Source organism: Triturus cristatus, chromosome 1_2, assembly GCF_964204655.1.
Source record: "Triturus cristatus chromosome 1_2, aTriCri1.1, whole genome shotgun sequence".
Classification (NCBI taxonomy): domain Eukaryota; kingdom Metazoa; phylum Chordata; class Amphibia; order Caudata; family Salamandridae; genus Triturus; species Triturus cristatus.
The window spans coordinates 707369475-707441563 of NC_140580.1; positions in this window are offsets into that span (position 1 = coordinate 707369475).

The following is a 72089-nucleotide window of genomic DNA, read 5'->3' on the forward strand; positions in this document are numbered from 1 at the left end:
AGTAGTTTGTTATTCAAGTCCTGTGAGTTTGCTAAGACGTAATTTATTGTGCAAACTGAATTGCACCATATATTGTACCCCGAAAGGAGTAGAGCTACAAACTCATGATGAGGATACTGCTTTTAAATTGGCTAATCAGAATCTAATCATCGGCATGTGTCTGATGATGACAACAGAAGACTTGCCATTAGATCTCAGAGATTCAGTGAGACCAGAAATTTGGGATGCTTTAGGAAAGGACATCGGACTCACTAAAGGAGTTCAGCCTGTCCAAATACAGATAAAGCCGAATATGAACTATCCCAGAACACAGCAGTATAATTTGACCCCTGAAATGATTGCTGGAAGAAGTCTGCTGATCGAGACAATGATTCAACAAGGTATACCGAAGCAAATCATGGGGAGTCCTTGTAACTCACCCATTATGGGCTTTGCAGAAGCATAGCTGTATGTACCGCATATTTCAGGATTTGCGAAAGATCAATAATATCGTAGTCCCAGTGGCATAGCAAGAGGGGGGTGGGGGGGAGTTTTGGGGGTGGCGGCCTCACCCCGCTCTTACATTCGGCCGTCACGGGTGGCAAATGCAGGGGCACCACGGGTGCCATAAGGCCTAGCTACGCCACTGCATGGTTCCTTGCTGTCCCATTTTATTGAATCCTGCTGTGATTTTGTTACAAATTCCATATGAGGATCAGTGGTTTACAATCATTGGTTTGTGCCAAGCATTCATTTCCAGTTCCTTCTTGCATTTAGACTTGGGAATCGTGTTTTGGCAAGGTGCCGGGTCCCTTCCTTTTTTAACAAGATTCTTTTCTTAAGAAGAATTTGGAGACTCTTGTCATGCCTTGTAACTCTGTCTTGGTCCACTATATTCACGACCTGCCGGTTGTGTCAACTACTCGTGAGACATGCAAAATTGACACTATTGCATTGAATTAAACCACTTGGCTGAGAATGGATATAAGGTATCCCCTAATAAGTTGCAGTACCGTTTGAGAGAAGTCATATATCTTGTTCATCACATGGAGAGAGGAGCAAACAGTGTGTTACAAGAGAGAATTTCATCGATCATGCATATAAATCTTCCAACAACACAGAAAGAATTCAGGATGTTTTGGGGAATGGTGAGCTACTGTTGTTAGTGGGTACCTAACTTTTCCCAAGTGGCCAAGCCTTTACAAAGGCTGACACACAAGGATGTGTTGGATCCGGTGCCTTGGATCAACAATTGTTTGGTTGGTTTCCTAGATTTGGGAGAAAGTCTGTGCAGCACCCCGGCACTAGGCTTGCCTGATTACAAGAAAGCATTTCCTCTTTTCTGCAGTAAAAGAAAGGACTGCGCTCTTTCAGTGCTAACACAAAATCATGGAGGAGATCGAAGATCTGTTGCTTACTTCTCTGCCAAGTTATATCCAGTGGCTGCAGCGCTGCCTGACTGTCTTAATGCTATGGCGGAAACAGATGTCAGCATTGCAAGGAGCGAAACTATAGTAATTGTTCATCCTTTGACTGTGTATTATCCTCATTCTGTTGAGATTTTGCTAACTAGAATGACGACACAGCACCTTACGAACAGTTGCTCGACCCGGTACGAGCAGATCATACTGGCGGCTGAGAACATGTCCCTAATGGAGGTCCTATTTTCAATCCTTCCACTTTGCTATCCCTTCCTGATAATGACAATGATGATGGTGAAGTGGAGAATGACTGTCTCGATGTTACTGAACTATGCACCAAGCCGAGACCAGCTATACAAGATTTAACAACCACCTGAATCTGACGATGTATTGTTTGTGGATGGCTTGTGTTTATGACATCACAAAATAAATTTGAGAGCTGCTTATGCTGTCTGTAACATTTCAGGAGTAATGGAAGCTGCTTGGCTTCAAGGAGTAGTCTCCTCACAAGTGACTGAATTGATTGTTCTTACCCGAGCATGCTACATTTCAATTCGATTACAGGTGACTATATTTACAGTCAGTGGGTACAACTTTGGTGTGGTGCACGACTTCGGACAGTTATGGTCCCAGAGGGGATTTATGACATCATCAGGATCCCCCATACATAATGGTGAGCAGGTGAGAAAACTGTTAGAGGCCTTGCAATTGCCTCCACAAGGTGCAGTCGTAAAATGTTCTGCTCATTGCAAGGGAGATAACTATGTGACAGTTGGTAACAGATATGCTGATGAAGTCACAAGGTACTGTGCTTACAATGCTTGTACATTTAAAGGAGAGTATGTAAATGAAGGAACAGACGAGACCAATTACAACCTTTTGCTCACAGCAGCCAATACTTGGGAGGAAATTAAGAGGTTACAAGAAGATGTGTCAGAAACAGAACAGCAGAGATGGGTAAATGCAGGTTTTGTTAAAAGAAATGAGGATGAAGAGGTGGTCTCAAAGGAGCGGTTAATGATTTGTTGAAGCTCAGGGGTGATGATGTCTGCTGCTATGTGGTAGATGTGGTGGGGGCAGAGGTCCGTAAGAGGCTAATCCAGTGGTCGTAACAGAGATTGACTTAGACCCTGATGAAGGGCATGGTGCTAAAGAACCACAAGGGGCAGCAGAAGAACGTTGGTCAAGAAGGCAGGAAAGAGGGGAGACTGGTCCCCTAAACAGGAAGTTATCTCCCAGATATCCCAGAAGCTAAAGACGAGTCAGACCCGAGTGAAGGAAGAGAAGAGGCAATACTCACAAGGTTGAAGCTGGCAGGAGTGCCTTGCCGAAGGTACTCATCCTGTGAATGGAGATACTTTCTTGCAAATGACAGGAAGAACAAGTTTTGGGAATTTTGGGATCACTGTGAAACTTCAGTTGAAACTTCGGGAACTTTGATCTAACCTTTGAACTTCTTTTGTAGACAAGAATGTGTACCTTGAGACTTCTTATCTTAGATGTGGCTGAATTTCCCTTTTTGAATGCTAACAAGTTTCCTGTGCTAGTTGATAAACTATAGCATTTGGAGAGGACGTGGCCTAACAGCTAGAGTGGTTGACCTCATAGCTGGGGATCCGGGTTTGAGTATCGGCAGGGATTCCCAACACCCTGTGATTCTGGGCAAATCACTTAATCTCCCAGTGCCTAACTAAAATGAATGTGTCAGTCTTTAACTCGACTGTTACTCATGTAAAGGGCTCTGATACCTTTGTGTCTAGTTCGCGCTATATAAACATCCCCCCCCCAAAAAACAAATTTGTACTAACGGTGAGCGAAATAGAACCGTTTATTATTAAAGACATTACATAGACTTTGTTGGGAAGAAAGCAGAGTACGGAAGCTCTAGGAAACCAAAGGAGCCTAAGGTATTCAGAAGAACAAGCAGTAGTGCTAAAGAACATTTATGAAGATTCTTGAACATATTTTGTTGCATATCATTTAGTTTTGCTGTTTGCACAGATGGAAACAGAAAGAGAAATCTCTGCAGCTGCTACGTTCCACCCAAGGTTTAGATTCCAACAAAGTAATAGAAGCCAATCAGAATACTAGTAGACGTAGAAACATCACAGTAGGCACACTAATGGCTTTAGTTGTAGTATTAGTTATAGTGCTTAAAGTGTTATATTCAGTTACAGATATTTCAATGGAATCTAAGTCTACTGTTGCACCTAAAATACCACAGTCTTCTGATAGTAACATACAGTCGTAGGGGGTTAAGAAACTACACACAGATGTATCAAGAGGGAATTATACCTCAAATGTTTATTTTTGACTGCTTTATGAATATATAGATATACTGAATGATAGAAGGTGTTAAGTCGGTACTCAGTTAACTGCTGCTGCTTCAGAGGGAATCACCAACCACCATCTCATATGGTATTTCTTGTAGTCTCCTACAAAGTATATTTTATGGAGAAGGCACTTTTCAACATTATTTTTCAAATGATGACGTAGTTCTTCCACAAGTCCCCCTTTTCAAACATTTAATAGGAATCCTTATTTTAAAGGTACAGAGGTTGCAGGCAAATATTTAGTATCTCTTAAATCACTGCATAGCACGCAGACCTAATTTGATGGCGCAGGTGAGAAACACTCCAACGACATGGTCGCCGGTTCAGGCTGCATGCATCGTAATATGGCGGGCACAAGACAGCCAACTTCATGGTCTTCTTGGGACCGCGATCGGTGGTGGTATGGGGTTAAGGCTGCCAAATCTGGAATCGGCCCCTTAGAGTAAAATTCTCAGAACAACCTAGCATTCTATTGGAGAGATGTAATTTTTTCAAGAAGAAACAAACAACTGGTAAAGCTGTTGAAGAGTTCATATCAGCATTAAGGGCATTAGCTCCTACATGCTGTGTTGGAGTGTCCATTGACATATACATTCAAGATCAGTTTGTATAAAGCTGCTTTCAAAAATAGATACAAGAAAGCCTACTCAGTTGCAGAGACCCTCAATTGTCATATGTTGTTGATCAGGCCAAAAACATTGAATGTTCTATAATCTCCAGTCACATGATGGCTCAGGAATTCACTCTGACATCTTCTCCAATTGTTATTCTGAACATGTTGATGCTGTACAAATTAAGGGCAAAGTCTTTAAGAATGTTCAACATAATACTAACTCTTTTGCTTTAGGTGCGGATATAATCCCATTTAAACAATTATATGCAATGTCCAGCAGTAGGTAAAGGATGCGATAAGTGCACAAAAGCATGCCACTTTCCAGTCCTTGCAGATCTGGTAAACAAGTTAAAGTACATAGAGTTGACGTAAATGAAGGGTTACTGTCCAGTGGATCAATCAAATATGGGCCTGAATCTGGATATTGACTCCTTGTCTACTAACAAAATTAAGGAACCTTTATGTCAGGTGACTCTAGATTTCAAAATAACTCTAAACATGATGTACGACTCAGGTGCATATATCACTATCATATCTGATACTTCATATTACCAACAGTGAGGGGTCTAATGTTATTTGAGCACACCGGACATACATCCAAAGGTTTATGGTGATCAGGATATCAATATGTTTGGGTTCTTCATTGACACAGTGTCTTGTCTTCGCAGGTCAATGTCAACTATAATCTACATTGCAGTCAAGGGTAGAAATATAGTTGGCCGGCAGGAACTTGGAAAACCTGGTCTTATGCTTATGCCTGGTGTCAGGGTAGCAAATGTATCTTTACTCACTACTTATGATTTTAAACCCACTGAAGATATTGTTAAAAGATTTCCTGAATTTGTTCTGGTAAGATTGGGCTTATTCAGAAATATGTGCACATAAATAAGTTGAAGAGGCATGCTATACCTGTTACACACAAAGCCACACCTGCCCCCTCAAGTGTTAGCACTGAATTGAAACATCTATTAGAGAAGTTATTTGGAGATGGCATTGTCAAATCCACTGACTCCTCTGAATGGGTAAGTCCCATTGTGATTGTGTGCAACTAGGATGGTGTGATTCGCTTGTGCACTGATCTTCGCGGTCTCAACAGGAACATTATGGTTGATTGCAATCCCCTGTCCAAGGTTCAAGACCTAATTGGCTTCCTTGGAGAATCTAAATTTTTCACACTTTTGGAGCTCAAATCACCTTACAACCAGATCCTATTAGATGAAAGAACCCAAGAGGTAACCACCTTCGTAACTCCTTTTGGACCATTTAAGTTTTGCAGACTCCCTTTTAGAATGGCTTCAGTGCTTGGTACTTTTCAGCGCCTCGTGGAAGACATATTGGAGGGTGTGAGTGGGGTACAGGCGTTTCAAGATGATGTGCTGATTTTTGCAAAATCTTTACCTGAACATAATCACAATCTTGAAACAGTTTTCACTAAATTTAAAGAGTTTGGTATCACTTTTCTCACAGATAAATGCAAATCTGTAGCAGAAAACATTGACTACTTAGGACACTTTATCACTCCCAATGGTGTTTCTCCAATATTTTCATAGATTAAAGCTATTGAAGATGCACATCCACCCAGTGACGAAGACATACTTTGCTCCTTTTTCGGGCTAAGCGAATACTATTCAAGGTTTGTGCAAGATTAGGCTTTTATAGTGCAGCCCTTGAGGAATTTACTCAAGAAAGGAGTGAAGTATATCAGGGCTGATGATGTTCATAAAGTGAAGAATCTCATTATTTCAGCCTAAGCTTTAACTCCATTTGTAGCAGGCCGAGAGAGTATCATACCTGTTTATGCCAGTCAAGTTGGATTTCGGGCTGTGTTTTCACAGTTACATCAGAAAACACCATTGCCTTTGCCTCTCGCACCCCCAGTAGTGCGGAAGACAATTACAGCACCATTGAGTGAAAACCATTGACATGCTTTTTGGGCAGTGGAAAGGGTCAAGACTTTCATTTGGGGTTCTAATTTTCATCTATTCACAGACCACATACCATAGTGCCACCTGTTGAGTGGCATTGGATCATTTTGCAGGACATAGCTGAAGCAAGAAAACACACTCACAAGTGACCCTGAAATTGATAATAATTTATTTAATGAATGGATGATATCCGTGGCTGACACGTTGGTTCCCCTCAAGAAAAATAGCAAGAAATAAAGGGCAGCTCCCTGGTTTACCCCTAGCCTAAAGGTTTCACAGGGACAAAGCAGAATACTAGAAATGGCGAAAAAATTACAAAACGGAAGATTTGGTGTCTTTTAAATCTGCTCTCAGATCTTATTACCAGCATATTAAGCATGAAAAAAAGACATATTACTCTAATCTTATAAATAAATCAGATAATCAAAAAAACATTTTTAATATAGTAAAAACCTTTAGCAATCCTAAAAATATAGAACAGGAAATTTCACCCTCACAAGATCCATGTGATCGGATCGCCGACTTCTTTGAAAATAAAATTCTTGACTTAAAGAAAATTTCACTCAAACACTCCCCCAGATGCAAAATGCCCAAAACACAGGGGAAAGAAATAAGGAATTGATATGCTTCAAGGAGATCAATCTGGAACAATCTAGGAAAGTTATTCTCTCATGTAAATTGGGCTCGCCTTTTGATCCCTGCCATCCAAAAAATTGTACATGCAATGGTGGATACTATCAACCCCATCATTAACCAGATTATAAATGCTACCTTTAGACTAGCTAAAATTCCTGACAGCTGGAAAACCGCCGCCATAAAACCGCTTCAAAAAAAGAAACTTTCAGATCCCACTATCCTTTCTAATCTCAGGCCTATCTCACTGCTGCCATGTCTTAGTAAAATGGCAGAGAAACTTGTCAACAATCAACTTAATGACTTCATGCAGGAAATCAACATACTACAGTCTAAGCAATCTGGCTTTCGACCAGGTCATTCAACAGAATCAGTGCTATTGCACACCACTGAATCCCTAAAACTTGCTATGGATCAGGGAAAAGACGCAGTACTGGTTCTGTTGGATTTGTCAGCGGCGTTTGACACGGTCTCTCATGCCATCCTGAGAGACAGACTTGCATGCAGTGGAATTACCAACAATGCATTGGCCTGGTTTACTTATCTTCAAGAAAACAGAAAACAGATTGTAACACTAGGTGGCCTTAGATCACAAGAAAGAGAGCTGGCATCTGGGGTCCCTCAGGGCTCGGCCCTGAGCCCAACACTTTTTTAATTTTATATGGCACCACTGCTTTTTTGATGGATGCGTACGATGTTGAGTGCATCGCCTATGCTGATGACATTCAACTGATCTTTACCCTGGATAAAAATTCAACAGTGGCTGAAGAAAAAATTCATCACTGTCTAACTGCAGTGATGGATTGGATGAAGTTAAATCATTTGAAATGCAATAGTTCCAAAACAGAGATTGTGCGGTTTGGCAAAATAAACGTTTTCAGACCGGATAAATGGTGGTCGTCAAATTCAGCTCCACCCCCGACGACAGTGGAGACTGTAAAAAATCTGGGAATAAAATTTGATCATACCCTATCCCTCCACAAGCAAGCTCTTGCAGTGGCAGGTACCTGTTTTCAAGTAATAAAAACGCTCCGAAATGTTATTGATCTACTCCCGTCGGCCAAAAAGACGGTAGTAGCAGCCTTGGTTCTATCCCGTCTGGACTACTGTAATAGTCTCTATGCAGGAACAAACAAAAAAGTCCTACAGAGACTACAGGTGGTCCAGAACGCTGAAGCAAGGCTGGTACTCAATTTGCCTGGAGATTCCTCTTCTGCAACAGCACTAAAATCCCTTCATTGGCTGCCCATCCACAAGAGGATTCTTTTTAGGGTTCTTACCATCATTTATAAAACAGCTAACAATACTGGACCAGAACACCTCAATGCCAGAACAAAGCCATACATCGCGCAACGCATTTTACGCTCATCTTCAGAGAACCTATTAAAAATACCCAAATTTAAACTTAAAACCAGGGGCGGAAAGAACCTGGCAGCCATAGGGACCAAAGCGTGGAACACTCTGCCAACTCAACTCAGACACATAAAAACCAAACTTAAATTCAGGAAGTCTTTGAAAACTTAGATTTTTGGTATCCCAGATAACACGGCCTGGTCTTTTCTTTAACTTCTATCTCTGAGTCTCTGCTAGCTTTCTTACTCCTTCCGGAAGGTGCCTTCTCCCCCACATACAGCGCCAAGATACTCCTTGGAGTGAATGTTGCGCTATATAAAAGTTATTTAATTCATTCATTTATCAGGGAAAGCAGCATCACAATTAAGCGAATTGTTATCAAAGCTGCAAGAATTTTATATTACAGTGAAATACATACATGGTGGGAAAAATGTAAGAGCAGACTGTCTCTCCAAGTTACCCATCACAGGTGAAGAATCCAACACACTTCAAAATAATGAGAATGCGATTGCTTTTGTGGAGAATAGGCTGCGGAACAAAGGGGTGATCACACACAAACGGTGGCTAGAAGCTTCCAAACAGGATGCAATGTTGCAGACTGTTTTCAAATTCATGAAAGAAGGTTGACCCAAGGAAAGAAATGCTGAGGCCTCTTTGAGACCTTTTGTACAGATTGCAGAGGACCTATCAATTATTGAATGGGTGCTAGTATATAATGATGTGCATGTGTGTGTGCCTTCTGTGGCTATTCGAGATGATATTATTAAGGAGACACACAAGGGACTTTTAGGGGTCAAGAACACATGCAAATATATAAACGAATTTTTCTGGTGACATGCATTTGAAGCTCAAGTTTCTAAGTTTATTGATAGTTGCACCATCTGCTTGGCATCTAATAAGCACTGTGAGATACATGAGTCGCCTGCTCATATGGACACTCTACTGGAGGAAGTTTGACAAAAAGTGGTACTTGATTTTTCTAGTCCTTTTGAGTTATTGCGTATGAACAAAAGATACATGATGGTTTTAATTGATTATTTTTCAAAATGTTTGTATTTTGGTTTTACCTCTGTTTCCAACTGTGACGCTATAATCACATTTTTAAAAATAATTTTTGATGTAGAAGGAGCACCCAAAGATATTGCTACAGACAACGGCACTCGCTTCACTTCAGCGCATATGATGGACTTCATTGATGTTTTTCACATTACTCATCTCAGAGTTATTCTTTACTCACCTTCTGCCAATGGTTTGGTTGAACACATGAATAAGGTCTGAAAAGAGGGTGTGCGAACATTCTAGACAATGGGTCTTGAGGTCGAAACTTTTCTCAGGGAGAAAGTTTGGTCATATCTAGTAACTCCACACAGTAGAACAGGTATGTCCACATTTATGATGTTACGCAAAAGATTTCCACGGGCTTCAGTTTGTCCTGACTGGGTGAGAAAGGTAATCCAAAACAGCACACCTGAATTGTAGACTATTGCATTCAGAGTTTAAGCAATGCAAAGTCAGGTTAAAGAATGTTTTGACACAACACACCATGTCAAACAACTAATATTGAAAGCAGGGGATTGTGTTTTGATCAGAAATTGCACAAAGTTCAAAAAGGGTTTACCAAATTTTCAAAACCAGCTTGTGTTGAAAGAGTGTCTAAAGGCTCTGTACTTATAAAGGACAAGGCTGGTGGAGTAAGGGAGATCTGGGCAAGGTCACCCAGGCACAGGCATCCAAAGTCCAAGCTGTGCGAAGTTATGATGGCAACAATTCGTCTCTTGAAAGCACTTGGGGGGGAAACAACTCAAGAGCATTCAACTGACAGTCAAGTTCCATTTCACATTGATAATGCAAATGATTTGTTACTTACACACAGGCAACCTGGTACAGACATTGTTCCTGAACAATCTAATGATTGCATTATTTCCCATAACACCAGAACTGTCTGCAATACAACTGTGCCTTCTACATTTAAGGATTACTATATGCCTAACAAAAAAAAATTAGATGTAGAGTTGTAAATATTGTGTTGTTAAGCTTATTTTAGATAGTTTTATTTTATTTTATTTTTTGTAAATTGTGTAGCCTTACTTTTTCAAAAAGGAGAAGGCGATGTGCCATAAGACATTTCAGTAATGTATGGCGTGTGAGGTATCTTTATGAACTTGTTATGAGCAAGCGAGCAAGCTCCTGCTTTGTTTAGCAAGCTCACTTGTCAAATGTAAATGCATTCTGATTGCTATGTTTCCTTTTAAGACACTGCTTTATGGCGCACGCAGCTGTCTCACATTGATTTCTCAGTCTTTGTTGGGTGTCTGATGCATGCGGACATGCTGCATGTGGGCTCCTTATTTATTGTACTTGTACTTCACGAAATAAACACTGTATTTCTCTCCTGTTGGCTCCCGAAGTCTCTATGTAATAGGACTGTACAACAATAGTCAAGAAAATAATGTAAAACAAAAAATGCTCCTTTGGTCAACCATTTTTCCTTGAAATATCATTCTGCAGAAGAAATCAGGTGGACTCCATTGCGCAACATAAAAATTTGGGTGGGAAAAACTGAGCCCGTTACTCAGACAAGAAGCCCACACGATTATGTGATTGAGAAAATCTGACATGGGGCTGTCATCAATGATGTCACTGACCATGTCATGAGTGATGTAATATTTGAGGTTATAAACAGTGCATTGCGGGGCGTGAGTTATAGTTAGCACAGGTAACTGTAACTGCTGAATTTCTCTGGTTTGGTATGAGTGAAATGTCAGCCTAACTATTATAAACTTGTTTTTTAAGTGAATTTCTAAGTTTTTTTAAAATTCTATTTCCTAACTATAATGTCCCTGTAACCTTTTGTTTTTTCAGTGAATTTCTTTGGCTTTTTAAATGCTAATTCCTAACTATAATGTCACTGTAACTTTGGTTTTTAAGTGAATTTCAGACAACACCCCATTCAAAACTTATAACTGCAAAATGGATGATAACCAATGCGCTAAATACTTAACTATCTAAATGACTCTATCTTAGCATGTATAACTTCCTTAATATCTCTATAGCACAGTGTTTGACTCAGTGGAATCTGTGACTGCATGTATCACTGAATCAGTAAGTCTCTCATTCACTGTATAAGTAATTGAGTAAATCTGTGAAATGGTGCATCAGTCTATCAATGGTTCTGTAGTGTACTGTGTGACTGTCTCAGTGCATCTATGAGTGGGTGCATCAGTGTCTCAACGGGTCTGTGATTGGTTGCATGAGTCAATCAATCGATCTGTGAGTAGGAGCATGAGTGGCATTGTACATTTTTAAGTATGTATATAACTGTCTGACTGGATCTGTGAGTGGATACATGAGTGTCTAAGTGAGTATGTGAGTGGGCGAGTGAGTGGGTGCATGAGTGTCTGAGTGGGTCTGTGAGTAAGTGCATGAGACTCAGTTGTTCAATGACTGGGAGCGTGAGTGTCTGAGTGGTTCTGTGAGTGGATGCATAGGTCTGTGTGTGGGTGCATGAGTCTCCGAGTATATGAGTGACTGGGTGCATAAGTCTCTGAGTGGGTCTGTGAGTGGGTGTGTGAGAGACTGTATGGGTGTGTGATTGTCTGAGTGGGTCTGTGAGTGGGTGTATGAGTGTCTGAGTAGATCTATGAGTGGGTGGATGAGTATTTAAATGGGTCTGTGAGTGAGAACATAAGTCTATGAGTGGGTGAGTCAATGGGTGCATGCATGAGTGAGTGGGTCTGTAACTGGGATGGCAAGTGTCTGGGAGGGTCTGTGAAAGGATGTATGAGTCTTTGAGTGGGTGAGTGAGTGAGTGTATTAGTGAGTGACTGCGTGCATAAGTCTCTAAGAGGGTCTGTGACTAGAGTGTGTGAGTGACTATATGGGTGTGTGAGTGGGTGTATGAGTGTCTGAGTGGATCTATGGGTGGGCGTACGAGTGTCTCACTGGGTCTATCAGTGGGTGTGTGAGTGTCTCACTGGGTCTGTGAGCACATACGAAAGTCCATCTGTGGGTGTAAGATGATGCATGAGCCTCTGAGTGGGTCTATACATGAGTGTGGGACTCTCAGAGTGAGCCTCTAATTGGGTACATGAGTTACTGAGTGGGTCTATGAGTGGGTGCATGTGTGCCCATGTGGGTCTGGTAGTGGGTGTAAGAGTCTCTAAGTGGGAATTACACTGTGCTTATAAGTCTATGAGTGGATCTCTAAGTACGTGCATCACTCTCCAAGTGAGTCTGTAAGTGGGTGCATGAGTACCTGAATGGTTACATGACTGGATGTATAAGTGTGTAAGTGGGTATGTGAATCGGTGTACAAGTGTCGGAGTGAGTTTGTAAGTGCACACATGAGTCTGTGACAGTGAACGGTGAGTGTGTACAAATATATTTATATTTGTTATATTTTCTCTAATATTCACGGTGTTGCTGCGTTATTCACAATGTCCCCATGACGGTACAAGGGGGGGGCTGTGCCGGAGATCGTGCCATCATTTCGAATATCATGCACGATTAAAAATATCTATTTTGGATACATAACTTGTTTCTCAAACAGAGGGTCAGAGTACCTCCACCCTGACCCCTCATGTTAGCTTTCACAGAAAATGTCAGCCCCGGGAACCGTTCCCGATCGATAAAATGGTGACCGCAGCTTTCTGTTCAGGTTGCGTTGAACCAATCAGAGCATTCCCGTAGGCAAGAGCATTTGTGATTTACCACGAACTTGTTGCGCAACATCCGTGATCATCGCGAAATCGCTTCAAAATATCCGCCGTCAGAGATATCGCCATACCGTTTGCTTTTAATTTCTCAAAAACTACTGAGCGGATTTGCACCAAATAACAAAAAGCACAATCTGCATAGCAACATTTAGCTTTCTCGCAAATATGGTGGAATTTCGTCCGGTGGTTCGGGCTGTAGGTTCAACAACGCATTCCTATGGGAATTAACATTACAAATGCACCCTTATTTTGTACCCCTATTTATCAGTCCCCACTGCATGGATCACCCTCAAACTTTCCATGACACACAGAACCTACATTGACACATTTTGGGGAAAATTTCATGAGGTTTGGTGAACCTACGCCAAAGTTATAGGCAGGTCAAAAAACGCATTTCCTATAGAAACTAGGTACTATCTATAACTACCCATGGGCCGCCACAAATATATTCACTGAAAAAAAACAAAGGTTACAGAGATGTTATAGGTAAGCTCATATTTCACTCGTACAAAACCAGTGAAATTCAGCAGTTCGAGTTAGGTGAGCTAACTATATCCTGCGCCCTTGCAATGCTCTGCTTATGACCTCGCATATTACATCACTCATGACATGGTCAGTGACATCACTGATGACATCTTAAATGACATCCCTATAACCTATGGTTTTTACAGGTAATTTAAAAAAATGCATATTCCTAACTATAATGTCCCTGTAACCATTGTTTTTTTCAGTGAATTTCGAAGGATTTTTAAGTAGTAGTCTCGTTTGCAGAGTGGTTGAGAAAGGGGGCTAGGCTTTTGACCAGCTCTCAGGAATCCTGCTGTGTAAGACTTACAGGAAGTACCAGGAGGGCTTCTTGGAATTCAAGGTCCCTCAAGAGTAAAGTGAACTTTATCCACCAACCAGTATGCACCAGCAGGTGCGTTTGCAGAGTGGTGGAGAAAGGGAGCATGGCCTCCGAAGACCTCATAGCAATCCGCTGTGTGGGACATACTGGAGGTAACAGGCGGGGTAGTTAGCCTCCAAGGACATCCTTGGGGGCCAACTACCCCTCCTGTTAGCCATTAGCATTTTCTTTTAATTATAAAGGAAGGTGGACGCGAGGCCCTCCTTCCCTGGGCCATATTTGGACCTGGGGGCCCCATCCACCGGGGCCCAACATTTCCTTTTTTTTAATTCTTTATTGCAATTTTAAGGAAGAGGGACCACATGTCCTCCCTTTCCTGGGAACCCCATCCCCCGGGGCCTGCCCATTATTTTATCAAATAAAATGTTTATAAAACAAGGGAGGGGGGATCGCGTGGCCCCTCTTCCCAGGGCCAATATTGGCCCCGGGGACACCATCCCTCAGGGCTTGCACTATATTTTTAATATATATATATATTTATAACTAATCTATCTAGGTATTTTATTGCTTTATGAAAAAGATGTGTATCTGCAACAAATGATGGACGGAATGCTGAATGATTCAGACATTCTCCCCAAGTCAAGCGATATGGGTTAAATTCATCATTCTTTTGCCCACTATGCCACCCCAGTGTGGACCCAGCCATATGCAAATAAGTCTTGACCTTGTACCTCATGGGAACAGTCTAGACAGAACTGCCAAGCCAGGTCTCTCTGGACCGGAAACAAACATCCTGGGCCCAGTTTCAGGGTATGTCACCCTTCATCAGCCAGGCTAGCTTGAATCCAGTGGCACAGTGAGCAAGGGACCCCGAGTGGGATGGGTATGCCCAGACATGGCTCCCGTGCTCTCCATGCCACTGGAATGGCATGGTGAGCAAAACAAATGATGGATTTAGGCCCAGATCTCTGTACTGGGGTGAATGCATTATGAAATGATGGGCATGGATTCATATGATACGAAGAAAGTACCCCACACTCTGTATATTTTTATATATTAATATATTTTTATATTCTTATGTGCAATCTAGCATAAATACAGAGTATGTTCCATCTCATCCAGATGCAATTATTTGATGTGTTTTGCACTTTTCTATCTTCCCTCTGACATGTTAGAGTAACTTCTACCCTTGGAACACGATATTTGATCATCAGAGACTGTTTTTACTCTAAAATGTGTGCCCAACGAGTCTGCCTATTTCATGTGGTGTAAAATTTGTTTGTTTTAGGGCAAAAAACTTGTGAGTGATGTTCTTTAATCGTGTACTTCACAATGATTTTTGTTCTGTGACAAACTGCAGTATGGACAAACTTTACTTTATAAGAATTGTAAAATGTGATTTCTTTCCCCTTTAAGTATCACATGAAGTTTCTTAATTGGTAATGGGAAAGGGTACAGCAGTCCCTTCAAAATGGCACTCCGCACACTGAACTCTATGACCCATGAGAAGGCTACGGCCGAAATGCGTAGGTCTGATCTGTGGGTTAACATGCACTTTGCTGGTTATTGTCTTAAAATTTATGGAAGTGGTTGATGCCTTATAAATCGCTTCTGTAAGGATTCCTGTGTGCCGTCCTTCTGTTTGTCCTGGCTGTGGAGTGTTGAAAGCAGGGCTGGTTTCAGAAGTATATATATATATATATATATATATATTCACTGAAAAAACCATAGGTTTCAGGGGCGTTATAGTTAGCTGGACATTTCCCTCGTACATAACCCTAGAAATTCCCCTGTTATAGTTAGTTCAGCTAACTATAATTGGCGCCCCCGCAATGCACTGCTGATGACGTCACATATTACATCACTCATGACATGGCCAGTGACATCACTGATGACATCACTGATGACATCTCAAATGACATCACGGATGACATCACTGATGACGTCATCCATTGAGTATGTGTTTCTGAACAGTTTTAATATGTTTAATATATATAGGGAAATGCCTGTTGAAGAATAAGTGGGTGTACAAGTGTGTGAATGGGTGATTTTATAAGTGCGTAACTGACTGTATAAGTGAGTCATTAAATGTATCTTACTGCAGACTAGTGACTAAACTGTGTGAATGTCTGTATCTGTCTGTTGGTGTATAAGCGGCTGCATGGTTTTGTGAATAGCAATATGAGTGTCTCTATGGGTTATTGATTGGTTGTCTGAGTAACTGTATGGGTGCCTGAGTGTACATGTGGGTAGGGTGTGTGTGACTCTGTGCATACATGTGTGAGTGGTTGATTCTATGGGTGCATGGTTTTAAGAGTGTAACTGTGATGGACTGTATGGTTGGGTGAGTGTATGTAAGGGTGTGTTAGTGATTGAATGGATATCTCAGTTGTACATGTGACAGTAACTACATATGTGAAACACAGTGTATATGTGTATAAGAGTAAATAACTATCTATATGTGAGAGTGTGTGATTGCAGGACTCGCTGTATGGATGAGTGTGTGCTTGTACTAGTAATTGAATAAGAGTGTCAAAAGTTTTTAGTATTTTTATGAGTAAGTGAACTTGAGTGTGTTTAACTGTATAGGTGAGTCAATTGGACTGTGTTTAATTATTTGCACAACTGACTAGGTGTGTCAGTACCTCAATGGATGATTGGCAGTGTGTGAGTGTCTATATATCTGTATAAATGCAAATGATAGTCTTGTACGGAGTGACTGTAAGTATGAGTGACTGTACAGGTGAGTGAGTGGAGGTGCATGTAGATCTAAGAGTCAATGAGTGGGTATGTAGTTATTGGTATTGGAGTATCTATGGTCTTCAAAATGGCCGTCTGAAATTTTGAGTTGGTGTATCAAAAGTTATATTAGGGTGTGAGAAGGTGTACTAATTTATCACATAGATGACGTCATCAGTGATGTCATCAGTGATGTCATTTGAGATGTCATCAGTGATGTTATCAGTGATGTCACTGGCCATGTCATGAGTGATGTAATATGTGACGTCATCAGCAGTGCATTGCGGGGGCGCGAGTTATAGTTAGCTGAACTAACTATAACAGGGGAATTTCTAGGGATTTGTACGAGGGAAATGTCCAGCTAACTATAACGCCCCTGAAACCTATGGTTTTTTCAGTGAATTTCTAAGGTTTTTTAAATGTCAATTCCTAACTATAACATGCATGAAACCTATGGTTTTTTCAGTGAATTTCAATGGTTTTTTAAATGCCAATTCCTAACTATAACGCCGCTGAAACCTTTGGTTTTTTCAGTGAATTTCAAAGGTTTTTTAAATGCTAATTACTATCTATAACTTATCTCTAAAGATATCATGTTTAATGATTTTGATTGGATTTCTATATTTTTCAAATTCAGTGTGTCAATTTCATTAATTATTTTTTTTTTAAATACTTTTTTATCACCATTTATTAAACATATTTCTTCAATTAGTTCTTTTAAAAATTAAAAAATATTATTTGAACTTAATGGGTTTTTCAAACATATTTTATATTTTTCAAAATATTTTTTTAACTTTAAGTGCAAAACTTTATTTTAGATATATATTTTTTCAATGTTTTTGGATCCGCGCACCCTAAGCGCACCGTTCACAATCCGTACGCGATAGCATCCGCGCATGGTATGCGCTGGGTACGTGTTTAGTGCGCGATCGCTATGCGACCGGTACGCGACTCCCAGCCTATACGCGATACGTTCGATGTACGTAACGCGACGTCTATGCGCTTCTGCGATGCGTCATATGCCTCCGTGAGGCGGTAGGTCCGCGGATCCCGCGATGTATTTAACATTTAAAAAAACATATTTATGTATTGCATGTGAATTTTAATTGAAGACAAACTCTAAACTAGTCTTAAAACTAATATATTTTGACATCTAATCCTATATTTATTTTTAATTCAATTTCGCGGATGCGCGCTGGGTGCATGCTGCGTAAGCGCACGGTGAGCAGATCCCATGTGACCTGCAAAAAAAGAGATTTGATTGGTTCATTACACTTCATCTTCTAACTATTGAAAGACCCCACCCATTTCAATCATTCTTCTTTGAGCTTCTTTGGAGAACCATCTCTTTGGAGAGAAGAAGATTTTTTTAGACTAAGTATACACTTAGTTCTAACTTTTTGCAACCAAAAATGGCTTCAGGGCAGCAGGCATCACCTGCATCACCTCAAACCTCTGAGGATGATTTTTTGCCGGAGGAACCACACAAAAAACATTTTGCTTCAGTGGTGTGGAAATTTTTTACTTTTCCTGAAGGACAGAGAAGAACAATGCCACCTTGGTCACATGTAAGATTTGCAAAAGAGTCTTATCGAGAGGGGATCCTACCAAGAAATACTCTTGCGGCACGGCAAGTATAATGAAGCACATGAGAAGCCTTCATCCAAACAATCTTGCACGTGAAGAGTGCCGACGGATGAGAGACACTCCTACTCCTGCGCCATCCACCTCATCGCAGCCGAGCACGTCAAGAGTGCATCCCTCAGAACAAACCTTGGACATCCGTCCTCAATTTCAATTTTTAAAAGTGCTCTGCTCTAAGTGCAATAAGACTTTGTGCTATGGCGAGCAGTCAATCCACCTCATCTGTCGCCGGCAGGAAAGTCATATTTGCTAGGTTTTTTTTTTTTTTTTTTTACTGTTCCCTGAAGTTCATTGTTTGGTTTCTCCTGGTTTTTTTTGGGGGGGGGGGTTTTCAGAAAAACCAAAAAAATCACAAAATTGTTCAGAAAACCCCCAAAAAAACATGAAAGAAGAAAAAAAAAAGTTCTTGTAAGAACTAACTTTCCTGGTTTAAAAAAAGAGCTAAATTTCTTTGTTAGTGTGTGAAAGTTTAGATGAATGTATGTGTAGTACGTAATTGACTGAATGAATGCATTAGTAGCGTATGGTGAATGTATAAGTGCAGAACTATAAGGAAGTGCTGCAGCATCACACAGTAACCTTTTTAATTGTAGTGTGCTGTAGTACTTCCGAAGCACTGGGATGCAACATATGTACATAAATATGTTGCAAATCTATGCTTCTCTCTGCACGGCTGCTTAAACTGCAGCCATGTGGTGACACAGGCACCCTTGCACAATAGTGCAAGGATATCTGTGTCATGTGCTGTTTGTTTTTCTACAGGAAGACACACCTTCCTGTACAAAAACAAAAGGAAAATGCATTTTTCTACTTCAATGTATGCTGAACATTTCAGCATGCATTGAAGATATAAAAATGTGGAGAAATTAAAACAACTCTCTTTGTTGTGCTTTCCTACACCAATTGTAGAATGGTGCACCATTCACACATATCGAGATTTACAATTTCTAATAAATCTAGACATGTGTCTTGTTCTATGAGTATTAAGTGCAATCATGCACAACAACACTTAGAGAACACCCTTTCAACCGAAAGTGGTCTGCATGATGAGGTTATATTTTCATGGAGTATAAAAAGTGCACAGAGTGCCTTTTCCTCTCTTTGAAAATATGAAAGAGTATCTTACACAATAACTATGTTACAAAAAGTGATATATTTCCGTTTTTAAATTTCCTTGCGAATGATAGAAGGTAAGCACAGAATTTTGACTGCAAAGATGTTCAAAGAAGAATGATTGAAATGATTGCGGTCCTTCAACAGCTAAAAAGATTAAATATTATGAACCCCTCAAATCTCTTTTTTTGCAGATCACTTGATATCTGATTATGGTCAGATTTCAAAACTACATAAATAAAGTGTTTTAAGAAATGTGTTTCAACTTTGTAGATTCTTGCAGGCCTCTTCATTCTGCATATTGAGACTTAGTTAAACTTACCTTCACAGTTATAGGAATAGCAATTTTTATTCATTTTTGCCTATTTTTCATTAAAATATAAATTCTTAAAAATTGCTCATTTTAAAATTTGGATCTGTGAAAGAAAATAAAATAAAAATTATAACATATAATAATACCTTTTTTACAAACCAACATAATTTCCACAAAGTAATTTTTTTGCCTTTTTTGCTGTTCTCAGAATATATTGAATTTCACTCAAAATAGTGATTTCAATGGTACTCATCACTTAACAGCGTGCAAAAAAAAACAATCAGAAAGATTGTTATAAAAACAACAACATACTATTCTCAGTAAAATACCAGAAAATACAAATCATACATATATGAAATGCTTACAGATTACAAGATTTTATAACTTTAACTTATAAAAACTGTAAATGTTGCCACATTAAAATAATCACCGAATAAATGACCACCAAAAAGTCCATAATTCAAAAATATACCTTTCCTTGAGGCCAAATGGTATTTTTGCACTTCTTCTTTATGTAAACTGTCCAATGGTAGTTCTATTAAATTATAATAATAAATTCCTCAGAGAGTGAATTAGCTTCCTAAAACTTTGGCTTCAAAAATATTAGGTAGGAATTTTGTAATTCCCCAGGCAAACATTGTTTGAAAACCAACTGGGCATCATTACAAAGTGTCCAGCCTTTGTCACATTTTAGATAGGCATTGTAATGTCCAGATGTGGTGGAAGGACCATCATGGAAAATTATTGCAATTGCTACAAAAGTCCTTCCTGATATTGATATTTGTGCTGCTACAAATTGTTTTATTAAAGTATCCAATTTTCTTCCATCAGCTGTACAACGTTGCATCATTAAAATTATGTATTTTCCATATTTTGTTAACAATAATGTGGATAACATTTCTGATTTACATTGGCTACACTCCATGTTTTGAATTGCACCTTTCACTAATTTATTGAAAGCCACTGATTTACAGTCTGGTAATGTTAAATACAGAAATCTCTCAGTGTCTACATTGGTGCTACATGTATATGTGCAGTTTTCACAATGATGTTCCCGTTTGTAAGAAAGGCCAAAAATATTTTCTATTTCTACGCCTTCATTTTCAAAAATGGTAAGCATATACATTAAAAATTCCTGAGCATCTTGTTGGATATTTTGTGTAAATTGTGTAGAACCAGAACACACATCCAAAAGACTACAAACATATGAAACAGATTGTATTTTACTTCTATCTGTTGTCAATTTTTCATAAACAGAGTGCAACAGAGAACAAAATCTTTTTTGCCGATTCTCCATAATTTGCTCTTGCAAATCTTCAAGATAAAAAACAATATTGACCACTACATTAGCATAGCAGTTGACACCAGAACTATTTTCAAATTGATAACCAACAATCTCTTCAACAGTGTCCAATTTCTTTTTACCTGCAATCACAACATTATCTTGTTCTTTTCTTTTCTTGATACCTTCAGAACAGATATTCTCTTACCTTCTTTTTCTACCAACCACACGCTTTTCAAATACAGGATATTGACCTAAATTTGGAGCATACACCCTTCTTAACCTATTATACTCTTTTACACAGTTTGCATCTGCAGTAACCTTTGTCTCATCAAAATCAATCAAAAACAAACCAGATAATGTTCTGACTCGCGACAAAGCAACATATGCCATACCCTCTTTAAATACAGTAGATCCAATGTTCACCAATGCACTGTCTACACTTAATCCTTGAGATTTATGAATAGTCACTGCATATGCCAGAGAAAATGGAAATTGTTTCCTACGGACATATAAATCTTTAACAAGCAAAAAAAGAACTGAACAACGACCAATTTCTTTAACTTCATCAATCTGATCAAATTTAATTTTAAAAAATTCAATTCCTTCTTTTTTCTGATAATTCACAAAATCCACCACTTTACCCATTGCACCATCAACTAAACCTTTCTCTACATCCAAATTACGCCTTAAAATTACCTGACAGTTTACACACACAGACAGTGTCTTTTCCAAACCAGAAGTTTTAGATATTTTTTTCTCTAAACAATCTAGTTTTGATCTCAACTTACCCGTTAAAATAATAGTGATTCCTTCATGTTGTATTTTATCGATGGCTTCCATTTTGACAATTTCTTCATTTTCCAATTTTAATAATTCTTCGTTGAATATTGAACACTCACGCAGTGTTGGCATTACGCAAATCACTGACTTATTTTTAGCAATTTCCACGTACACTTTTGCAGCAACTGCATTTTCATTTGGAAAGACATTGCAAAGTAATCGATTCTCCAAAGCTTCTTTCCCTTTTTTTGAAAGAATTCCAATTCTTATATCTTGAAGAATACTTCCATATTCAGCATCATTTGCTTGTCGCATATTTGTTGTCAGTTCTTTGTATTCAAAATTACTCCAAATGTTCACATTACCAACACTGCCAAGAGACTTTCTAGTATCTTCATGGGCAAGTGTTTTAAATACCGGTTGTGCTTTTACCGGTGTCAGTTGCAGTAGATCTCTAAAAACTATGACGTGTTTTCCTCCAACTAACACGTCATACTCTGTTTTAAGAATTTGCTGCATTCTTAAATGCAGAAAGTCAAGCATCAAGTTTGAAACCATGCTCACCTCATCAATAATGAGAAGTTTCATTTTCTTCAGCACTCTTGAAACTTCACAACAAGCTTCTCCAGATAGCTTGTGGTATTCCAATTTGTTCTCATGCTCTACTGGCAGCATTAGTAAACGATGTAAAGTAATTCCTTTAATGTTATGTGCTGCCAACCCAGTTGGAGCAGTGACAACACAAGACAAATGCGACTCAGTTATTTTTTGCAGATAACTTGTGATTACTTTAATTAAGAAACTCTTTCCTGTTCCAGCTTGACCACTCACATACATTCGGATAGGTTGAAATGATGTACATGAGCAGTCTTTCTTTTCATGAAGTAATCCATGGTCAATCTGCTCTTTTACTTGCTGATAAATTTGTTTCTGTTCAACATTTAGTTGCTCTTCCAAGTTTCCTAACTGTATTGCATCTTCTTGTGCTTGATACATTGCTGTTTCCACCTCATTTATGGCAATCGCTGCTTCATTTTCAACAATTGGTTGTCCAAGTGGATCTTGACTCAGTGCAGCAGAACTTTGACTGTCTTGAGAACTGTCTCTAGCAATCTCAGCTGCAATTGTAGCTTCTTGATCAATTTCATCATTCAACATTTTCACATATTTTGCGAAAGCACTGCATTGTACGCTATCTTTACAAGCATTAAATGAATCTTCCCAGCTGGGAAAATCTCCAAGTAATTCCAGTTCAGAACGCCATGGTTTGAACATTTGCAAAAGGGGTAAATAGTAAAATTCCCTTTTGTCAGCAGTGTCGCAACTCAGTTTTCTGTGATTAATTAAATTTCCTTTCCTTTGTTTCACCAGACATCCTTCCGAACCAATCACTCCATATTTTCCATCGTTGATGTTCTCTGTAATATTCCGTTTAAAAGTGTAGTTTTGCAACACTTCATAGAGACACATGTTCTCAAGATGATGACTTTTCTTTGGATAGTATGTGTCCAACATATTGGTTTTCAAAATATCTGTACTTTCAGGGTCATTTTCTGCTAAATATTCAATTTCTTGAACAGATTTCAGTACCCGATTTCGCATTCCTGCAAGACCTAGACTCACCCAAATGATTCTTCTACTTTTGGAATATAGACTTGCAGATGATAACCGACCTGAACATTCATATGCTCCAATTTCACGATGCAATAACATTTTCAATCTGAAACTGCATAATTTCTTACTTAGACTCTTCTCGTGAGAAATCTCTTCCCACATTTCTTTCAATTCAGTCTTTTCTGATTTAGTAATGTAAGACGTTACATATCGAGCAACAGCAATAGAATTGTCCGCACCATACTGAATATCCATGTTAGCGTTCCACATGGATAAAATAACTGGGTTGTAGTCATTTATGTATTTTGATTCTTCGCTTCTTCTTAAGTTGTAGGTTTTTTTCTGAGACTTTCTTGTGATGTATGTCGTACAGCTGGCATGAAACTGTTCACTCTTCCTTTGGCTAATACAGGACGTGGAAATCCAAAACGACATTTGGTATAGAACTTATCCTTTGACTTGTACTTTCGTCGACAGTATTTTCCACACCTTTGAAATCGTAAGACTTGTTCTTTTAAGTTTTTGTCTTCTCTGCTATTTGGTACAGCACATGTAGCATAATCTTCAATGAAAGACAAAACACTTTCATCTGAATCTGTTCCAAATTTGGGGGCATCCTTGACCCATAACAAGATATGTATGTGAGGAGCACCTCTTGCTTGATACTCCTTTCTCCCAAAAAAATCCACAACTTCTCCAAGAGGAGGATTCTTTTTATTGCAGATGAAAGACATCATAGCTTCAGATCTATGATTGAAATATCTGCATACATTGACAGGATCCAAAGAGCACAATTCTCCAGGTGTCTTGTATTCAATAATATTTATATTGGAATTTGCCTCTCGGAGAAATTCAAGTAAATCATCCCAAGCATACTCAGCACAGCTTAGTGTAACAAACCATGAAGGAGTTCCCAAGTTCCGTAGCATGCATTTCAGTTCTCCATGTCGAAGGTACCAATATTCATTAGTCCCACGCTGATATGCCATCAGATTAATCAACTGAGATTCTAAATGATCATCTCTCTGATGCACTTTATCCATAAAATCCTTTGCAGTTACATTTTGCAGATGCATTCCAGTTTTTAAAATGTGATTTACTGCATATGAAAGTCCAGACAAGTCACTTTCAAACAGAAGATGAAACATATAAGGGATACATTGTCGAAATCTTGGATCTTCTGCATATAATCTTGTTGTCCGATATTCAGATGCAGGAATCTGCACAGGACGTTCATCATATCGTCTACCTTTTCCTGTTGGAAACAACTGCGGGAAACAACGAGCTTCTAAACTCTCTTCCCATACACTCATGGGACTTCCTGTTGCTTTTTTCATTTGAAACAACTCAATTGTATTCCCCATTACCTCTTTGGAATGAAGTGGATGTACACTGTAATGTTCATAGATCTCTTCACATCTGGAAATGTCCACTTTTTCAAATTGTCCACTTAATGTTTCACTATCTTCTGCTAAATCTATTTCTTCTTCTCCAACAAACACATTTCTATAGTACTCATTATTTTTTATCAGATACAATGATGCCTTTTGCACTTTTCTAACATCCACTAACTCTTGCCAGATTTTCTTATTCTTAGTAGGAACACCATTAACTAGAATGACTAGTGGCTCATTTTCTGCATGATCTACACCAATAGTTTGGTGTAGTTTGGCGCGTACTCACGGGGGCTGGGGGGGGTTCGGCGCATACTCACGGGGGCTGGGGGGGTTTCGGCGCATACTCACGGGGGCTGGGGGGGGTTCGGCGCATACTCACGGGGACTGGGGGGGGGGTACGGCGCGTACCGTGCCCCCTAATCTGGTCGTTTTGCGGCGTACTTTGCTTTTCCGCAACTTTTTGGGTGCCGTAAAAATATTGCCGTCCGGACTGCTGTCGGTTCGAATCGTACTTCCTGGTTCGTGAAACGCTGCCTGAAAGCGTCCCGACGTCACGTCGACGCTTTCCCGGATCACATTTGTTTGTATATTTTCGTCGGTCGGTGTTTTTTACGATTCGTACGGAAATGGTGTTTCCGTGTGATTCGTACTTGCAGGTTTGTAATGTATTTTTCCTGGGTACGAGTCGGATGGAGAAAACGCTACGACCGACGGTTCGTACCCGGTTTTTCCAGGATCGGAATCGGCACCTTGGTCTTTCACCTGAAATTACCTTAAACTTTGTCATTTCATCCTCAAATTTTTCTGTAATTACAGGTTCTACATTGTCTTCAACATTTTGTTCTACTAATGTGTCAGTTTCTTCACTCTCTTGCTGAGGCCCAAAGTAACAAAACTCAATATTCTCACAGACCTGCTTCACATCTGAAACTGACCCACGCAAAAGAGCACTGTTCAACTCACTTAACTTTAGTGCTGGACTTTTTGCATAATACAACCTTCTCACTAACTTCCGCATTTGAGTATGATGTACTGCCAGCATTCTGAAATGGTGATAAACACTTTCACAAACTTTCCTAGAAAGACAAGCCAGAGAATGACATTGCAAACCAGTATGTTTTCTCACTCTGCAAGGGTCTAGTCCTTGCAACAGCTTAATCTTTTGTTTTACACTTTTTTTAGTATAGACTCGTAAAAAAACTACATAATTTTTCAATAGATTCCTGTCGTACACTACAAACACTACTGCAATCCCAAGTGTACAGAGGGTTTTTAGCACGTCTCCCTAAAACTTAATCAGCTATCACTTCTTCTGCATTTCTTTCAACCATTTTCTCTTTCTCCATTGGACAACCATCACTAACCTCATAACCTCTACCACTGGTGTCAACTGCATACAATAATTTTTCACTTAGTGAATAACTCTCTTCATTAAAAAAAGGCTCTGAACTAGAACTGTGTTTCCATTCTCCCAAAAAAACATCACAATTTTTTTTATTAATAACTCTTTTCCTCCTACTTTTGGCCTTCATTACATATATTGATTTATCTAGTGATCGAATTCTGTTTAAACACTAAAATAAACAGTTTCCTTTTTACTTCACAAGCCTTTTCCACAATGCTTTCAATATGCTTCTTCTTTTTGTAAAATAAAGCTCTCTTTTTATATTTCTTTACATCTTTCAGCAAATTATGCACTACTCTCTTGTAAAATATTTTTTTGCGTAATTCCTTATACTGATTTTGTCTTCATTTACCATACTTTATCTCCTTTGACTGAACATTTGCTTTTTTACTTTTCCTCTTATTTTGATTTTTTTCTTACTTAAAAAATTATTTAAAGTTGCAGCATTCTCTACATTCTGTTTGCTCCTACAAACATTTTTAATAAATTGCTTCATGATCTTACTAGAAGATTTTTTCCTTTTAGCCACATTATCTTTTCCATTCAATACTTATGGTTGATGTTTCTTCAAATAATACTCCTGTCTCTGTTCTTTTCTTTTTCTTTTTTTTTCTGGCATACTTTCTCGATTTTAACGTTGAAAAACAGTATCTGCAAAAAAGAGTCATAAATAAATGTATATTAATAACTTTCAAATTTACAATATTCCATTACTGTACAAACACATTTTACATAAAAACAGACTAAAAAACTATAGCCCTGAACCACAAGTGTGACGATGATTAAAACACTACATACATAATGCATACTACTTTGAAGCAGTTCATGCCCTAAAGCCTACCTCACTAAAAGACTTCATGCTAGCTAACTGAATGATTACAGTACTAAAAAGAGACACACTGGGTGAGTAACAGGGTGTTTGCTAGAAGTGTATGAATACTAACTGGGGAATTGAAGCTGCGAAAGACAACTGTGTAGCTCATTAGAGAACTGAATGCATACTGGATAGGCATTGAAAGCAGTCCATGTGCTAAGGCCCGGCAAGGAGACTGCCTGGATGAATTTATAACTGGTAGACTTTTCGCACAGGGAATGAATTAGTACTTGGTACTAAAAAGGCCACTAAAAGACTGCAAAGGGAGTGACAAGATGTTTGCTGGACTATATGGATATTGACTAGGGAATTGAAAGTATAAAAGACAAATCTCTAGGTGGTTAAAAGACTGCATGCATAGTGCATAGGGGTTTGAAGCAGTCCATGTGCTAAGTCCTGGCTCAGTGCATGAATACTTAGACAGTAACTGAATCATTAGAGTACTGGAAAGAGAGTGTCTTGGTGAATTTATAAATGTTTGGGTTTTGGCACAGTGAATGAATTACTACATGGTGCTGAATGGGTCACTAGAAGACTACAAAGAGAGTGATAGGGTGTTTCCTGGAAGTGTATGGAAACTGTCTAGAGAATTGAAGGTGTGAAAAACAACTGTGTCGGTGGTTAGAGATCTACATGCATGCTGCATGGACATTTGAAGCAGTCTATTTGGTAATGAATGGTTCACAAAATAAGTACTTAGAAACTGACTAAATCATCAGACTACTTCTAGGACAGTGCCTGGGTTAAAATATTAAATTTTCAGTTCTGGGGCAGTAAAGACAATACTACATGGTACTGTACTTTAGTGTCAAAGCATGACTCATTTTATCAACGCATAAGCAAAGACTAACTTCTAATGCTACTAAAACTTGACAACATGACAGGTTTCAAAACAGTTTTCTGTCAGCAAATGCACGATGTTACCAAACGCTTCTCTGACAGTGGTTCCCAAATGCACACAGACTCACAGTGTGATTCTAGACAAGCACCACTATCCCTAGGAGTTTACCAAAACTCATTCACTACAGTGGAAGTGGTAAGGGAACTGCACACAATCTACATATTTCACGACTGCACTTTAATGTCAATGCCTGACTAATTTAATCAACACATAAGCAAACACTGGATTCTAATGTTACTAAAACTTGACAACATGACAGATTTTAAAACAGTTTTCTCTCAGCAAATACACGATGTTACCAAACGCTTCTCTCACAGTGGTTCCCAAATGCACACAGACTCACAGTGTGATTCTAGACAAGCACCAGTATTCCTAGGAGTTTACTAAAACTCATTCACTACACTGGAAGTGATAAGGGAACTGCACACAATCTACATATTTCACGACTGCTCTTTAGTGTCAATACCTGACAAACAACACTATCCCTTGCACTATACCAAAACACATTTCTTCATCTACAAGGAGTACTACATTTTACTGCAGAAACATAACTCATTTCACAAATTCATAAACAATAAGTGGTTTCTAAATCTACCAAGATATAAGAACTGCATAGTTATCTGTCTACAAACACATGAAAAAACACAAATCCTTATCACAAAATGGTTTCCACATGCACACACACTGTCAATAAGATTGTAGAGAAAAAAAATACTCCCTACACTTTAGCAGAAAAAGTACATTAGTCTGATTAAAATAAAAATAGTCTACATACATCCCCTCACAATTAAATAACTCACCTTTCAAGATGTTTTGTAGATTAAGAAGTATTTCAGTCACACACCAGATATCAGTCACACGCCAGATTTTCTTATACAGAATCTCTGCACTGTGCACCAGCAGAACCAAAGAATGGCAAAGTTTCCCTCTCATTTTCCACACATATACATGTAAACATCAAATCACATTCCTTCCCACATAAATTCAAAAGCAAACACACATTTCTATTTGTTAAACATTTCAACCCTTTCCAAATGACATAAACTTCAACCCTTCCCCCAATCTGCCTTCTGCCCGTTACCATAGAAACAGGTCATGGAACACTGTACTGAGCACACAGGTCACAAGTTCAGCACACACAATGTTGCTAAGCAAAACAGCAAGTGTGCTTGACTTCTCAACATATCAGCTTATCATATATGATGTTCCTTTCACACACTTTTTGTTAACCAATAAGAATCATGCGTTTAAAAAACAGAAATATGCACCCTACCTTTCAGTGTAGAAGGTTGTCAAACAACCAATGATTTCTTGTTTTTTTTCAAAATTGCATCTTAGCCACCATTTTAGAAACATCTTACTTTCCAAACTGCCATTTCATTTACAGAGACCATCTGATTGCATCCAGACCGCCTTACAAGATGCTTACAGTGTGGATTGTGGGACACAGCTACATTTTCTGGAGCCAAAGGTATGCAGAAAACAAAGGCATTCACAAAGACCTAGGTTTGCCAAATGTAGACATTAAATGGATTGGACAGAGAGGGTTAAAGTGGCACCAATTGATGCCATTGGTGAAATCCTTCATGCAAATCCAACACCCTGACATCATAATAGTGCACTGTGGTAGCAATGACCTAGGCACTTTGACTGGGGTAGGTCCGGAAATGCTTATGAAGGACACCTTTGCACAACTGATTTCACTTTTCCCTAAAACTGCCTTTGTGTATTCTAACATATGCCAAAGGCAGAAATGGAACTGGTCCGATCATTTTTGTCCACAGATTGAGAAAGCTAGGAAACATGTGAATAAATCTGTTTCTGCTTTTCTCCGAGACTACAGAATGGGGTCCATTTACAATAACAATCTGCGCTTTCATATGCAAGAGATGTATAGGAGAGATGGAGTACACTTTACTGATGAAGGAAACAGAGTCTTCCTCAACAACTTTAGACTCTGTATAGGTACTTACTTATAAGTACCAAAAACTCTCAATGAACACAACGGCTCTTTTTAGAGCCACTCAAGAACAAAACACTTAAGCTTAATCTGTATCTCCCAACAATTTCATTTTTTTTTTCCTTGGATCCGCGAACCCACTGCGAGAGAATCCGTGTATCCAACGCGATAGACTGCGCGCACCGTGCGCGCATTTCGCCGGCCGCTTTTTTTTTTAAAAAAAAGGGGGCCCACAGGGATCGCAGATCTAGAGGGTCAGAGTATTTCCACTCTGCCCCCTTTATATCTTTTACACACTTATTCCCCCTTCCATCCTCAGCCTCGCTTCTACCGAGGCAGAAAATGGCTGCCAACAGTTCCTGGTTTCGAATGTAGAGAGACGCTCGACAGCCAATTAGCATTCAGCGCGCGATCGGGAGGGTGCGCTCTCCGTTCGGGAAGGGTGCGCTTACGGTGCGGGTACGGTCCGCGGTCCTCCGCGGCCATAGATATCACTAACTTTTTTACCCTAATTTTCTCAGAAACTACTGAACAGATTCACACCAAATATGCAAAAGGCACGAGTCCGAACTGAGGACTACCTCTTTGCCAAATTTGGTGTCATTCCGTTCAGCTGTTCGGGCTGTAGCTGCGACAACAGATCCTATGGGAAATTGCATGGGGAAAATGCGTTTTGGGACCCCCCTTTTTTCTCGCCCCCCGCTTCACGGATCACCGCAAAGCTTTCAGGGTAGGAGCGGAGCGGAGCTGGCCAAAAGTTTGGAGAATTTCGCGAAGATTCGTCAATCGGCACCAAAGATATTCCCAATAGAATGTTGCGGATTTCCTATGGAAAATAGGTCCTAACTATAACTATCTACTGGCGACCGCCAGTAGATAATATATACATATATATATATCAAGGGAGAGGGACCACACAGCCCCCTCCTGGGCTGATTTTGGCCTTCTGGACCCCATCCCATGGGGCCAGGCCACAATACTGTGCAGCCTGGTCCAACCCAGGGCACCCAATTTTTCAAGTTGAGGATAACGGGGGAGCCTGAAGGCCCCCACTGTCCCTGCCGGCTCTCCAACTCCTGCGGGAGCCGGTATTGCTTTTGGACAAAGGGAGCTGCTAACATCCCTCTGTCTAAAAGCAATTCTGTTAAGCTTCTAGTAGGCAAGAGCATTTTCTGCTCTTGCTTATTAGAAGCAGATCAGAGTTTGCTATGGCTCCAGCCAAGCCATAACAAACTGCAATGTCCCAGGGATGAGCAACCAGGGACATTGCTGGAGCTGGCCCTGGGGGGGTGATGTTCCCTAAGGCCATGTATGGCTCCAGAATGGTGGCCACGCGGCCCCTCCTCCATTAGACTACACATCACCAGGGAGAAATCACTATTGACTTTGCTTCCCACGTATTGAAGGAACATGAAAAAACATATTGTGTTGTAGAAAAATAATTATTAACATGTGCTTGGCAATTAACAAATTGTGTTCTTTCATTTGGAAAATAGAGTTTATTATTCTCACAGACCATCACTCACTTGTTAATATCATTAGCTAAGAACAAGACTACTGCAAGGATTGCTAGTTAAAGTACCAAATTGCTTGAGTATCATTACAAGGTTGAGCATATTTCTGGTATGGAAAATGTGAGAGCTAATTTTTTGTCTCTTTCATCTCCCACAATTAAAATGATGATTATGTTATGTTGCGGAAGTTGGCGAACATTTTTTTGCACCTTTTGATTTAGGATACGCTTAGCTCATTCAAAATTACACTGGGTGGCGAGGTGCACCTGAGAGATCCAGTGGGAAAAAAAGTTGTCAAAATAAATTTCAAGGGTTGACCCAGGTAGAAAAAATGACATGCTTCACTCCGGTCTTACTGGGTAGTTGCTCAGGAGCTTTCTCTTAATGATGGTATTTTCTTTAAAGGAGACACATTGATACCGCTGGTAATATTAATGGAGCAAAAGTTTAATATCACATGTGGGGGGGCAACTTGGAACTTAACTTACTGAATTTAGCGTGAGTAATATTTACTGGTAGCCCTCCATGGACAGAGATATTGATCTTAAGATTGAACATTGTACAGTCTGCTTTACATGTAATAAACACTGTAAAAATAACACACCACCAATATTGCATTTGCAGGAACCTAACAAACCATAGTGCATGTTTGCCGTTGACTTTTTGGGCATATTCAGGGTATTACCCAGACAATATAATAATGTTGTGGGTTTTAGTAGACTATTTTACTGAATGGATTGAACTTACATTTGTTTCTGAGCCAAACACAAGTGTGGTAATTGAGTTTCACTCTGAGGTAATCAGTAGAGAAAGGCTTCCTATTCAACTACTATCCATAATGGTGTTCAATTTACCTCTGATAAAATGTCTGTACTATCAAACACTACAAGGTAAAACATAAGAAAACATATTTATATTACCCTCAATCCAACAGTCTTGTAGAAAGGGCTAAGAGCCTCATTTCTAATTATTGCTTGCAAGATACCCGTTCTTAAATCAATTTCTTCAATGTAATGATCTTACAGGAATACCCAACATAAGGGCATATGTACAAGGGAAGTGGCGGAGCATGTCGTTAGCCTCCTTGGCTAACGACACGCTCCGCCACTTCTGAAATGCAGAGTTGCACCATATTTACAAGAATATGGTGCAACCCTGTGTTTCCCCCTGCGTTGGCGCTAAGTTTAGAAGCTTAGCACCAACGCAGGCACCCTTGCACCATAGTGCAAGGGTGTCTGCGTGCGGAGAAGATTGTTTATGTACAGGAAGGTCCTCCTTCCTGCACATAAACAGTCTTAAAATGCAGTTTTCTAACTTTTATGTGTGCTGCTTAATGCAGCACAAACAGAAGTTGCAAAACCGCATTTGAAAAAAAATATTGTTTATGTACAGGAAGTGGTACCTTCCTGTACATAAACAATCATTGGCCTTTTGCTGTTTTAATGTGTGCTGCACAAGGAAGCACACATGAAAACAGCAAAAACGATGCAAAATTAAATATTTGCCCTCGCTTCGACAAGTTAAGACCTGGTTTTCCCTGTTCTTAATTCTGGCGCTGCCTCCTATTTACGCCTCTCTTGAAAATAGGAGACAGCATCAGAATCAATGGGTGTTGCGGTGGAACGGCCATAGCAACACCCATTGCCCTCCCCTTTCACGCTCAGCATAGCGTGAAAGGAGGCCTTATTTACAAGGCAACGTTAAAACCCGATAAGTGGATTAACACTACCTTGTAAATAAGGCAAAGCCCCTATTGCCACAGGAACTTTGCAAAAAGTGACGTTCCCGTGGTGATAGGGGCTTGTACATATGCCCCACAGTGTCACTGGGTGCTCTCCTTTTTTTCTTAGAGGGACAACCTCAGAATTCTAATTTGAATCCCAGTTGGATGAAAGGGGAGAAAGCTAACTAAACTAATATGAAAAGTGTATTACAAACTGTTTGCTAAACATATTAAACATACTCAGCTGACAGTAAAGAATTGGATGAAAAGTGTTTTTCTAAGCATTAAAAGACATTTACAATTGGGGTCTTGATTGTATCTAACTGTCAGTTGGCAGTTCATAAGACCCTTCCCTTTTCTTCTATACTTTGTGTTTGTTTTGAAAACAGCAATAAAACCAGATTTAAACCATAAAATTGGGGTCTATGCGTGAGTCCCCAATTGTCTTTCCATGGCAGACACAGAAGAGATTGTCTAAATTTAGTTGAAAAGACATTGTTGAAGATGTATATGAATCTGCAGTCAAAGTAAGTAGTACATGGAAGCACACAAGTAAGGTTGCCTCTGCACCTATGCCTATTACACACCAGTATAAAAATGTGTTTGTTCATTTTAAAGATCATTCTGATATCACATACCAAACGGCATGCAGGAGACCACTAAGAGAATGTAAAAAACAGTTTTGGATGAAGGATGATATAGATAGATGGTTAACTGTTTTTTTCTCTCAGCTTTAGAAAACTGTTGTTTATTCAATTGTATTCTTAACTCATATTTTTTGTTTATTTCGGTTTGGTTTGTACAAAAAAATAAATATGTTATACTTCATCTCTTCTTCATATGGTGCCTTCTGAGAATGCGGCTACTCTTCTCGGAAACCGCGTTACGGCGAGCTTATCAGGGTTACGCCCCAACTTTCCCAGGAGATTAGAAGACTACGAGCACTGGGGACTTGACCTATGAGTCAGTCCAATATGGGGTCGACCTCATTCTGACTTTCTTTCGAACATGACTTCAAAAATATTTTGAATTTCTTTTGATTTTAGCCCTGAAAAAGTCCAGGTGGACGAAACATGTGTCAGCCGTTTTGGATTGGACAAACATTGTTTGCTGTTTTGGATTGGACAATTATTATTTGTTGTTTTGGATTGGACAATCACTGTTCAAAACTCTAATCTTTGAAGTAAAAACGGTACGGAACAAATTGACTCCTGTGGATTGGATCTGATCATTTTTTCAGAACTTTATTAAGAATGGACTAAATATTAGTATCTGGATTGTGTGCTGAAGTGCATTTTTTCTTTTTGGTGCCTTCTGAGAATGTGAACAGGGTTGATTGTATCATGATATCACCTGTTGTCATGAGCACCATGGTGTTCAGAGCAGCAGTGATGGCGGAATGATTACTGCGGAGAAAATGGTTTAGGTACGTGCTGATGACAGATCCAGTCTTGGGGTCAGGAATAAATAATACACTACTTGCCTCTTTTGTCATCACTTCCTTAAACACCAAAACATCGAGGCTGCACTAGACTAGGAAGTCGCTACCACCAAACCTTTTAGGACTCATGTGGGAAACTATATGAACTAGAATGCCCACATAGCTGGCCCAAGGCTCCTGGCACCCCGTTGGCTCCCTTACAAGGACCCAATCTTGGGTGCTGGTGGGAGCTGGCCATACAACAAGTGCGCATGCCCAGTGGCAGCTTTTATTTCTGTTCCCATCCATTCCCTCCTGCCTGTGTATGTGTGGGCAGGGGAAAAAACATACACATACAAACACCATACTCACTGCAGGACCCTGCATATATATATAGGGCCCGCTGGCCATTATATAAAGCTCGGTAAAGGGGACACACACACTCCTCTCCCCTTTTGAATGAATGTAAAAAATATATTGTGCCAACCCCTCGGGACCTGGCCCACCCTGGAGTGATTTTAATGACAAAATAGCACCCAGTCCTTTTGAAGAAAAAAAATGTGCAGTGCCAGAGGAGTGTAGCTAAACTGCCAACCAATTTATTCTTTTTTTTAAACACTGTTTGTGGCACCTACAATGGCTGGGGAGTCAGGGTATCCCTGCCATGCCCCCTTATGTGTTCTTTTTCAAACATTTTCAAGATATGGGACTGAGACCACAAATCATGTAAAGGAACAAAGCTTGCAATGTTGTGATAGAGTTAGACATAGTCTTAAAAAGCTTGGATTTTGGTTGCCCTTCAATTTTCACTAGGTAACTCAAAACAGGTGATGGAGCAGGTAAAAAAAAATGTTGTATACCTTCTCTATTTTGCATGAAAATACTAATGACGTAATCAGTTTATATATTAACCTGTACTAACTGTGTGCTGTAATTTATTAATCAACAAAATGCACCTTTGTTAAACACAAATTACACGCGGGACTAATTGCTATTTGCATGGCAGAATAACTTTAATGACTAACTGTGGTACACCTATTAAGAATAGAAGGTGCGGTAATAGAAAATTGCATGATTTATGTTGCTTTGGTGACGTTTGCGTTCCTGTTGGGATCAAATGGTGAGTATTATTGCTTTAAATGTCGCTATAAGCTAGGAAAATATTAATAAGTAATGGGATTAGTGTGGGTTTAAACATTAGAATCTTCATTTCCATATATTAATTATGTTTTATGTTTGTTTTGCTTAAGTTGGCATTCGGGCCTACCAAGCCATGACATTCAAAATGGAGTTCGGAAGTGGCCACCGTCTTCTGAGCGCAATGTCTACTGCGCTGACTCGGATGGCTCCGAAGATCTCCAGGCATCCTCAATTCAGACCACAGTGTTCCTAGTCAAGGACAGGAACGTGGAGGACTGCCAGATTTCAGTCAGTGTAAATTACCCGAAGAAACAATAGTCACCTATAACGAAAGAATCAACATTGTTGATACATTGGACATTTTCGCATGAGAACTGTATGAGCTCAGGGAAAGACATAGCAAATCTTATGAGAACCCCGGATTATGTGAAAGGAAGAGTTAGATTGTAACTTTAAGGGGTCCAGCCAATTCCAAAGCGTTCCTAATTCAGTAAATGTTACATGTTCCCTAGAATTTATTATAAAAGGATAGTAGAAAAAGGGAGGAGTCAGTGCATCCCGGAGGAGAGAGTGCATTCCAGAGGGGTGTCCCGAATTTGTGTGATCGATTTGTTTGCACGATTGCTTGGTCCTTTGGATAGCTTTGGGACTGTGCCGTGTTGAGCGAAGGAACTTTTCGGACTCATTGAGTTTTGGCCTGCATTTGATTGGGAAGGTTTTTTCAAAAGGATTTGGGTTAAGCAGAGCTAACTGAATTAGAAAAGACCCCGATAGCAAGAATAGGTAAATATAAATGTTATGCTAAATTGTGTTGATTGATTAAATTCAAACTTGGTTGACCAAAATGCTAATTATACAATTGCAAGCAAGAAATTAGATAAACTAAACATTGATTAACAAAGAATGAGTTTGTGGTTCTTCGAGTAGAACACTAAATAAGGATTCCGAAGCTTTAATGTGTTTTAGCTGGTTCTAGATCACCATCAACCAGTCCAACTAATTGGTCCATCGACCAAGTGGTGGAGTGCCTTGATGTTAAGGTTAGGATCCTATAGGTATTGATGTAAATATGTATTTTTTGTAACAAATTTCCTTCGATATAGGTAATAAGGTACCCCCACATGTCCAGCAGATTCCTCATTCCTGCTGTGTGCAGACTTGTGAGTTAAACGTATGAGTGTTGGTGTTATGGGCCCCACAAATGAATGCGTGTGTGAATGACGTGACGACGGGTCTGTGGCGCAAGGAGGATATGTAAATTTGCCCCTTTTCCGCTGGATCAGTTTTTCTGGCAGCAGAGTTATGGTTTTATTGTATTGGTTTGGTGATTATTGGTTATTGATGATTGAATGATTGATTGATTATTGATTTATGTTCTAACATTCTGTGTTGAGTCGCATCGCATTTTATGTTGTTTTTTAAGACTTCCGGGATGTAGGAAGTTGGATGCCCTGTAGGTACACGGGGAAAACGTGTGGCAAGTGAAGTCGCACGGCGTATTGTCTTGCTGTCCTGTAGGTACAAGGGGAAACATGTGATGATTGGAGTCACACAACGCATTGTCTGGGTTCAAATTGGTAACATCGTCGTGTGTTATCGGTAGGGATATTTTCTGTGTGAAAGTGGTGTATGGATAGCGAAGGCCACCTGTGAAATTCCAGTCTTAAGAACAGGAGTCAATTGTGAGCTCTGATTACACTTATCACTGGAAAGGTAATAGGTCTCCACTAAGCTTGTAAGAAGGTTGAAGTAGAGGGAAGCGCTACTTTATCGACGAATAGAATAATTCTGTGGAAGGGCAGAGGTAAGCGCTGATCTCGAGAAATACAGAATTCTTGTGTAAATGAACTACATTTTCCGTATGAATGTGTGTAAGTGAAATAGCACTCGGTTTTCTCGTGAAACTCCGGCCTTAATTCTCAGGAGCATTGTAGTCTCCACATGTGTTTTATCCCCAGAGAAACGGTTAGCCTTTGCTTGTTAGAAGGGTATAGTAGAGGGAAGTGCTACTTTATCGTCCAATGGAAAAATTCTGTGAAAGGGCAGAGGTAAGCGCTGCTCTCGAGAAATACGGAATTCTGGGGTAAAAGGTCAAAACTATTTCTTTGATTTAGCAAAGTGGACAATGGTGGTGTTTTTATGTCGTTACTAATAGATGTTTGATTGAAGAAAACGCAAGAGAAATTTTTGACGATAAATTTTGTAAAGGAGGGTCAGCAGAAGCAGGAGTAGCGAAACAAGCTATAGAAAGACGAAGTGTTCACGCATTGGTGCGTTAGTGTGAGCCGCGCTAGGATTGAAAAATTACAGGGTGACGTAAACATTCCGGATTGGTGCGTTAGTGTGAGTCGCGCTACAATTGGATAAGACCACAGAATAGTCGTAGAGGAAATCTAGCGATTCAGAATAAGGAAAATGATGTATTACGATCCCCCAGAGAAAGAGAAAAAATCATGGTTTGGAAAAATCAAGAACTTATTTAAAAAGGATAAACCAATTGTGACTATGGAAGGACAGATATCGAAATCGCCCTCATCCTTTATGGCGGCGAAATATGGGTATCATACATGTATTTGGTTAGTTAGTTGGGCGAAGTATACCAAAGAGGATGGAGTATTAGCATTCCCAGAAAATGGCTTTTTTAGTTTAGCGGTATTAAGGAATTTGAGAGAAAAGATGATGAGACTAGAACCGAAACCTAGACCTTCTCAGTTTGAAGCTTTGACACAATGGGAAGATGAGATGTATGAAAGGGAGCGACAGCGGAGTGGCGGAAGGTATAAATACATGTTTGGGTGACCGTGTGGACAAGAGAGTCATGATGACAGGATGAGGAGATGGCAGAGTGCAAATATGGCTGATGAGATGTTCCCTATGAGAAATGCTGAAGAGACTAGTAGTAGAAAGTATACAGAAAAGAGAAATAATACAGGGCCAGAAGGCTACAAATATGGTGTGAATGAGTCGGAGGATGATGTACTTGAGGACATGTTTTATAAAAATCCTCCCCCGTATCAACCCAATTCCACTTTGCTAACACCAAGTGCACCAGTAAAAGAAGCACCACGAAATAAGAATTTTGAGCCAACACCACCTGATTTAGGGAAAAATAATCCCTTTAGGGAAACTAAAAATATACAGACTGTTAGGATGATAAATGAAAACTCAGCTGAATTAGCTAGAACTACCTTGGAGTTAACTGAAAAAAATAGGGAATTGACCAAAAATATGGAAGCTGTAACTGTTCCTCTAACAATAGGACCAGTGATGCCTATCTTTGATAAGCAGAAGGATAGTGAGCATTGTCTAACGATCCCTTACAATAGTAATAAACAAACTGAAACGGGAAAAAGGGATTCAGGAGAAAATCCATGGGGACAATTGGTAGGAACTTCTGGGTTAAGTACTCCTAAAAATTTGACAGTGAATCAAAGTCCAACAAGTAAAGCATTGATGACAACAGAATCGGCACCAGAATCCCCAGAGAGGAGTCTAGAACGAGTAAGAAATGAAACAATTCCTATAGGTCCTACCTCTGGTGAACTAAGCGAGTGGTTAAGGAACCTACAGCGAAAAGATGCCGAACCTCGACCTTTAGATGTAGCAAAATTAAAAATAACTTTGGAGGAATTGATAGTAGGGACTATTCCCACAGAAAAGTTAAAAGCATATCAGGATGAAGAGCTAATGTTTCTTTGTAAAAGTATAACATGGAGGGCGAGAAATTTGCATGAGAAATTGGAAGAAGTGGCGAGTGAGATGGGTATTGAATTTGAGAAAATAAAATCGTCACAGAAACCATACAGAGTAGATTTTGCTGAAAAGGACATTGAGAATTTGAATACAGCAGGAAGATTAACTCAAATTAAAGAACTGATTGTTCTGCTAAGGAAATGGGGCGATGTAGATAAATGGAAGAACAGGTGGTTTCGGAAATGAGATGATGCAACAGACAAGGCTTTTTCAGCTTTCCCAATAAGAGAAAAAGAGACAGTAGTAACTGAATGTCCCATGAGGGAAATCCCAGGAGGGGGCTACGTGCATGTTCCCTGGACTAGGCAGGACATTTTATCATTTACAAATGACTTTCCCCGCCTTCGCGAGAAGCCGGTGGAGTGGTACAGGCAGGTAGATAGGTTTGTCAAATTATCAAAGGTACTGTGGATAGATTTGAATAGTCTATTTGACATAATTGTGCCAGCAGATCTATGGGCAGAATGTAAAATTACAATAGGTTGGCCTACTCAGGAATACCCTAGAGATCCTAAAACAGGTGCCCCTGATCCAGAGGTAATCAGAAAATACAAACAGGTAGTTACCGTCTTGAAAAATAAAGTACCTCCAAAAGAAACTGATTGGGTAAAAATTGATAGAACTAATCAAGAAGTAAAAGAATCTGTACATGCCAATTATGAGAGATTGTTATTGGGCTTTAAACAATACAGTGGTGATGAAAATTTGAGTGAGAAAGATTCAAGTCATTTTGTATATCGGTTTGTGTATGGGTTGCGACCTGAAGTAAGCGAAATGATAAAACAGCATACTGTAGATTGGCAAAATATAAAGATAGACGAAGTATTGAGGCATGCAAAATATTTCAGTGACGAGATTGAAGCCAAACAACGTAAGCTAAAAGAAAAAGCCATGTGGGCTCAGGTTAAGGTGGGGGAAAGACAGGAAGCCCAACTGATTGAACAGGCAAATGGCATGAGCCATATGAAATAAATATTGGGAAGGGAAAAGGACAGATTAGTCTATAAGAAGCCAAAAAGAAGTGGCCATGTCATAATTGCGGAAAGATAGGGCATTGGAAATCCGAGTGTAAATCACCCCCAAGAGCTAATGGCGATAATGCATCATTAAATCCACAGGTGCAGAATGAGGTGAATTGTCAACCACAGCGACAGCAGCAGGTTGTTGCCCAACAGTGTCAGGTGCCAAAACCACCTTTTCCACAGAGCGTAAACCCTCAGAGATACAGTAATGAGACAGGATCCTACACCGAGGAACAGGTAACTAAGCTGCCGCGTGCTAGTGCTGTTTTGCAGTATTGGCTGCAACGCGATGAGAGTGAATCAGAAGAGATTTATTAACGGTGCCGAGGAGAGGAAGAAGAGTGCGTACTTGGCGCAACTCTGGAAGTAGACCAGACAGGCCCTTTTGTTGACGGAAAGATAAATGATGAAAACATTACTTTCCTAGTAGATACTGGTGCTACTCGCTCAACTGTTAGATCAGCTGACGTTAAAAATCTTCCTCTCTCAGATGACACAATCCAAGTAGTTTGAGTCTCAAACAGACAGATAAAAACGTATCTTACTGAACCAGTTAAGGTTAAAATAGGGAAATTTTCCGACATGCACCGCTTTGTCGTATGCAACACCAGACCTGTACATTTGTTAGGGAGGGATTTGTTGTGTAAGATGAACTGTACGATCTTCTGTACTCCTGATGGCATAGCTTTTGAGACTCCTGACGAGGATGTACTGTACAAAATGACCATGGCCAATATGGAACCTGAAATTACAGAGGCATTTTCTGTATTTGACCCATAAGAATTGCCTCAGGAATTAAAGAAAACAGTGAAAACGGAGGTATGGGATTTTAGGGGAGAAGACATGGGACTAATGAGAAATGTAGATCCCGTAAAAATTACTGTAAAAGAAGGAGTAAGTTACCCAAATATTCCACAGTATAAATTGACACCCGAGATAATTGCAGGAGTTACTCCTATAATAGACAAAATGATTAAACAAGGTATTTTGAGAGAAATATTGAGCAGCCCATGTAATTCACCGATTTTGGGTTTGAAAAAGCCTAACGGAACTTTTAGGATAGTACAAGACCTGAGAAAAGTGAATAAAATTGTTGTATCATGTTGTCCCATCGTAGCAAACCCTTCTGTGATTCTATACCACATTCCTCATGATGCAGAATGGTACACAGTCATTGACCTGTGTCATGCTTTCTTTTCCATTCCATTGCACCCTGACAGCCAACAGATCTTTGCGTTCCGGTTTGGCGAACATACTTTGGCATGGTGCCGAATCCCACAGGGGTATACAGAAAGTCCACCGATATTCAATCAGATTCTGAAGAAGTCCCTACAAGATTTATAAATGCCCGAAAGTTCAGTACTAGTCCAATATATCGATGACCTACTGGTAGCATCGAGAAACTCGAGAGGCCTGTGTAGTGGATACTGTTGCGTTGCTGAATCATTTAGCGGATGGAGGACTTAAGGTATCCCCATCAAAATTACAGTTTTGCCAAAAAGAAGTACAGTACTTAGGCCATAAAATTGAAAAAGGGCTGAGAAAGGTGACTGCAGATAGGATCAGGATAATCAAAGGAATGAGAACACCAGTGACTCAAAGAGAGGTGAGAATGTTTCTTGGAATGGTTGGATATTGCCGTCAGTGGATTAGCAACTTCTCACTGATTGCAAAACCTCTGGTACGTTTGACAAAGAGTGATGTGAAAGACCCCATTGAATTGAATAAGGAGGAATTGAAGGCTTTCAAACAGTTAAGAGATGGTTTGTGTGAAGCCCCAGGTCTTGGCATGCCTGACTATGAAAAGGAGTTTGAACTCTATTGCAGCGAGAGGAATGAGTGTGCACTTTCTGTACTGGTACAGTAAAGGCTGTAGCAGCTACCTGTAAGAGCCTGGAACAGAGTGAAGGAATTGTGATTGGATATCCTGTGAGAGTGTTTGTGCCTCATGACGTGGCGATCCTTTTAACTAGGAGTCGCACTCAGTTTATGACGCATAGTCGTCTAACTAAGTATGAGAAGGTCATTTTAGGTGCAACAAATGTGAGCCTTGTGAGATGTCTAAATGTGAACCCATTGACATTGTTGCCTGATGCTGAGAATGTGGAAGTAAGGCATGATGTGGATCATGATTGTTTGGAAGTGCTTGACTTTTGCACTAAACCACGCCCTGATATAAAAGATGTGCCTCTGAAAGAAAGTGACTATGTGATGTTTGTGGATGGATCATGTTTGAGAACAGACAAGGGAATTCTGAGTGCAGCGTATGCGGTATGTACTGTATCGGCTGTATTGGAAGCATCTTGTCTGAAAGGAGTCAAATCAGCCCAGGTTGCTGAATTGTTCGCATTAACAAGAGAGTGCAAATTGGGGAAGAATTTGAGAGTCACTGTAATTACCAATAGTCAGCATGGTTTTTGTGTGGTGCATGACTTTGGGCAGCTGTGGTCCCAAAGAGGGTTTTTGACATCCAGTGGAACTCCTATAAGGAATGCTGAAGTGGTTAGGAAATTGCTTGAGGCGATACAGCTGCCTAAGCAATTGGCAGTAGTAAAATGTGCTGCCTATTCGAAAACCGCTGACTATGTGTCGGCGGGGAATGAGTTTACAAATGACATGGCGCAATATTGTGCGCGCAATCAGAATTCAGTTAATTGAGGCAGGGAAAAAGAAATTAATTCATGTCCCTTACTTTTTACTAACACTGTGAATATGTGGGAGGAGGTGAGACAGTTACAAGAAGAGGCAGGAGATGAGGAAAGAAAACAGTGGATAAAATTAGGATGCGCACCCCGAGAGACAGATCACGTTTGGGTTTATCGGGATGGAAGACCAGTCATGTCTGATAGCATGGTCTCTGCCATGGCACGGATGTATCATGGACAGGCACATGTAGGAAGGGATGCTATGATTAGGCTTTTCAAACAGACATGGTATAATGCCAAATTTAGACTTGTAGCTGAGAGCCTGTGTCAGAGATGCCTTATATGTCAGCAATACAATCCTGGAAGAAAAACAGTGGTGAGCCTAGGAACGATAGGACGGGAAGGAGGGCCTTTCACCAGAATGCAAATTGACTTCATTTAAATGCCCCCCTGCAACAGGCTGAGGTATGTTCTAGTAGTAGTTTGCTTATTCTAACATTGGGTGGAAGCGTACCCGGCAAGAAGGAGTGATGGAATTACAGTAGCAAAACTCCTATTGAGAGAATTCATTCCCAGATTTGGTTTTCTAGTCACGATAAAATCGGATAAAGGGAAACATTTTCAGATTGAAATCATGAAACTGATTTGTGAAGCATTGAATGTACAACAAAAACTGCATTGTGCTTATCGCCCAGAGGCTTCTGGAGTGGTAGAACAAGTGAATGGCACCATTAAAAATAGATTGGGGAAAATGTGTTTGGCCACAGGTCTGAAATGGCCTGATGTCTTGCCTCTAGTGCTCATGACTATTAGATCTATCCCAGATAGGAATACTGGACAGAGTCCCCACGAAATTGTAATGGGAAGGGCAATGAGACATGTTTTCATTCCTGTCAACAAACTACTGCCTATATCTGATGACTTGGTGTTGGATTATTACAAGGGGTTGGCTGATTCCATTCATTCTGTGTTTCATCAGGTTGGATCGGATGCAACCACTCTTGAAAAGAAGCCAACTCATGATCTAAGTCCAGGAGACTGGGTAAGGATTAAAGTGCATAGAAGAAGAAATTCTCTGGTCCCACGGTGGGGAAAACCACGTCAGGTAATCTTGACCACGACGATAGCTGTGAAATGTGCCAGAGTAAAAAATTGGATTCATGCGAGTCATACTTTGCGAATCCCTAATCCAGTGAATAACCCTGAAGAGGAATACTTGGAAGAATCTGATACCAGTTCCGAGTCGGATTCAGAAGAAGCAAGAACAAGACCGACTTCTGGAAGGGGGGAGTTGGAATCAAGTCCAGTTATAGCACCAGAGAATTTGCCATTAAGATGGAGATTGGAGATTTCTGACACCAGCTCAGAATCAGATACAGAACAAGTGCAAGTACATGAGAATGTAAAGGAAAACATTGAGGAAACTGTCAAGGAAATCCTTGATAAAGAAGCTCCACATGTAATACAAGAGAAATTCCACCTGAACTCACAGAAGTAGATGGTGAGGTACTAGATACAGAGAGTAAGGGAAAGATTGTTGCGGAAGACCCCCGAGGAGGTGTAGGGAAACCACACATCCAGGTAGAAGAAGGGACAGTTAGTCAGCAGGAAGATTGCGTGGAAGAAACATGAGGAGGGACAGAATTAGGTAAGGAACAGGAAATTGTGGAAAGAAAAACTACCGAAAATAAGGGTCAAGGTGTAACAGAATCTGAAGACAGTGAAGAAGAAGTACAAGAAGGCCAAGTCCTGAGGAAAAGAGCATGGAAGACTGAAAGAAGTGAAAAGGGAAGTAAGTTGAAAAGGCCAGCAAAGGAGGAAGTTTTGCCAAACAAGGTAAAGAGATTAAGATATTGATTGACACAAGTAAAATCATCTAGAGCAGAACAAGTGAATAAGGTGTCTAGCCAAGAGAAATCAAAAGACATTGATCAGACACCCTTGGAGAAAGGAAAACGGACTAAGAAACCCAACCAGAAGTATAAGTCACCAGAATGGACATACGTGGCACTTCCTGAAGTACAAGAGGAAGCAGACAGCCAAGGGAGTCTAGATGTGACTATACCAGAAGTGGTTGAGGAGAACGAAGATTCGGAAATCCTGAGAGTTATCTTGTCCGACATCGGAGAAGAGATGGATGTTCAGGAAATTCTGAACCAATACTGTGAGAGTAAAGTGAAGAACGATCAAATGCCAGATTGAAGAAATGAAGGTGTTTCAGAGAAAATATTGAAAATACTGAATAAGACAAATATCCGAAAGGAACCAAGTAGGCGCTCAGAGCCTTGGGTTTAGACAAAATTAGATGTGAGTGGAAGAGGCTAAGTCAAAAGACACTGATTATTTCCGAAATAGCAAACACAGGAATGTAGAAAATCTACATGTGTGTTCCTTCGAAGATGGTGCAAGGTGTTTTGTTGTTGTACAGGATTACTAATGCTTCTGTGGAGTGTATTAGCTTTAATAATCTCATTTAAAGTAGCATTCAAAACGATAGAGGGTCATAGTGAGAATAAGACTAAAATAGAAAATATTCATGATACTCATTCAACTGGAGTGATAGAACTGATTTACATAAGGATAGGTCCATAACAGATTTTTCTAACAACGTTTTCTCGAAGTTATTATATGAATACGTAAAAACTATGGATGTGAGTGATTGTTACGTATGCATGCAGTTACCTGCATCAGTGTCTGAAGGTGTCACATACCACCACCTTCCTGTAACCTATGGAATAACATGCAGTGTATTAGCAAATTTGTTTTATAAAACAGGGAAACTAGAATATTATTTCTCAGATGTAGATAACATTTTTTCACAAGTACCTGTAGTTCCTGAATTAAATAAGATAAAACCTGGTAACGTTTTAGGTGAATATTTCTTAGAAACTAGAGAATTAACTTTAGAAGCAGTATTTAGGAATAATCTTACTTGTAGTCTGAAGAGGGAAGAAAATACCTTTTTGGATATGGTGGAAGAGAGGAGAATCAAGATGCAAAGAAAGATACCTGAGGGAAAGGGGGAAAAGACGGTCTGGGACGTTGAAAGAGAAAAACATTTGAAAGGAGAAACTAGTCCAGCTATGGCTTTAGATTGGCCTCAGAAAGGGAAATTGTGTATTAGAAGAAATGAAACTGTGTATGATAATTATTTTATAAGTGCGAGTGAATGCCATGATACGTATAGAATCATGGGAGGATGGGGATTTAAAGGAGGAAATGATCCTGTATTCCCTGGATTATATTTTATCTGTGGTAACAAAGTTTATTATCGATTACCAGACCATTGGTATGGCACATGTTACCTAGGCCTGGTATTCCCAAAGATATTTCATGTGGGAAGGGGAAAAGATGGTGTGCATGTGATAGGCAGACAACTAACATGTAGAAGGAGGGAAAGTTGGTCAGAAATTGTAGGGGATATTTTTGGAGCACTGATACCAGCCGTTGGAATATCTCTGAATGCACACAAAATTTGAAAATTGTCTACAGTAGTGGATCGCTTATCGAAAAGCATTGCTGCAGGGTTCTTACTGGTAAATACCAAAATGGTTGCCATGAGAGCCATGGTTATGCAGAATCGACTTGCCCTTGATATTATTTTGGCAAAAGAGGGAGGAGTCTGTGGAATGCTGAAAGTGCAACATTTTGTACTTATATTCCTGACGAAAGTCAAGATTTAAAGACATATTTGAAGAATATAACTGACTTACACGAGGAGATTGTTCCATTGGAGGTTGAAAGTGTTTTGGAGAAAATTGGGAAAGGGTTTTCTACTATTAAGAACTTCTTAGTTAAGTTAGGAAGTACATTTATAGGCAAGATTCTAATTCCAATAACTTGTGTGATAATATTAATATTAATTCTGAGGTTAGGATGTGTGTGTATAAAAAAGAAGAAAAATAAAAAATAAAATAAAAAGAGAAGTCGCTAAGGAAAGAGAGAAAGAAAGAAAGGAAAGAGAAATAGGGGACATAGAACTGGAAGAATGGAAACATATATAAGAAAACAAGAGAGGATGAGGCGGGTGAAACTATAATGTGATGTAATAAACTTAAGAGAACTGAATTCATTTCCATACATTTTTTTATCCAAATGTAGTGGAATTTATGGTGATATTAAAAATCACCAAAGGGGGGATTGATGGAGCAGGTAAAACACAATTTTGTATACCTTCTCTATTTTGCATGAAAATACTAATGACGTAATCAGTTTATATATTGACCTGTATTAACTGTGTGCTGTGATTTATTAATCAACAAAATGCACCTTTGTTAAACACGAATTACACACGGGACTAATTGCTATTTGCATGGCAGAATAACTTTAATGACTAACTGTGGTACGCCTATTAACAATAGAAGTTGGGGTAATAGAAAATTGCATGATTTATGTTGCTTTGGTGACGTTTGCGTTCCTGTTGGGATCAAATGGTGAGTATTATTGCTTTAAATGTCGCTATAAGCGAGGAAAATATTAATAAGAAATGGGATTAGTGTGGGTTTAAACATTAGAATCTTCATTTCCATATATTAATTATGCTTTATGTTTGTTTTGCTTAAGTTGGTATTCAGGCCTACCAAGCCATGACATTCAAAATGGAGTTCGGAAGTGGCCACCGTCTTGTGAGCGCGATGTCTACTGCGCAGACTCGGATGGCTCAGAAGATCTCCAGGCATCCTCAATTCAGAGCACAGTGTTCCTGGTCCAGGATAGGAACGTGGAGGACTGCCAGATTTCAGTCAGTGTAAATTACCCAAAGAAACAATAGTCACCTATAACGAAAGAATCAACATTGTTGATACATTGGACATTTTCGCATGAAAACTGTATGAGCTCAGGGAATGACATAGCAAATCTTATGAGAACCCTGGATTATGTGAAAGGAAGAGTTAGATTGCAACTTTAAAGGGTCCAGCCAATCCCAAAGCGTTCCTAATTCAGTAAATGTTACATGTTCCCCAGAATTCATTATAAAAGGATAGTAGAAAAAGGGAGGAGTTAGTGCGTCCCATAGGAGAGAGTGCGTTCCAGAGGAGTGTCCCGAATTTGCGTGATCGATTTGCTTGCACGATTGCTTGGTCCTTTGGATAGCTTTGAGACTGTGACGTGTTGAGCGCAGGAACTTTTCGGACTCATTGAGTTTTGGCCTGCATTCGATTGGGACGATTTTGCAAAAGGATTTGGGTTAAGCAGAGCTAACTGAATTAGAAAAGACCCCGATAGCAAGAATAGGTAAATATAAATGTCATGCTAAATTGTGGTAATTGATTAAATTCAAACTTGGTTGACCGAAATGCTAATTATACAATTGCAAGCAAGAAATTAGATAAACTAAACATTGATTAACAAAGAATGAGTTTGTTGTTCTTCGAGTAGAACACTAAATAAGGATTCTGAAGCTTTAATGTGTTTTAGCTGGTTCTAGATCACCATCAACCAGTCCAACTAATTGGTCCATCGACCAAGTGGTGGAGTGCCTTGATGTTAAGGTTAGGATCCTATAGGTATTGATGTAAATATGTATATTTTGTAACAAATTTCCTTCCCTATAGGTAATAAGGTACCCCCACATGTCCAGCGGATTCCTCATTCCTCCTGTGTGCGGACTTGTGAGAGAAACGTATGAGTGTTGGTGTTATGGGCCCCACGAATGAATGCGTGTATGAATGAGTTAGTGTGACGACGGGTCTGTGGCGCAAGGAGGATATGTAAATTTGCCCCTTTTCCGCTGGATCACAGGATAAATACTTTCCCCCTTGAGACGTTAACATGTTTGTTGTCTGAACATCTGGGGAAGCTATGTTGCATCAGCAGTGAAGGCCACTTGCACAAAAGAGGTCTTTGTGCATTACCGTTTCCCTCGAGGCTTGAGCCAACCCAAGAAACTGAAGTAACCCTGCTGTTGCAACTGGTCTGGGAAGGACAGGAAACTTTAATATTTAGTGTAGAGAGGAATAGGCTGTTCACCAGAAGGGCAAACGTCAAGGTCCAATGTACTAATGCCTTAATGGGGCTCATAATAACGAAGCGAGACACAAGGTCCTTACAACCTAACTTAACAGAACAAATATGAGGATAACTTCATTGCAGAGGTACTGAGGGCCTACATTCCAGGACTGCAAGTATGGCATTGCTTGTGACCCACTCTATACCATAGTTGACCTTCTTTGAGCCATCGGTATTGCCTGCATGACCGCTCCATGGCAGTCACCCCCTCAAGGGACCTATACAACAAACTCTCCATCTGTTTCTCAGAGAAAATCAGGGCCATCCATAACAACTTCTCTCCCAACTGGATCCTGCATCCCTCAACCCTCTTGACTCAACTACCACCACCATGCCAAGCTTCCAGCTATTGTACTGGGCAGAAATATCTGCCACAAACACAGCCACTAACATGTTGTCCATCAAATCTGGAGCTCCCTCTGATCTCTGCCCTGCTTCGTAAAAGGACTGGACTCCATCTTGCCTGCACTAAACTCAATACTCTACCTCCAGCTCTCAATCACCACCTTCCTCAATACCTAGACAAATGCCACCATTGACCCAACAACCACGGCTCGCTACAGCCCCACCTTTCTTTTACCACACCCCGACAAAGTCCTGAAAAGCTGGCCAATACTCACCTTGATCGCTACCTTGAGAACAAACTTCTCTCCACCACTCTCAGTCGGGATTCAAAGCAAACCACAGCAAAGAGATGGTCCTGCTTGCAGATGTGAATGACATTTGCTGCATCACTAACAAGGGAGACACGGCATCCCTCATCCTCCTAGAACTCTTGGCAGCCTTCGACACCATGTCCAGCACTCCGCAAGGCTGGAATCTGTGACCCATTCTACAACAGATCCACACCTTCATCTCTGGACTCTCTGCTCTCAAATGGTCTACCTCAACAGCTTCAAGTCAGATGCCACCAAACTGACCTGTAGAGTTCCACAGGGCTCCACCTCGAATCCATCCCTCTTTAATGTCTACATGACTCTTGCTTACATCGTATGGTCACACAGCCTCAGCCTCATCTCAAGTTCAGAAGACACACAACTCATATTCTCTGTCTCAGAAGACGCACCGACCACAAAATCAAACTTCCTAACATGCATGCCTGACATAGCAGTCTAGATGAAAAGAAGGTGCTTCAAGCCAAATGGCGACAAAACTGAACTAGTGCTGTTCGGCAAGCACATCTCTCTTTGGACACCAGTCTTGTGGCCCAAAAACTTAGCAGCCGTGACTCGCCCAACCAAAGCCAGCCATGTCAACATGGTACCAGCAACATGCTTCCACACCCTCAAGACACTCCGGAAAATCTTCACTGGACACCTACAGGATAGTCACACAAGCACTCATTGTCAGCAGACTAGTCTACAGTAATGCCGTCTACGTTGGCATCACCTCCAACCTCACCAACAGACTTTAAGTGGTTTAAAACAGCTGCCAGACCCACACTCATCTGCCACCCACGAGCATACATCTCCAAACAACTCAGACACGTCCACTGGTTCCCCATCCAGAAATGTGCCACCTTCAAACACCACTCTCACATACAAAGGACACCACAACTTAGCCCTTGCATATCCCAACAATTGCATCCACTTTCATGCCTTTAAAAGGCACCTCAGATTGGCTGGATGACTCCTCGCCCATATCACCTGCATCTGCTCATGAAAATGATAAGCCGTTCCTTCTCCCACATCGCCCCCCCCCAGACCTGTAATGAACTCCCACTCTATGAAAAAAACTGAGGACCTGGCTCCTATCAGGCAGCCCAGCTCTGTCCTAGGGTGCCTAGATACTCTCCTGGGTGATTATCATGCCTTACAAATCCCAATACCATAATATAACATAAAATAACAGTATCCTATTTCAAGCCTGTGATGACTGAGACTTTTACCTCTTCACCTTACATCTAATTGGCTGATACTGCTCTTTCTGGATTCTGAATCATTTTACCACCTCAGGTATCCTCACATGTCTAGAGATATTCTGATCTGAAAACATTAACCCAAATCCTAATCCAAAACTCCAACTGGTGTACCAATGGGTCCATTAATCCCATGGATTTCCGTGCCAACTGATAATCTTGTCCCAAACACCCAGCTTGGAAACAATGGACTGTAGAGTTTGGTACCCCATGGAGATATACTTTTGAGCACTAGCCAAAGTTCAGCACTAATAGTTTCCATACAGACCAATTACTTCCAAGATCAGTTGAAAGATTTATTGGCCTTACTTCCTTCTCAAACTGCAAACTATGCACTGTGCCCTGGTCCCTGAGAATGGAGCCCCTGTGCCCTCTGTCAATAGGACATTGTGTTTATGGACAAGTAGTCCAGTTTCACCTAATGTATTTCTTTTAACTTTGTGAGATACCCAGTTCATGTTGGGTGATTTTTTTGGAATAGCTTAATATTGGGGGCATTTTTGTAATGCATGCCAGATGGTTTAGTGCATTACGTTGCTTAAATATGCTGAGATGTGCAGGCCATGTTTCTGAACCCTGGAATGCTATCTCAGACTTCCATTCTTCTGAGCGTTTTAAATTGAGTACTGTTATAGTAACACTTGGTAACAGCGCTTAGTACCAGCAAACATTGAGGCCTACAGAACTATATAAAATAAGTTATTGTTATTAATATCTTAACCATGCAGCCTCAAACTAAGTTACTTTTCACCACATACTATTAGAAATTAGGGCAAGCAGCAGACGTAGCATAGCAGATGTGCTACATTTTAACATATGGCATGCCTCATTTGCCTCATTACCTGTGATTAGTAAATATCTTGAGGCAGTAATCATGATGAATCTATATTATGTTATGTCAATTTGTAGAGAGCAGCTAATCACCTGTGAGGGTATCTAGGTGCTGAGTAGGGCAGGCCTGAGGGGGGTGGAGGAAGAGAACATGCCTATTTCATCTGGAAGAGTCATGTCCTGAGGGTCCTTCAGAAGTCCATGAGGAAGGGGGAGGTTCTGAGGGGTTTTGGGAGGTCATTCCCGGTCTTGGCTGCAAGTATGAGAAGGAGTGTCCTCCGCTTCTGGTGTTCTTGAAGTGAAGAAGGTGTGCTCTTGCCTGGGATGCCGATCGAAGGTGGCTGGTGGGTTGGTAGACGTTGAGGCAGTGTTTGAGGTAAACTGGACTGGTGTGGAGAGCTTTAGAGGTGTGGCTTGAACTTACATTTTTCCTGGACTGGGAGCCAGTGGAGATTGTTGAGGTGTGGAGAGATGTGGTTATGTTGCAGGATGTTCAGAATGAGTCTGGCGGAGGCGTTCTGGGTGGTTTGGAGATGGCGTAGGACATGGGCTGGGATTCCAATGTAGAGGATGTTTCTGTAATCAAGTCTACTTGTCTTGATAAGAGCCTGGGTGACCATTTATCTGGTGTTCAGTATGATCCACTTGAAAATCCTGCGTATCATTAGCAGGATGTGGAAGCATGATGAGGTAATGGCATTGATCTGTCTGCTTATGGAGAGGTTGGTGGTGTCTAGGATGATCCCAAGGTTCTTGGCACTGTCCGCAGGCATGGGTGAAGGGGCCAAGTTTGGAGGGTCACCAAGAGGTGGCCCAGGGGAAGTCATTGTTGCCAAAGATTAGCACTTTGGTTTTGTCTGTGTTGATCTGAAATCAGTTGTTTTTCATCCAAGCAGCGATGTTTCTCATTCAATTGGCGAACTTTGCTTTGGTGGTGCTGATTGAGGTGCTAAGGGAAAGGATGAGCTGTGTTTCATCGGCGTAGGATACTATGTTGAGGACATTGGGATCTGACGATGTCTGCAAGGGGTATCATGTAGATGTTGAAGAGTGTTGGACCGAGCGACGATCCTTGAGGGACTCTTCAGATGTGTTTCTTGGGTTCTGAGGTGTAGGGGGGAAGTTCTGTCTATAAAATAATGGTTCATCCATGGTTGTACATGAAGTGGGAGCATGGGTCTGAGGGGGCTCCTGAGTGGAATGTATTCATCAGGGTGGTGGTTTCTTTGTTCGAGAGGGGCTTCCAGTTGTTTAGCTGCTGTTTGGGGATGGAGTAGGTGTCCAGATGGACGAGGGAGTTGTATCGGAATGCTGTAGGTTGAATGTGTTGTAGATCTTGGCAATTTTCTGTTCGAAGAAGTGTGAGAGGTCATTGCAGAGTGCTTGGGAAGGGATGATGTCATTGTGGACAGCTGTGGGATTGGAGAATTCCTTGTCGATGGTGAAGAGTGCTTTGCCGTCATTGGAGCTGGCTTTGAGTCTGAGAGTTAGGGCCTTTTTCTTTGCGTCTCATACTTGTTAAGGGTAGATGTTGAGGGTGGCTTTGTATGTGGATCTTGCTGTGGTGTTTTTGTCGAGGCTCCATTTTCTCTTGAGTTGACTGCACTGGCCCTGGGACTCCTAGAGGTCGTTTGTGTACCAGCTGGGTCATTTCTTATTTTTGTAGGTCTTGGTTCTGGTGGGAGCGGTGCGGTGCAGTGCGGATGGCGCAGTCGGCGAGCAATTCATTGAAGCACTTGTTGTCGACATTGAGGTTCCGAGTGTGATTGGGTGGGCGCTTCTGTAGGGTCTTGGTTCAATTTTCTTCAGATATTTTACCCCAGTGTCTTGATGGTGCTTTCGGCTTTTCTGGTGGGGTGGCTTGGTGGGTGGATAACTTGAAATGTATGATGTAGCTGTCAGATCATGTAAGCGAGGTTGTGTCGGTGGTGGTGATCCTATTGTTGGAAGAGAAAACAGGGTTGTGGGAGTGGCCTGCTGTGTGGGTTGGTCCTTGGATGAACTGGGTTGGTCTGAGGTTCCTGAGGCTGTTGAGGAGGGCCTTGGAGTTAGGGTCTGTGGTGTCTTCCAGGTAGAAACTGAGGTCCCCGAGCAGGATGTTGTTGGTTGATCTGATGGAGAGGGGAGCAACGAAGTCTAAAATGTGGTTGCAGAATACCGCTCGGGATGGTAGGCTAGGGTTCCCTTAAGGGTGGCATTGTAGCCCATTCGTATTTTGATGTAGCGGTATTCCATGAAGCTGGTGTCCAAGTTCATGGAGGTGGAGATGTTGCAGTCAATCGTGTTTTTGTAGATGATTACGACTCAGTCCCAGTGTTTGATTTTTTAGGTGGGTAGGATGGCTGTGATGATGTCAGGGTTGGAGGCTGGGTTTTAGCCATGTTTCAGTTAGGAAGAGATGGTCGGGTGTGTTGCTATTGAGGAGGTCCCAGATTTCAGTGGTGTGTCTCCAGAGGGATCGGATGTTGAGAAACATGACGAAAAGTTGATGGTGGTGGTGGGTGCATGCATCGGTTGTTTGGAGGTGGTGGTGTCAGCATCTGAGCATCTGAGGTATCACAGGTGAAATCGCAATGGGTGCCGGAGAAAGGTCCCACCGTGGGGCTGGGTAATGTGCGGCAGCAGCGTGTTTGTCGGTGTGTGTTGCTGAGGTTGCAGTGGATGGTGGAGGAGTAGTGGTGGCATTTGTTGCCTTTGGTGGTGGCTTTGGTTGTGCTGTTCCATTGGATGGTCCCGGAGCCAGGGTTCCTGGTGCTGGGCATGGTCAAGGCACGGACGGGTGCAGATGGGTTTGCCTTTGGCACACCAACAGCGTGCCAACTGCACACGCTTGCTATGCTGGCGAGCGTGGGCCTGCATTAAGTAGGTCCGGGGATGCACAGGGCTTCTCTTGGTTTTAAGAATGGCGAGTGGAAAAAACCCAGCTGGGAAAACTAAGGCAGCGTTATTGTCACTTGATCAAAAGGCTCCAACTGGATCAGGCTGGAACAAGCAGGAACTGGAGGTCACTGACAAGTGACAGGCTGGGTGCCCAGCTGATTATGTGTCCTGCCAGCTCACTTCCATTGTAAAGTAAGGACTAAAACCTTTACTTAACAGTATGATACACACAGTATTGGACTCTTTGTAATCATATTTAAAATTTGGGCATGCTAGGACCCTCTGGTTTTCTGAGGCAAGCTTTATGTTACATGCCCTACTTTTGCGTGAATAAATATACATTCTGATCTTTATAAAAGAAATATCTTTAACTTTGCAATCCTGTGTGCTATTCAGTATCCATGTGCTAAATCCTTTACCAACCCCTGTAATAACCCTTGATCACCCTTGGACAGACAACCAGGTCACACCACACACTAACTTACAACAGGAGACATAAAGACAGAGCGTCTAACTGAAAAGCCAGTAGCAGGCATGAAAAATAGATTTGAGAGATGCCAAACTCTAAGTTTGTATTGTATGTGGCGAGGGAGCTCCACTTGCTTACTTTGCTCATGAGCAGTCATTACCCTCTGCCTCAATAATTATTTTTGAAGTGTTGATTGCCTGGGAGGCTGAGTTATTTCTCACTTGCTATCACAAGCTTCTTTCTCGCCAGCGAACTTATACAGGGATACTTATTTGGCATCTGAACATAGGTGTCAGTTCACATGCTGGCCCTGATTACGAGTCAAGGTCTCTGTGTCTACAGTCTTATCTGTTCCTAAACAACTGTCACTTCTTCCACAATCGATCAGGAGCAGCTCGATGGTCCGTTCAGATATACGAAGTGAAGATCTGCAAGTCACGCAAGAAATGGTCACCAAAGTTCTTGTAAAAGCAAGATCCGACGGCGCTCCCGGTCCAAACGGCCTACCACAGTCCTTGTTCAAAACAAACATTGATTTATGGTCGAGATATCTATCCAAGCTTTTCAACAATGTACTGACAAGTTCAACCATCCCGGACTCATGGCGAGGGGCAATAATCCACCCGATTTACAAGTCCGGCTCTCATGCATCCCCAAACAATTATAGACTAATTGCCTTGTTAGACATCGAAGCTAAGTTCTTTGCAGGAACATTATTGGGGGAACTGAGAGATTGGGTAGAGCAGAATAATCTGATTCCACTGAACCAAACCGGCTTCACTACCTCCTCCGGTACCATGACCAACTTACTATCATTGTCTATCATTGTCAACAATGCATTAGTCACATCTAGCATGGTTTTTTGTTGCTTTATAGATTTTAAAGCTGCATTTGATCGGGTACCAAGGGCAGCTCTATGGGAGAAGCTAAAAAAATGGGGGATCCCAGATAAGCTCCTGGACGCGATCATCCAACTTCATTCGGGCACGTGGGTTCAAGTGAAGCTGGGGACCGGCACGCATCTCTCTCGGAAAATTATGACAACTAGAGGAGTCAAACAGGGATGCGTGCTTGCCCCCCTTCTCTTCAATCTGTTCATTGCAGATCTGCCATCCTTCCTTGAAGAAACGAACAGTCACCCGCCCAAGATGGGAGGCGTCCCGATAAGCAACCTTTTGTATGCTGACGACTTGGTCCTTTTTAGCTTGACACGGGTAGGGCTGCAAAGGCTATTAAACAGACTGGAAGTCTATACAACCACGAATGGGTTGGAGGTCACTCTAAAGAAAACCCAGGTTGTCACTTTTGGTAGAAAGCTATACCGTGGGGGTGGTTGGCTGTTTAACAACTCTAGTCTCAGCATAGGAAACACCTACAAATATCTTGGGGTCACTTTTGACCCCAGGGGTAACTTTAACCAACAACGTAAGGTTATCTCAGTAAAAGCCATGAACCTTCAGGTAAGCTTCTGTAAGCTCTCAAGAAATCTGTCTGGCCCAAGCCTGTCCCCATTACTGGAAGTCATGAGAGCAAAAATTGGGCCCACTTTGACTTATGGCGCTGAGATTTTTAGGGGGAAACTAAATTCCTCTTTTAACCAACACGTGACAAAACTGTACAAAAAAATCCTCCACTTGCCCAAATCAGCTTCTGCTGCCCAGATCAGACTAGAATTCGGTCTATTAAATTATGAAATTTCAGCCACTGGTCTGTATCTAAACCTGTGCCACAAACTGAGACAGGCAAAGCCAGGATCATTGGAGTCCTTAATTTGGCTGGATATTTCCCAGACAAATCGAAGCGGCCCTTACAGCCGCCTTTTTAAGGATTCGATCCGTGAAATGTCTGCTGGTGCATTATGGGACCTCAACCCTAGTAAATCAGCATTTAAAACTAGCATTAAGAACTGTATTCGCATGAGGTCCCTGATTATTGATAAAGCCCAATTTGCCAAACGCAGACACGCCTGGGCTACAATGTCCTCATATGGTCGGTTAGCTCCCGCTTCTTACCTATCCTGCACCTACTCCTTGCACCTAAAAACTAGCTTTATGGCCGCCAGACTAGGCGAATGGCAATTTCTAAAAGATCTTCCCGTCTGGCGCCGTCCGTCAGAGGACGTAATCTGCAGGGGGTGCGGCTTGTCTCCCGAAACCATGGAGCATATAGTCTGTCTTTGCCCATTTTTTATGTCACAACGTAGACATAAATTGAAAATTGAGTGGAACAGGCTGGGAATCCGAACGTGCAGACAAGCAATTATTGCAGCATTAATGCCAGAAAACATAGGTCTAAACATTGCTTTTACAATTTTCATACGAAATGCTTACCGCTCTCTTAAGTAGTTACGGGCTGGTTCACTTTTATGCTTTTTCATTCTATTTTGTGATTTCTTAACTGCTGCTTATACCTTTTTATTGGACTGTTGCTTTGCACAATTGGCTGTCACTATATGGTCCATTGTCAGTAATCATGGTCCTTGCCAAAGACTTGATTCTAAATGCACTTTAAATGTTATACCGGTCATTGCACTTTGCACATTAAGTCCTTTTCCATTGATAGACTGGTGAAGTTTTTTACTGTGTTTTGAAGTTCTATTAACTACTGTTTTTATGCTAAGGTTCTGTTTTTAAAATGTTTTGCTGTGTAACTTTGAGGTGATCTTTTAATAGATATTTTTATATCTAAAATAAAGTAAATAATGAGTCAAGCGAAGAAGAATTACAGTATGTAATTCCACTCCACCTAAACACAACTGGCCCAATATTCCCACACTTGGGTTTCGTGGGTGCAGGAACTCCAGACATAATTTTATTGGCTGTTGCAACTGCAGCCTTGTTCCACAATGCTCCTTTGCCAAAACTAGTATTCCCTTTGCCTCTCCTAAGCTTCCCAGCCCCCCCTCACTTGACTCTCACGCTGCATGGAAGCCACAGCTTCCATTTATCACAAGGGTCAGACTGGGGCAGAATATAGGCCTGGGCACAAATAAGTAGCCCCACTGGTAAGTTAAATAGACAAAATAGTGGCCTATGTTAGCAAATTGGCACTGTTTTTAACTAGGAAAGACACACTGTATAGGTGTTTTACAAGTTATTGAAGACTGCGTGGATTTGAGCTGGCTGCAGTCAATATTTGTGGTAATATCAGGGAAGTCACCAGTAAACTCGATCCAGCAGACCATAAAACAGATCCACAAACAGTCAAAAGAATAGCCTGCACATTCACCTGTCAGACCAGCACTTCGGGCACTGCCTGATTGCTTTATAGGCGATGGCAGCTGTCAACAACTGAAAGTGGTGTGACAGGCAAATGGGTGAAAAAGGTGCAGTGCCGACTCGCATACAATTAAAACTTGTCACACATGCAAAAAACACTAAATAAATTGCTGACATGCTGTACATTATCATTTTAAAGTTAAAATGTTTAACTTTAAAACATTAATGTAATGCATGTCGGCGATTTATTTTACATTGAAAAAAAGTTACATGAAAAATATAAACTTACCTTGCTGCACGTCCTCCAGTCCTGGTGTTCTCTTTCAGTCGTCCAGAGCAGGCCCCATCCATCGCCCCAACCAGTCCAGATGCTGTTCTCATTTTGTTAATCAGCATGAGTGAAGTGCCTGGATTGGTTGGTGATGGCTGTCTCAGCGCTCCCAAAAGCACTGGAGACCTGTGCTTGCTCTCCACCTAGTTGTCTAAGACAGCTCAGGTTGGAGAGGTTTAAAGTGTGCATGTCTGGCCGCCATCACAAGACAGCCGTCCAAAATGGCATGCACACTTTAAAGTTAAGTATCCACCACTCCTCCCTACTGCTGCCGCTTAGCACGGACACAATCTTTGCCACTGTCATAGACTGACTGGTGCCTTAAATAGTTGGCGAGCTGGAGTGTTAGAAATTGGGTTTCTGGTTGACAAGGGTATACACCCTGTCCAAGCCAGAACCATTAGCCAAGTCAAGGTAAGTCAGTAACACACTCTAAATTAACCTGTGCTCATCCTCTGGTAGCTTTGCACAGAGCAGTCAGGCTTAACTAAGAAGCAATGTGTAAAGTATTTGCACACATAACACACAGTAATACACTGAAAACACCACAAAAGGACTTCACACCACTTTAGAAGAATAGCCAATATTTTTATGATTAAAACAAGTCCAAAATGACAATAATTCAACAAGTATAAGTCAAGACATGATTTTTAAAATAATATACTGTTTTGTACTGTTTAGAAACAAATAGCGCCAACCGGGCTATCTGGTCGCACTTGAAAGGGGCAAATACAATAGTTCAGGCTGACAATAATGGACAGCAGATCAGATTCAGGGACCAGCCTTGGCCTGCTGAACAGTGCCTTGGATGCGTCGACGTCGAGAGCAATGCATGGAGCAAAGGAGGCAACGCTGTCGATCCCGCAGATGTAGGCAATGCATCGGTTCTGAGCTGCGCAACGTCGAAGATGCGTCGAGAGTCAAGATGTGAGGAACATCAGGGCGATGTGTCATCACCCTGATGGCAATGCGTGCAGCACAAAGCAATGCATTGGCGCTGAGCTGCAAAAAGTCAGCGATGCGTCAGAAATCAGGGATGATGAATTGCGCCATTGGCAATGCGATGTCCGTGGTTCATGCAGCAGCAATGATGTGTCAGCGTTGAAGAAAATGCGCCTGTTCTCATCGGCGCAACATCATCGATGCATGGACTTTTTGGGTTGCAAAACTGCAAACTCAATTCAAAGGGCCCAGGACTGGATAGGCATCACTTGGCAGAGCAGGACTCACAGCAGGCAGAGCCCAAGTACAGGTTGCATGTTGCAGGGTGAAGTCTTTGATATCCCCGAGAATTCAGAAACAGCCAGCAATCCAACAAGCTCTTTAAGATACTTTGGTACTTGGATGTAGAGATGCAGGTCCAGTCCCTCTAACTCCCAGACAAGAGACAGCAGGCCAACACAGTAAAGTAGTTCAGCAAAGTGGTAGTCCCTACTGCAAGTGCAGCAGGCCTTCTTCCTGGTAGAATATCCTCAGTTCCAGAAGTGTTCTGATTTAGTGGTGTCAGTGGTTCAGTACTTATACCGAGTTGGGCCTTTTGAAGAAGGGAGACATCAAAGAGATGCCTACCCTGGCTCCAGACTCACTAGAGGGGGGTATGCAACCCTTTGTGTTGGGACAGGGCACAGCCCTCTCAGGTGTGTCAGCTCTTCCCTCCCATTCTGCTCAGGATGACCCATCAGCATCCAGATGACCACTCAATCACACCTATCCTTCCTTTGTGTGTGGCTGTCTAGAGGGAGAGCAGAAAGTCAGCTGTCATCCACCCCAGACGTGTATTCCAGAGACAGGCAGAAGGCACCATATGGTTACAGTGAGGAATGCCAACCTTCTAAATGTATATAATTTCAATTTAAAAAACAACTTTACCATAAGTTGTGTTTTAAAATTGCAATTCCATAGACAATAAATTTGGGGGTCCCATCTCTTCCCAATTGGACATTAAATGTATAATCTGCAATAAGGTACTCCCCATGTTAACCTATAGGAGAGATAAGACTTGCAGTAGTGAAAAATGAATTTGAGAGTTTTTCACTACCAGGGCATTTAAAACTTAAAAAGTACATGTCCTACTTCTTAAATACACTGCACCCTGCCCATGGGCTATCCAGGGCCTACCTTAGGGGTGACCTATATGTAATAAAAAGGAAGGTTTGGGCCTGGAAAGTAGGTTAACTTGCCAGGTTGAAATCACAGTTTAAAACAGCACACACAAGCTCTGCAGTGGCAGTCCTGAGATATGTTTGTAGGGCTACTTCAGTGGGTGGCACAATCAATGCTGCAAGCCCACTAGTAGCATTTGAGTTACAGGCCCTGGGCACATGCAGTGCACTTTACTAGGGACTTATCACAAATCAAATATGCCAGCTGTTGACAAACCAATGCTAGCATGTTTTAAGTAAAGAACACATGCACTTTAGCACTGTTTAACAGTGGTAAAGTGCCCAGATTCCTAAAGCCACCAAAAACGAAGTCAGCAAAAACAGTCAAAAACACGAGGTCAGAAGGCAAAAAGTCAGAGGAAACTTCGCCAAGGATGCCAGGTATATCATGGAGCTTTGCTACTTTGCCACCTTAAACAGTGGGAAATGATTGCTTGTCATTGGAACCTTAAAGGCATGTCCTGAACTTGGTTGGAAATTAGCAACATGTGTTGACTTCTTTAAGCTAAACAACAGAGCATCATAAAATAACAAACACAAAGCAAAATAACAACACAATTAAAACATAATAACAAAACACAACAAAACAGTCAAAGCATAAATGCACCGCAACAATCACACTAAATCCCATCAACATCACATTGCAATAATGCAATACAATAGCACCAAAGTATGCTTGGCCAACCATTAACAACCTCGGAAGCCTGCATTCATTATAAAGTGGTAATAAATGATTGAATCAACTCCTGCCCTAATTTGCCACCAAGGATATGAAATGATATCTTTCAAAAATGTTTTGTGATACAAACCCAAGAGTATAATTTAATTATGCAGATTTAAATCTCAGATAGGGTGTGTTGAATTACTATCATTATATTTTTATAGGTGCGTCCACTTTGCCAGATCTGCAACCCTGACACAAAATGTAATATTTTAAGTCATTGGTTCAAAGGTTTAGCGACTCACAATTCAGAGGTTAACTGGGTAGCAACCACTAAAATGTCCTTTTGCTTTGTACCAAAGACACATTCCAAGTGAAACCATAGTGACTCAAACAAAGTGCAATATGTTAAATTGCCGATTCAAAATAGTAATTCCTTATTTGCAATTTACAAATAGCAAATCACAATTTCGATCTGCAGGTTATTCACAATTAGCGAATAGTCATAACATGTGTTGCAATTTACCACAAAGTGGAAGAAGGCGGTAATCAGGTGCAAACTATAAAAAAAAGGGCCTCAAACAACGTCTTCCACAATGGCAGCTTAGTGTGTAATATTGAGAAAAATGTGGATACTGGCTGGACATCAGGGAACAGGAAGGAATGAGGAAAGGATTTTCAAGATGAGAGTTACACAGTTTTAGCAGAGAGATAATGTGATTTATGACAAACATAGACTCAGCTGTCAGGTGAAATTGAAACTCATTGCTGAACTGGACCATGAGGTAGAAAGAGGCTGCTTGGAAGCCAGGCCACACCAGCACATGTCCAGATACTATGTTCACTACACCTCCTGGTCTCTGGTTGCTTGCAGGGTGACACAGTTGCAGCTGGCAGGGTGCCAGAAAGTGCCTTAATTATGGACGTTCATAGTTTTCTTAATATCATGGTTTCTGCAATTAACTACCACACAGCCTTACCCAACACCCCACAGGAATCACAGAGCAGCAAGTTACAGCTCTATAGAAACTCCCAATTCTTCCATGTCATAGGTTTTGTTGATGGGACACATGTACCAATATGTCCACCATCTGCGAGTGAGTACCTTTACTGTCCTCATTTTTCTCTGAATCGGTCTTGTGATGACCCTGAAGTTCTGTTTCTTGCCCTTCATGTCTGGTATGACTGTTGGAAAACAGCTCTGCTAATTAGTGTGTTAGAATAAACATGCAGGTTTGTCTTTACTTTTATTCAATATTAATTTCCTGTACAAAAATTATTTATCAGCCATCAATATTGCTGACACTGGAAGTATGCCTGATAATGCGACTTGAGGGTTGTGCATGCTTAACTAACTCCGGGCTCATAACGTTGACGTGACTATGCCTGCCTTGTTGCAGTTTTGGATGTACTGCAAAAGTGGAACTGGGGTGGCTGTTGCTCATGTATGTGTGCACTGCCTGGCCTTATGATAATCCACAAACACGCATCCTGTCTGACTTTTGGTGTAACTCTGCCTTCACGTGAGTATTTGGTTGGGGTGCTTACTTATATCTAATTGTTGAGGGTGGTGCTGATGTGTCTATAGAACTGACTTCAGGCTCTAATATTGACACATTAAACTCCTCAAAGGAGGGGGAGGTATTGGTTGTGCCAATAGACGTCCCCTTGTGCCATTTGCCTCACTCAATTGACTGGCTACGTTGTCTTTCATCCTAGACAAGAGGTCCTACCATCTTTTTCAGTTTTTTTGAGTAGTGTGGTGTGTCAGCCCAACTATATTTATTTTTCCTGGATACTGAGTCAGATTTTCCTGGTTCTGGCCCAATCTGTGAAGACTTAACGAGAATTACATAGAAGCCACCCTATTAACTCTACCTAGTGACTTGGATGCCTTAGGGTTCTCAACAGCATCCATGGGCCTCTGACTCAGGCCTGGACCACTGGCATAGCCACCACCACCTCTCTTACAGAAGCAATGTGTGGAGCGGCATCTTCACTCTTTCAAGGCGCAAAGGGAATTAATTCCTCCCTGCGCTCACGCAGCCGCCACTTCACATGTATCCATAACGCTCTTTTTGCCCTCCCACAAGTACCCAGGCAGAGAGGGCAGTTCTCTCCCCTCCACCAAGGGCTGCATTGGGAGCCACCCGCTTGTGGCAGTAAGATCAATGTTAAAAAGTATGGTAATATTTTAAAGGCTATCTGATTACATTCAAACACAAAGGAGGGACTCTGGGCTTTTTTCGACTGGTCCAGCATATGTGTCCAAACTTAGTAAAGATACAGAAAGTATGCTGTTCCTAATTACGAGACAAGGGAAAACTAGGGGAACAGGTTTTGCATGGTCATGAGATGTAGGAGGACGGGGATTCCTCCTCTTGGGATTTGGGACCCTCACACACCCGGCTGGGTGTCATGCTTCATCATAGGGTGCTCCTTGTCAGGTTGGCACTGATAGGCTCCCCATGAGGAGCTGTTTGGCGGAGATCTTCCATTCCAAATTGCCGTTTGGTGCCGTGTGGGGTAGGGGCCAAACCAGTGTAGATGAGAGAGTGGAGGTGTGTAACCTGAAGGAAGTTTAAAACAGGTTTGGAAGTACCATCGGAAACAATTTTAATCAATAGGTCTCCCAACTTGTGACCACACAATAGAGCGCTCTACCTGAGACATAACCTCAGACATGCGCCTTTGTTTCTTTTAATCAGGTTGGGAGACCTGCTGATTAAAATTGTTTTTGTTGGTACTTCCAAAACTGTTTTAAACTTCCTGCAGGTATTGCAGCGCCGACCTGACGAGGAGCAGCCCTATGATGAAGCATGACACCAAGGATATGTGAGGGCCCCAAATTCCAAGAGGAAGAATTCCCGTCCTCCTACATCTTATGACCGCGCAAAACCGGTCCCCCTAGTTTTCCCTTGTCTCGTAATTAGGAACAGCATACTTTCTGTATCGTTACCTGATTACATTGCCATACCTTGCAAACATGCTCTTGCAACGAGGGCGAATTTCAGCCCAGGGGTGTGCTTTTATCTAACAATGGAACACAAGCTGGGGCTTGTAGTTTCATGTCTCAATTTTCCCATCATGCTTAGCAGTGTACGCTAAAAAACAAAACGGTCTGAAAGTCACCCTCGTGACAAGAAGGCATTATCAGCTCTGCATTGACGCAGCAAATCACAGTCTTAATTCTTACAGATTGTTTTCCCTCCCACAGAGGAAGGAAACCGCTGCTTTAAAACTTCAGTTTTTGAAGGTCATCACAGGCGATACCTGACTCAACCAAAAGCCGCAAACTTGTGACACAAAGCTCATAAAAGTGTCCTTAAAAAGTACCGATGTAAAAAAAACAAAAAATGAAGCACACTGTGGCAACAACAAAACAGGTGTTCACGCTTGAGAGGTGCCATGAAGGGACTAGCTTAGCCGTCCCTTATTTATACATTTCTGCGTGAGTCATGGAACATGTTATGTTCAAAGCATTAAACAAATCACCAGAGATAAGGTATCATAGGGAGCGTTTTTATATACACCACAGTTACAGTGGAGGCTAGCCCTCTAATTTTATTATTCGCCATGTAAACATGACATGATTTAGTAATAGTCGCCTGTACAGCTTAACACAGCTACTTCCGCTTGTTCCTTGATTCTGTTGTGTGAGAATAAATGCATGCATACCACATGTCGTAGCCTGCTGGCACTGGGATGCCATTTATTTCTTTTATGTGGGTGCTTTATTGGGTGTTTTGTGTCTTCTTATATTCCCTTCAGAATGCGTGTCTCTGACACCTGCTTTTTGCACCCCTTGCTTTCCAGTATTCAGCACTCTAGTTCTCCCTCTCTCGCCCCAGTTCTTGCTTTATTTGGGTGTTACTAAACAGCACTTCTTTTGCTCAGTAATACAGTCAAGTTGTCTGTAGGGTCTTTTCTGCAGAGAAGTTCCAGGAACCGACCCAGAAATGTTATCATTTTAGGAAGAGCTTGCAACAGGGCAGCCTATCGGTGTAGTTGATTCAGTTTAATTTCAACCACAATAAATAGACATCCTAGTGCCAAATACATCTTTATTAAAATAAAACACTCCCCTTCCAGGAAGTTCCATGAACTGACACCAAAATCAGACAGTGGTGTGTCACTACTGCAGCTTTTCAGGATAGAAGTTGAGGCACACCCTGAAGGGAGTATGATTCGTAAGGTCGGGCACAGAGAAGAGGAAATCAAAGTGCCCGGAATCCCCAACATCCTCATTCCTGATCCTTGCTGTCACATATGGACATGCCTCACACAGGAAATATGTGAAGTAATGGGGTACAGACTCGATTGTAGAGTAGATTAACAGGAGAATTTATTGGAAGATGAAGAGAGCCGTGCCTGGCACCTCCAAGGCATAGATCATAACTGTCACTTTTTCACATTCAAAGAATCTTAACATAATGTTCCAAATGACATCAAAGAATGTTAACAGTTCTCTTGATTGAGTCACATCACCACACCTCCCCCTTTTTATAAAATAAGATAAAATCAAATCAAGAAAAAGATGAAATAGTAAAGAGATAAAAGAGAGAGAGTAGAGAAAAGATTGAAGGAGAATTTTATGAAAACGTAAACAGAATGAACTCAGACATAAGCACAATAAACTCAGATATAATCTCGTAATCTATGTGGTCTGGCACAAATTCTAGTACTTTTCCTAACACCATCCTCCCTTGAAGTTTTTGGATTGATTTTGATAGCTTCATGCGGAATGGGAGGAGGAGAAGGATCTTTTGCAACCCGAGAAGTGCTCCACCAATTCCCATTGGACAATTTAACAGCATTTTTACGCATGTCAATGATCTGTTGTGGATCGAAAAACTTTGAAAAACCCTTTTTGACTGAAACTGGATTCTTGATTCTGACCCAGTCTCCTATACAGAGTTTATGTGTGCCTTTCGTACTGGAAAATTTATGAGACTTCAAGGAAGCTTCATTCGAGGTTTTCTTAGCAGATTCCCACATACACCTCATGTCACAACCGAGATGAAATGAATTGACCATCCAAAAGGGATAGACTTGGGATTGGGCTTTTCTACCTCTCATCATTTCAAAGGGTGAAAAGTTGGTAGCCACATGAGGTGAAGTGCGATATGACCACACAAGATCTTTTACAGCTTGAAAAACACAGGATCTAGATCTAAAAGCTGCTTGCCCACATTCTACAACTACCCTGTTAAATCTTTCAGCTTTTCCATTACTTTGTGGATGATAGAGTGGGGTCCTTGTATGTTTGATACTGCAAGAATGCAAAAATGAAGTCATTTCATGAGAAACGAATTGGATATCGTTGTCGGTGAGGATTTTCCCTGGATAGCCCTCTCTATGGAAAATAGCGTCTAAGCAACTAATGACACTCTTCGAATCAGGTGTTGAAATAGGTTCAACCTCTACCCACCTCGATAAATGGTCAATGAGAACTAAGAAATACTTAGAACTAGAAGGAAGGCACGGCTCTCTCGTTTATCTTAAAGTAAAAGGATATGCCTTGGAAATAAATCATAAAGGTTACTCACGTATAGTCTGAAGGACACAGACTCGAGGAGGCTTCTATTCTGAACAAAAACGGCAAAAAGAGGAGAGAGGAAATCAATAGAAGTATGAAAGTCTCGCCTCAAAGTCTCGCCTCATAGAAAGTTCAATGCAGGTTCAATTTCATGTAGTGAAGTTTTGTGGTAGGCTCCTTGTAAACTCGCATCCCATCCTCGTCGCCAGTGAAGTAATGGGGTACAGACTCGATTGTAGAGTAGATTAACAGGAGGATTTATTGGAAGATGAAGAGAGCCGTGCCTGGCACCTCCAAGGCATAGATCATACCTGTCACTTTTTCACATTCAAAGAATCTTAACATAATGTTCCAAATGACATCACAGAATGTTAACAGTTCTCTTGATTGAGTCACATCACCACAACATTGTTACTGAAAACAGAAGAAGGACTCCTCGGTCACCACCCACACTTTTATCCTGTAGAGAGGTGCTCTATCCATCATTCTTAAAAAGGCTGTGTACACAAGTGGGTGGCCACCCATGGCACATAGGGCATACTGAGTCTTCCCCTCCTCTCCATTGTCAGGCATGATTTTCAAAACCGAAAAATCACCAGTAACCTCTGTATCTGGGTTGCTTGATGGCTGTAGGGCTGCCAAGGGGCAGGAGCCCACCCAAAAGCTGCAATGACGAGAGGTCTAAGAAGGGGATTGAAAAGTATGCTGGAGATCATGGCCGGCAGTCAGAAAGGGGCTAGAAAATTGATGTCCTGCAGACTGGCCAAGCAGGCATGGCAAGCCCATGGAAAGAGCCCTGCATAAAGATCAGGAATTCTTGGCTGCCGGTGACAGGGTACATTATTGTGTTCAATTGTGGCCAGGATTGGGTAGGATGGACGTCTGAATGGCTGAGGCTTTATAGACAATGGTCACATGAACAGGTTAAGGGACAGGGACCGGAAGCTGACTGTCCTGGAGAGTTCTGACAACTCCTGAAGACTGCGGAGTGCGTGATTGCGACAATGGTCTGATACCAGACAGACAGAAATGAAGGTACCACAAGAAAGGGATTTTGTTTTCTGAGTAGCCGGTTTCCTCTTATATTGTAAAAGGTTGTTCATTTAGAGGTGGCAGGCAAGCTGCTGATTGTGAAGGTGGGTATTTTAAGCTCCAAGCATGGATATGTGGGGAGAAGCATAGCTGGGGAGGTGGGGAAGTTGGTGCACACCCACAGTAAATGAGGTTGAATATGCAGGCGGGATAGTTGAAAATATTTCAGACTGGACACCTTTTGCAAAATCCACAAATGGCAGATTATGTAAATGGTAGCAGGTCAGACCTATTCAAGTTTGTCTCATAGAATGTCAACCATCTGTAAAATAAAATAAAATGGGGAATAGTGGTTAATATGTTTTGTAACAGGGATCAAACAGAATTTCGACAAAAACACATTTAGTTTGCAAGAAAAACCACAAAAACACATTAGGGGCCTTATTTATGAAGGCCTTGAGACAATTTTACGCCGCTGTTGCGTCACTTTTCGTAACGCAGCGGCGGTGTAAACATTGCACCAATGTGCCCCCTAGTTATAAAATGATGCATCTAGGCAGATGCAGCACTTTGTAAAGCCCTGCACTACATTATACCTGTGTCAGGTATAATGTATGCAGGGTGGGCCTTCCCGCGCAAAAAGCTTAGTAGAAATGGCGCAGTGAAATCTATCAGAAAAGATCAAAATCTTCAGCCTGCCTCACAGCGGACGTAAGACTGACACAGGCACATTTAACGGGACTTGCCCATGTGTAATGACCCATTGCTGGAGTTACTTCACTTTTGCGACACTCTCCAGCAATGCTTCATTACTGCACCTACAGATACGTAAAAAATACTGACGTATCTGTAACTCCTTGCGTCATGGAGCGCCGTACATTAAATACAGCATCATCCATCATGTCGCAAGGAGGGCGCAGTGAAAACTGTCACATCGCTGTTTTCACCCAGCGATGCAAAATAAATGAGGCCTGCAGAGGGCAATAAAAGGCTTGAGAGGAGTGACAATCCAATTTTAAAAAACTCACACCAGTCTTAGTAGAGAATGCTTGGGCAGATCTGTAGGGCTTCATTGGTGCTTGTGACTGGCGCATGGACTGGGGAACAGATCACACTGATATCAGTTTACAATCCACACGGGCTGTATGATACCTTTCATAGACTTTTGGAATCGAAGGGACTGCTCATTCTAGGGAGGGACATAAACACAGTGATGTCAACAGATAAAACAAGGTTAGTGAGCCATCCCAGCTCTATGGGAACTATGTGCTTGCTTAATGCTATTATATCTCTGAATTCAACAGGCCGGTGGGCACTGCACTGAACGCCAGTGTTCCTACTACTTCAAGCCCCACAGCTCCTTTTCAGGATTGATTATTTCAGGAGTGCCTCTATGCCGGGAAGTTAGATTCCCGACCCATGGAAAATAAAATCACTTGCCACTATGGTAGGGATTAATAAGAGCGAGTGAGATACAAACTGGCTGAGGGCTACATACATGGGAGGTGAAGGACAACTCACTAATGGACAGAACGAGTGACGCCGCTGTAAAATACTTTGAAAAAATGGGGGACCAGAGGCTCCGTGATAACTCTCTATGAAATTTACAAAACTGTGGTACGTGGCCAAGAGATATCAGGGTTAGTGGGAAGGAGAAAGGAGGGGTGACAAGAAATTAAAGAGGAAGAAGAAAAAGTGTTGACATTGGTGAAACAACATTTTTCTGGTTGTGAGAGAGTGAGGATGGAGAGAACCTGGGAAACACGAATAGAAATAGCACAAACATTTGCAGCCCACCTTTGGGCATGAAACTGGACATGGACGACTCAAGCTTAGCTGGCTTTGTGGGAGAAAAAACGACCCTTGCACTCACTGAGACTGAAAAGACACCCTGGGAACTCCATCTTAAATGGAAGGAATAATGGAAGGGATAGCACAGACGAAAGGCGGTAGGGGTCTGGGACTAAACGGTTTTCCGACAGCATTTTTCATGAGTTTGGTTAGTGGACAACCTACCCCCAGGAGAAGGCCAAGAAAATAGGTTGTATGACTTACAATGTGCAGTTGGACTACAACAGCACTGATCAACAAAGAAATAATAACTAACTGTAAGTCATAAAGGCCAATAAATTCTATCTTAGGCCTTAGCGAATTGACTATTTGGGGTGACAGAGATACATATTCAACCAGACCAGTCATGTCACACAGGAGTACAAAAAACAATCCTGGGCAGCTACGTGGGTGCTTGGAATACACGAGCAGTGCGGGGGCCACCTGCCTTCTTGAGGATGAACGCAACTGAGGCTTTTGATTTGGTTGAAAGGCCACACCAGATAACAGTGCTTAAAAGAATAGGGTTTGGTTTACAATTCATATCCTGGGTGAAACTGCCATACTGTGACCCTGTGGCTAGAGTAAGGGTGAACAGGACACAGTTGGAGCCATGCCAGCTACAGATAGGATGAGACACCAATGCTCTTTGAGTGGAAACTGGAAGCATTGGCATCATGGGTTTGGCAATATGCTCTGGGATTTTATGGCACATCTGGTCTGTAAGCAGATGATGTCCTATTGCATACAGCTGGTAGGGGTGACAGGGGGAGGAGCAAATCGACTGCATACTGAATATTTTCTAATAAATTGGCATATATTAGTGATAGACTGGAATAAAAGTGTGTTATACCCCCCACCGGCAAGAACAGAGGTATGCAGTTCCTATGGAGGGTGAGTGAGGGCCCTTGCTCCTAATTGGAGCTACTCCATTTACAGTTCCCCTTCTACACCAGGAAAAACCAACATCCATTTACCTCCCCCTTCCCTTCCACACCCTTCATAGGAACAGCATACCTCTGTTCTTGCCCTATCTACAAGGGGCCTGTATGCTGTCCCTTTCTTGTGATAACGTATACCCCCACCCCCTCAGCATAGAGACAAATGAAAAGATACTCTTACCCCTTTATAATAGCAGATGAGGGCATATGTATCTCAATGTATATGTCACCAGGGCTGTAAATAAATTACATAAGGAACACATATTCAGGGTCATGGATGAATTTTACAGGGATTTGCTACTTTGGAAATAGTTCCCTATTTGGCTTATGGGAAAGGGGGCACGGTGTAAGATGATTGTACTCCAAACAATTTTATACCACCTCCAGAACTTTCTATACTAGGTTCTGGAAATGTTTTTCCAACAAGTGGAAATTAAAGTCCGCACCTTACTGTGGGATTGAAGTCCCCCAAGAACAACATTAGATCCTGATGTATATCATGGTGATATAGCACTCACGAATTTAGGTATGACTATTGGGTCTCAAAATAGACCTTAATAAATGATCGGGCTCTTGCATAGCAACAAGACCATCAGTCTGGATCAATAGGCATATACTGGGTATCCTATTGTGCTGTATAAATTGAAATTGTAAATTGTTAAATGAAAACTTGTATAGTGCACTACTCACCCGCAAGGGTCTCAAGGCGCTTGTACGAATACCGCTGTGGAACCCATCCTGGCTTTCCCTGTGAGGCGTCCACTCCTGGGCACCCCCAAGGTGGAGGCCAGGCATCCTTAGCGTTGTGGGGGCTGTTGTGTAGATTAAGCAAGCTATTGCCCAGAGTTGCAGAGTGGGACTCCATGATTGGAATGGCACCAAGGCGAGAATGATCAGGTCCGTGGAATTTTTGAGCCCAAGACCCGCCGAGGCAGGGAATTGAACCCTGGTTCCGGGCTAGACCTCTGCATCAGGGTCTGCCGCTCTAATCATTGAGCCACACTTCTCCACCTGGAATTACATATATCAAATGACTACTTGCTAACACTACCTCGTTGGTCAGAGTGTGGAAGAAGGCTACCCATAAATTAGGTGGAAGGGCATATAGACCCATTTTGTGGAATAATGAAACTGGGGGCCTACAGGGGTTCAGGGACTGGAACATGACTGGGATTTCCATCAATGAGGGTGTTTGGAGCCCCAGGGG